A 72,089-nucleotide genomic window follows, 5' to 3' on the forward strand; every position below is an offset into this window, starting at 1 on the left:
AGCTCTCCGATCTTGTAGACCAGGGAGGTATGACCCTAGCCCTGAGTAGCATTCTGCCATCACCCAGAATGATACCACAGTACAAGGACAAAATGATTGACTTCAACAATTGGCCAAGTTTCTGGTGTCATTCTGAGGGGATCCAGTATCTGTCTGCCTGGGACGACATGGTCCACAGACCATGATGCTTTGCCAGAGATGGCCTGCACCTGTTGCCCATGGGATTCCGGATACTGGCTAAGGCTCTTGCCACCCCTATAGTGCCTTTTTTTAGACAAGTTTCAAATGTAACAGGAACAGGCAAGCAAAAACTGAGGGTAATGCTACTCAATGCTAGACGTCTAAATCTCAAAATGCACTTACTCAAGGCACTCCTTAAAATGGAGACCATTGATACCTGTGCAGTAACTGAGACCTGATTCAAGGCTCCAAAGAGCACCCCTGCACTACCAGGCTATAACTCATACCACACTTTTTGGCCACGTAACGAGGACCGGAACACCAAAGGCGGAGGTGTGCCCATATTCATTAAGGATATCCACACCTCCAGGCTAGTTGCTCAGCATAATGCATCCAAGGTTATCCAAGTGCAACTAACTCTGGGCAAAACTGCAATTCAAACTGTAGCTTGCTACAGATCCCCCATCATGCCCCAGGATTCCCACTCCTCTTTTCTTGATATACTGGAAAATAGTAGGGTTCAAAAACCCTAATAATGGATGATTTCAACTACCCCACCATTAACTGGGAAAACTACTCATGTACCAACTCCTTCGCTCAACATTTTCTGGAATTCATAAATTCCAGTGCCCTGGATCAACTTATCCACACCCTCACAAAGGGCAACAATATCCTAGACCTAGTCATTACCAACATGAATGACCAGTGTTCCACACCCGAAGTCAACTCCTTGTTGGTCAGATCTGACGATAAGCTAATCACCCTAGATATCCACATCCCCCGCCCACCTCACATTAAGGAAACCACAGTAAAAAATTTCTCCATTGCCAACTACATGCTTCTTAAGACAGAGGTGGCGAACTTCACGACACCCATGCAGACGGCCACTACAGTTATGACTGCTGAATCCTACACAAATGCACTCTATAAGCACTTACATGAGTTCATTCTATCCATTTGTGCTATCCCAAACAAAACCAAGGAGCTATCCTCCAAAAAAAGGAAGCCAATCTGGTGGTCCCCTGCCATAAACAAACTGTACAACAGAAGGAAGAAACGGTTGCAAAAGAGAGTAAAATCCCATGAGTGGTGGAGCTCCCTGGTCAGCCTCAGTAAGATGCTGAGATCCCTTATAAGAGCATCCAAAGCTAGCTATGAAAATAAAATCATCACTGATTCTAAGGACAACCACAAAGCATTCTATTTACCTATGTCAAGTATCTCAATGGCAACACCCAGATCTGCTCTGAGTTACAACACAACTGCATGAAAATTACAGAACCAACTGATATTGCCAACATTCTGACAGATAGGTTCAGTGCTAACTTTACCACCCTCTCACACCATAAAGGGCCCATATCTATACAGGAAGAATGCAGAGTCACTGTAATCACAACTACACAGGTAAAAGCTGCACTCTCTAAAGCCAAAACCACAGCATCCATGGGATTGGACAACATCCCAGGCTGCATTTTACATGAACTTCAGAATGAACTGGCTCCCCACCTAAGCACCATGTTCAATCATAGCCACACATCAGGCTTTGTGCCCACAAAGCAAGACTTTGTGCCCACAAGGCAAGACTGCTCTGCAATTTGTAGCATGTTACAGGCCACCCTCTCAAACTCAGGAACCTCACATGGCCTTCCTGAAAACAATGGAGGGGATAAATGTATCTCCAAACACCATCATACTAGGTGACTTCAACTACCCTAATATAGACTGGGAACACTACTCAAGCCCAAGCACTCTAGCCCAAAGGTTCCTGGAGTTCATAAACTCAAATGCCATGGAACAACTAGTCACCATCCCCACAAGAGGAGAAAACATACTTGATCTCATCATCACGAACATGGGATCACAATGTTCAACACCGGAAGTATACCCCTCACTGGTGAGATCAGATCATAAACTAATCTCGCTGGAGGTCCTCATCCCGCCCCCACCTGAAATAAAAAGACCACAGTGAAAACTTCTCAAAAGCCGACTTCACACTTCTAAAAACTAGTGTGGTCTCCTTTAAGGCCCCTGAGCCAGTGGTAAACATTACTCAAACCGCTGAATCACTTACAAATGCCTTCTACCAGCACCTACAGGACTGCATGGATCAGGCAATCCCAAACAAAACTAAGACTCTTTGTACCAAAGGCAAGCATCCAGTCTGGTGGACCCCAGCCATAAACAAGCTCTACAACAAAAGGAGGAAGCTACTACAAGATAGAGCAAAATCCTTGAAAGGTAAGACACCTTTGATCATTATAAGTAAAAAACTAAGAGCTCTCATAAAATCATCCAAGGCAAATTTTGAGAGAAAAATCGCCAAGGACTCAAAAGACAATCATAAGGCCTTCTTTAGCTATGTTAGAAACCTAGGAGGAAACTCCCAGATATGCTCAGAATTAGTTCAAAATGATGTGAAGATTACTGAACCTACACACATTGCCAACATACTGGCTGACAGGTTCAGTGCAAACTTCTCTCCCCCCACGCCCCCAAAAGGAGAGATATCTATACCAGAGGATTGTAGCCCCCCAAACATCTCCAACGCCCAGGTGAGAACTGCTCTCTCCAAAGCAAAAAACACAGCATCCATGGGACCGGATGGTGTCCCCGGCTGTGTGCTCCATGAACTCAAAGAGGAATTAAACCCGCAGTTAGGACAGCTGTTTAATCTTAGCCTCACCTCAGGATACGTACCCAAGGAGTGGCGCACGGCGACTGTGGTCCCACTTCACAAGGGCGGTGCCTCCACCGACCCTGGAAATCACTGTCCCATTAGCTTGACAAGCCTTATCTGCAAAGCCATGGAGAGGATCATAATGGAACTCATAAATAAAGACATAGGGAACTTGCAGACTTTGGATCCAACCCAGTTTGGCTTTGTCAAAGGCAGATCATGCCTTTTAAACTTGGTTGACTTTTTCGAGACAGTCACCAAGGCCATTGATGAGGGAAAGGCAGTCCATACAGCCTACCTTGACCTGGCAAAGGCCTTCGACACAATACCCCACTCAGGTATCATCAAAAAACTCATCAGCTTGAATGTAAACCCATACATCACAAGATGGGTTGCAAACTGGCTAAGTGACAGAACCCACAGGGTCAGAGTTGCTGGAGCCATGTCAGACTCAAAGCCTGTCACAAGTGGTGTCCCACAGGGCTCAGTCCTGGGTCCACTCTTGTTCGGCATCTACTTTTCTGAAGTACAAGCAAACACAAGAGGGTTATGGCTGACAAAGTTTGCAGATGACTGCAAACTGGGTGCCATAGTCGAAAACACATCTGACACAGATATCCTTCAGAAGGGCCTCACAGAAACGGATAACTGGTGCCAGAGCCATGGCCTAAAGTTAAATGCCAAGAAATGCATAGTCATACCCTTCGGGAAAAACAAGGTTACCCCTAGCTACCATATAGGTGGCAATCCACTGAGCACAGAAGAAGTCATCAGGGATCTGGGGACCCAGGTTGACAGTAGCCTTTCGTTTGACACTCATGTTGCTAAAGTAGTTAGGAAAACCTTCTACATTGTCCACCTGATCATGAAGGGATTCACATCTAGATCAAGGGAGGTCATCGTCCCCCTGTACTCATCACTCATTAGACCTATGATTGAGTAAAATGCCCCATTCGGAATGGATCTGACCCGACACCTGCAGCAGCTGGAAAGGCCCCAAAAGTTCCTCACCAAAAGGATAAAGGGTCTCAAAAATATGTCTTATGCTGCCCGACTGAAAGAACTCCAGCTCTATTCAGTCTCATACCGCTTGCTCAGAGGTGACCTGTGCCTGACATATAAGGCCATGTCAAACCCTGATTTGATGAATATGCTTCACCTCAAAAAATCTAGATCCCTCAGAACCACAAGGGCGGGAGACTTAAACCTTGACACGGTTATTAATAGAACGTGCTGGAGGGACAGATTCATCACCCAGAGACTCCCTATGCTGTGGAGCAAAATCCCGGTACATGTGAGGCAGAGCACCTCGCTGGCCTTGTTCAAGAGGAATCTTGACCAATGGATGGGGGATCGCAGATATACCCCAGGGATTACTTCAGTGTCACTGCTTGACAGAGGCACAGCAAAATAATAGGCATAGTTTTATTCAAACTAAAGGGGTGGCGAAAGCCAAATAACTATGGGCTAGGCTTATAAATGCCCTTGGGCAGATAGCCTAGTATGAACCTATGAACCTATGAACCTATGAATGGCACACAACAACAGTTATCCCACTCCACAAAGGGAGAGCCACCACTGATCCCGGGAACTATCGTCCTATTAGCCTGATGAGCTTGGTCTGCAAGGCCATGGAATGTATAGGTTCATAGGTAGGTACTAGGCTATCAGCCTTGGGGCCTATACAAGCCCAGCCAAAAAGGTACCCTGGCTTTTACCACCCAAGAAAATTATTTTCCTGGGCCACTGTCGAGCAGAGCCACAGAGGTGATCCCCGGGGTGAATTTTCTATTCCCCATCCAATCAACAAGATTTTTCTTGAAGAGTGCTAATGAAGAGCTTTGTTTGATATAGATAGGTAGTTTATTCCAGAGTATGGGAAGTCTCTGGGGCAGGAATCTATCCCTCTGGCATGTTCTGTTTATTGTAGAAAAAATATGTGTGCAACCACAACTGTTCTTAGTAACAGCAAAAATATGCACAGGCACTAGCTGGATAAATTATAAATCCACTTTAATCGATAAAATCCAATGGTTTAGCGCTTTCATCTACACACTGATAGACTTCTTCAGAACAAATTCACATATGCTTGCAATAGTTTAAATAAATCCAAGCATCCAATCCGTTTCCATGGGTGAAAAAGGCAGTAGACAAACAGTACGAGAGAAAATGTAAAAAGATGAACAGGGACAGACAGCAATATGACAATAATGAGGCATATAAATGGGTTAACAATAAAGACAACGCTCAGCGTGGAAAAGGGAATAATTATACCCATAGGGATTCTAATTATAGAAAGAAAGACAAACTCCAGATGAATATATGGAATAGTAAAGAAGATGATGCTGATTTTTTAGAAGAAAAGACAATATGGAAAAATGGAGACATGAGGCAGAGCAAGACATATTACAATTGGAGAGGGAACCAGTGGAAAAACCAACAGAGAAACAAAAGGGGAACAGAATGGAGAAAAGATTGAATATTATAAAACACAATGATGTACACTACAGTTTAGGTGAATACAACATTTTTAATTATACACACCTAGACATTAAAGAGAAACATTTTCAGTTATTCATCAAAGGGATGAAATTTGTACCTAATAAGCCCATCAACATAGTAGAATATATTGTAGTAAATCTAAAATATACAGAAAGAACACTTTCAGTAATTCATATTTGCAATACACCAGCTGCCATCCCTATTCACAAAAAAGAAGTATTATAAAAGGGCAATATATAAGAGCAGCTAGGATGACATCTGATTATGCGGATCTGATAACTGAATTAGATTTCATTGGCAACATGTTTAGAACCAGGGGATACCCCGTGAGTATGATCAATGAATTAAAGGATTACGTAGTTAACAATAGAGGAACTAGATACAAACCGATCATACGGTCTGCCATCCAAGATGACTCTAAGACAGTAGAGAACAATAGTAGGACAATGGGTACTAATTACACTGGGGCATGTGTTTTACAGTACGCACCTTACATACAAGATATAAAGAAAATAGTGGAAAGAAATTGGAATATTTTGAGAATTGATAGTATATATAACATTGTTGGAACACGACCTTCATTTGTATTTAGGAATGGATTTAATTTGAAAAATGAATTTGAAAATAAGACTAAGAATGTGAATAGTAAGGATGCACAGATGGGTACAAACAAATGTGGGACATGTAATCAGTGCAACTACATTATAAATGTTAAAAAGACAGTGTTGGAAGACATTAACAGAACTGAAATAGTCTTTCAAAAAGGCAATTGCAGAACTTCCCATATAGTATACTTGGCTAAGTGCACGAAATGTTCCTGCTTTTATGTAGGGAAAACGGATAGGTGCCTTAGGAATAGGATTTACGATCACTATTATTGCATAAAAAGAGGAGATGAAAAGAATGCCTTATGGAAACATTTAAAAGGAAATGATAGTTGCGACAAATTTCTTTTTGGTATACTGGAGACTATACATTCTAATCCGAGAGGAGGCAGTATAAAGAAAAAATTAGGAGAAAGAGAAGTTAAGTGGCAGATAAAATTGAATGCCTCCATTTATCCCGGTTTAAATGAAAATATTTCTATCAAACCTATCTTGGATAATCATATACATTAAAATCAGACCAAAAGATATATTTTTTAATACACTATGAATTTTTACATTATTATGATATATGTATATGTATTATACATTATTTTACGAACCATTAGTTTACTGAATTTTTAATGCATTATTTTAAATATTATGATTGAGTATGGTTTGTACACGAATTATATTTTAGTAAGCACACATATTTTACATAGCATTTTTTATATATTTTATTTATTTTGAATGACATGAAATTGCATTGACTCGTCAGTATAAAGCACGGTGCACTTTAAATGAGTACTTCTTTAATTGAATGTTAATTCATGATGGAAACGGATTGGATGCTTGGATTTATTTAAACTATTGCAAGCATATGTGAATTTGTTCTGAAGAAGTCTATCAGTGTGTAGATGAAAGCGCTAAACCATTGGATTTTATCGATTAAAGTGGATTTATAATTTATCCAGCTAGTGCCTGTGCATATTTTTGCTGTTACTAAGAACAGTTGTGGTTGCACACATATTTTTTCTACAGTAGTCGGCTGTTCTGGGTATTGATTTATGTTCTGTTTATTGTGGTGAGAAGGTTTAGGTCCCTAGAGTGTGTAGCTCGGAGTGACTGGGATTTCTTTAAGTGGAGCATGTCCAAAAGCTCTGGATTTGACATAGCTTTGTATGTTAGGCAGAGATCACCTCTGAGTAGGCGATATGCAACAGAGTAAAGCTGGAGTTTTTTGAGACGGTCTGCATAGGGCATCTGTTTGAGGCTGGTAATCCTCTTTGTGAGGTATTTCTGTGGCCTTTCCAGTTGTTGTAGATGTCTAATGAGTGATGAGTAGAGGGGAACAATGACCTCTTTTTTTATGGATGAGAAACCTTTTGTGATGAGGTGTGCCACGTAGAAGGATTTCCTGACTACTGTGGTGATGTCATTATCAAAGGAGAGAATACTGTCCTACCTGTGTCCCAAGGTCTCTTATCACACCTTTGGTGTTAAGTATACTACCGCCTATGTTGTAGTTCATGGGTACAGAGTTTTTACCAAAGGGGATGACAGTGCACTTTTTGGCATTGAGCTTGAGGCCATGGCTTATCAGGCATCTGTCTCAGTGAGGCCCTTTTGTAGGATGTCCACATCATTAGGAGTTTCGATTATGGCTCCTAGTTTGCAGTCATCTGCGAACTTTGTTAGCCAAAGACCTTCTGTGTTACCCTGTACTTCAGAGAAGTAGATACCAAACAGGAGAGGACCCAGGACTGAACCCTGTGGTACTCCACTTGTCACTGGTCTGAAGTCAGATTTGGAGCCTACTACTTTCACAGTGTGGGTTCTGTCAGTGAGCCATTTGCCAATCCATCTTGTGACATAGGGATTTATACCTAGTTTAGTGAGTTTATCTATAATTCCAGAGTGGGGGATGGTGTTGAAAGCCTTGGCAAGATCTAGATAGGCTGTGTGAACCACCTTACCCTTGTCTATGGCTTTGGTGACTGCTTCAAAGAAGTCTATCAGGTTTAGGAGACATGATCTGCCTTTTACAAACCCGAACTGGGTGGAGACTACTAATGTCTTTGTTTATAAGTTCCATGATGATACGTTCCATGGCCTTGCAGACCAGGCTCATCAGGCTAATGAAGCAGTAGTTTTCGGGGTCCATGGTGGCTCCCTCCTTGTGGAGTGGGATAACCATCACTGTGCACCATTCATCAGGCACAAAGCCTGAGGTGAGGCTATGATTGAAAAAAAATAAACAGCCTCTGCAAGGCTCGAACCCAGGACCCTGCACACCATAGCCACAGTGATTTACCACTAAGCCCTGTCAGATATCATCATGGAACTCATAAACAAAGACATTGGTAACCTCCAAACTCTGGACCCCACTCGGTTTGGGTTTGTGAAAGGCAGATCATGCATCCTGAACTTAAATGGCTTCTCTGAGGCAGTCGATGAGATTAAGGTGGTTCACACAACCTATCTTGACCTCGCCAAGGCTTTTAACACCATCCCCCATTCTGGAATTATAGCTAAACTCACTAAACTAGGTATAAAACCCTAGGTCACAAGATGGGTTGCCAACTGACTCACTGACAGAACCCACACTGTAAAAGTTGCAGACTCCAAATCTGACATCAAACCAATGACAAGTGCAGTACCACAGGGTTCAGTCCTGGGACCTCTCCTGTTTGGTATCTACTTCTCTGAAGTACAGGCTAACACAGAAGGCCTCTGGCTAATGAAGTTCGCAGATGACTGCAAACTAGGGGCTATAGTCGAGTCCCCAAATGATGTGGACATCCTACAGAAGGGCCTTACTGAGACAGATGCCTGGTGTTAGAGCCATGGCCTCAAGCTCAATGCCAAAAAGTGCATTGTCATCCCCTTTGGTAAAAGCTCTGTACCCATGAGCTACCACATAGGTGGTAGTCTACTTAACACAGAATGTGTAATGAGACCTTGGGACCCAGGTGGACAGTAGTCTCTCCTTTGATAATCACATCACCACAGTAGTCAGGAAGTCCATCTACATGGCACACCTCATCACAAAAGGGTTCTCATCCAGGAAAAAAAGAGGTCATTGTTCCCCTTTATTTGACACTCATTAGACCCATTATAGAGTACAACACCCCTTTTGGAATGTACCTCAAGACATTTGCAGCAGCTGGAAAGGCCACAGAAGTACCTCACAAAGAGGATTACTGGCCTCAAACAGATGCCCTACACTGACCATCTAAAAAAACTCCAGCTTTACTCTGCAGCATATTGCCTACTCCGAGGTGATTTCTGCCTAACATATAAAGCTATGTCAAATCCAGGGCTGTTGGACATGCTACACCTAAAGAAATCCCAGTCCCTCTGAGCTACACGCTCTAGGGACCTAAACCTTGTCACCACAATAAACAGGACATGCTGGAGAGATAGATTCCTGTCCCAGAGACTTCCCATACTCTGGAACAAGCTACCCATCTATGTTAAGCAAAGTTCCTCATTAGCACTTTTCAAGAAAAATCTTTGAGTGGATGGGAGATAGGAAAATATACCCCGGGAATCATTTCTGTGGCTCTGCTCGACATTGGCACAGGAAAATAACTTTCTTGGGTGGCATAAGCTAGTAAAACTTGTTGGCTAGGCTTACTTAGGCCCTTAGGCCGATAGCCTAGTACCTACCAATGAACCTATTATTAAACTAAATACAATATGTAGCATTGAAATGTGCTGACATAAGGGTGACAGTTCATTATTTACCCATAAAGCAAATGTCGGAGTGGAAAAGTTCAAATAGTGGATAAAGAGGAGGAGGGGAAGAGAAGAAAGAGTGAGAAAAAGTATTTGTTAGAAGTAATAATTAGGGTAGATATGGGAGGCAGGAGAAAAAATGAGTAAAAGCAACATTACAAGTAAGAGAAACGAAACCAAGGAAAAGAAGAAATAACATGGATAACAAGATTTACTCTGTGTGTGTGTGTGTGTGTGTGTGTGTGGTGTAAAAGAACTATAAAGGAAATCTGCACTGATACCTGCTTGCTGCCCTGCTGAGGGGGACACTTGTGCAAGTGCAGTGGACTGGCTCCAGTAGGAAGGGATAGCAGCATAACTCTTAACATTATAGAACAAGAAATCTGGACAAGGCCATAAATAATAGGGGACAAAGGCCCAAAAATGGGACAATTTATAAATATTGCACTTACAAACTCAGAAAGTTGATAAACAGGTTTTGCATTAGAGTGAATATTCTTAAGGATATGAAGTATGAAAATCAAATGCCTGTCAACTTTCTGACTTCAGTGTTCAATGATTTGCCAGTGATTTGACTAAAATCTGCAATTTTATGAAAAACAGGCAAAAAATCTGGACTTTCTGCAAAAATCTGTACTGTTGAGAGATATAGATGGGAGTCTTGAACCAACACCCATCAATCATTTTCATTTGTTTGCCAAAGCCGTTACAGCAGTGTTTTGCAGAGAGGTGGGAAAAGCCTTAAATTTGACTGGCATGTTGTGTGGGTGTGGGTAGCTGTGTTTGTGGAAGGTGGAGCTGTGTCTTTTTAAGTGTGGTGCGAATGTTATGGATTATGAAATGGAGAGATTAAGAGTAAAATTGTGCTCAGTGACGTCCCTAGCAATTTCATCACTGCTTGATTCAGACATATACATTCCCCTGTGTTTGTCAAGTACTATGTTTGAGTGCATTGTTTTGGAGTGTAGTTTCACTGCTACAGCTGCTGCTACTCTTTCAATACAAGTATCTGTTTTGGAAGTTTTCTCCAGGAGTCTGTTACTGAGAGGATGAGAGACATGCTACAGGTATACAACTAAGACAAACTAGATAAAGCAATAGTAAGAAAAAGTGCTAGGTCACATCAGAGGCTTGGGAGGTCATTGTTAAGAAACTGAGAACTGTTGTAAAATTTATCATTAAATACCATAAGTTCAGGTTATACTATAAGAGAATAACTATGTAAAGATAACCATGTCAGCAGCCAAAATGCATTATAAGTTGAATATTTTACTGTGCACATTTTAAATGGATAGACTGGCCTAAACTCTGGACTGATGTGTTTGCTTTTTTTTTTTTTATTCCTGGGAAATGCTATTCAGAAGTGAAGAGGCATACAGACATACAAGGGAACAGATTTAGTGGCACACCAGGCTGTGATTTTTTTTTATGTCTATTGTTATGCAAAGCTGACTAAATAGTTGAATCTAGTAAACCTGGAAATGTGAGACTGTAGTCCACTGAAGCAGGGAAGATGGGAGGAGTAACCTGGCCAGGAATTGAAACCTGCAAAACTGCTCCTTGTGAAAAGTCTTTTTTATCTCAGTAATTTGTTGACACTCTTGCAAGTTTCTTTCAGAGAATGTGTAGGAACAACATTTGTAAAACTCAACGCATACCAGTCAATGACACATGAGCTGCAGACTCTCAAACTTGGCAGTTTTTTCAGGTGTTCCATTCTAAGTGAGTGGAAGTCAAGTCTGACAATAAATGGTAGGTTCATAGGTTCATAGGTAGATACTAGGCTATCTGCCCTAGGGCATTTATAAGCCTAGCCAGAGTGTTATTTGGCTTCCGCCTCCCTATTAGATTAGCCTACTGTGCCTCTGTAAAGTAGGTCACAGAAGGTACCCTTTTAAGATTACTTTACTGTGCCTCTGTCTAGCAGGGACACAGAAGAAATCCCAGGGGTGAATTTGCGATTTCCCATCCACGTGTCCAAATTTCGCTTGAAGAGGGTCAGCGAGGGGCTATGTCTAACATTAATTGGGATTCTATTCCAGAGTGAGGGGAGCCTCTGGGAAATGAATCTGTCCCTCCAGCATGTCCTATTTATTTTTGTGCTGAGGTTTAGTCTACCCATTTAAAAAACAACAGCTGTGATGGCTTGTTGCTTTGTTTCCCATCTGCCTTGATAATTGCATTTGTCTCCACTAGATGGGATTGCCTATGGTCCAGTTTAAGTACAGGTAGTGTTATTTGTTTTTCTATAATTGTTGCTTTCCCTTTCAAATTAACTTTTGGACCTCTCAATTTCTCATGTAACCCACTTTTTTCACTTATGGTGCTGAAGCTTGGTAGTGGAGATGGGGGCTGGTGGTGGTTCAGGTTATTCCAGATAAATGACGCCCCCTTCCCTTGGGTGTCAGCATCAATATTGAAAGCACTGGTATACATCTACATTCATGTCCTTCTGTAGCCTTATGTCACTCCTTATGCATTGTCAGTATGCTATGGCTTTTCTAGTTTCATGTGCTGAGTGTGTTCACAGATTCATAGGTTCATAAGTCTAGGACCTGGCTGACATATTCTAACTCCTTTCCCCTACCTACTATCCAACCTCCTCTTTAAAACTCCCACAGATGCACTATATATTATCACACGTTACTTGTAACTGCCTAGCACCTGGGTGACATATTCTAACTCCTTTCCCCTACCCACTATCCAACCTCCTCTTTAAAACTCCCACAGATGCACTATATATTATCACACGTTACTTGTAACCAGGAGCGGCCTTAGGTCAACTGGTGCCCTAGGCAAAGGGGCTCCACGGCACCCCCCACCACACCACCCGGTGCCCCCATCCTAATCTACATACACCAAATAAACACTGAGAAAGCGCCCCTGCTAGAGTGGCGCCCTAGGCGGCCACCTAGTTGGCCTATGCCTAAGGCCGGCTATGCTTGTAACTGCCTAGCACCTGGCTGACACATTCTAACTCCTTTCCCCTACCCACTATCCAACCTCCTCTTTAATACTCCCACAGATGCACAATATATTATCACACATTACTTACCAACTCACTGCCACCTACTCCCCACTGTCCCATCTATACCCACTAACTCTACCCTAGACTAAGCTGAAAAGCTTTCCCTTAAAATGTCACTGCACCTCATATGAACTTGTCTATATTCTCCTCCTTTTTTAGTTTCCTTTCTTGTCTTATCTTCAGTGCATCTTCAAGATTATCTCTACTAAACATACTGTATAAACAACCATCATATGTTACTACCTGCTATACGTTTAATTGTATGTCTAAATCTCTATGCTTATGTAAATATCTTATGCAATCATATGTTACCTACTATATTTTTTATAAGTGAATGTGTAAACCACAATGCTCATGTAAATGTCTTATGTATAGTATGTTAGCAATTGTTCTGGAGCTTTTCTCCCTGGGCCTCCACTGAAAACGGACAGCTCTGTCCAGTCGGACCTCCCCAGTAAACAAATGTAAAATAAATGAATAAATAAATAAGTTATGTTTGAATACAGTTAGGGATGAGCTTTGCTTCACATGAATGGGAAGTCTGTTCCAGAGTAGGGGTAATGTTTGAGACACATACCTATCCCTCCAACATGTCCTATTTATGTCCGAGATGAGGTTTATGTCCTTCAAATGGGTATTTCTGATGCTATTAATTTTGTGGATGTGCAACCACTCCATCACTGTAGGATCAGAGATGCCTTATCGTCTAGGTATAGATCTCCACTCAGCAGTGTGTTGGAGACCATGTACACAGACAGAGCTTTGAGATAGCCCACATAGGACTCTTTGTTTACTTTCTGCATTCTTTTTGTGAGGAATATCTGTGGTCGTTCAAGCGGCTGATTCTATTTATTTATTTGCAGTTGGTTTACCAGGATAGTCCATTGGGCCAAAGTGAACCCGTTTTCAATGGAGTCCTGGGGAGAAAAGCTCCATAAACAAATCAAGGTTACAATATGATGTAGATTATAAGATTACATGTGTTATAAAATAGAGCAGACCAAAGACTATTAACATTACTATATGTCATAGATTGAAAATATACAACAGGAATTAGACCTAGGGAGAAAAGCTCCATAAACAAATCAAGGTTACAATATGATGTAGATTATAAGCTTACATGTGTTATAAAATAGAGCGGACCAAAAACTATTAACATTACTATATGTCATAGATTGAAAGTATACTACAAAAATTTAGACAAGGACTAATAGTACAAACAGTGTAGGTTAGTGATAAATGAACAGGTAATACGGAATATTAAGGGAATAATTAGTAGACATATACAGGATCGATAATACATGTTGGTAAACCTGCAGAGAGAGGTGTGGGTAAGAATTACATACATTTAGAAATTAATTTACAAGAATATATGAAAAGGAAGAATGCTACTGAAGGGAAGAGAAGACGAAAGTTTGCAGAGTAAGTTATGTAGGGTGGCAGCAGGAGCATTCCCATTGGGTTACTAGATGTGAGTGGAGAGTTTTTTTGAAGATAGAGTAGCTAGGAGTAGTACAAATGGATGGTGGTAGGGAGTTCCAGAGTCGTGCTAGACTAAAGGATAGGAGGCGTTTGCTTGGGGGACGAGCTGGTTTGTATACTTCTAGAAGATTTTGGTTGTTAGACCTTAGCACTCTGTCAGGTAGGTGCATTTTAAATGCAGAGGAAAGGGAGGGACAGAGTGAGGGGTTGAGAATGAGCTTGTGTGCTAGAGTGAGCTGGGTATAGATAAGCTGATTGCGTAGCTCTAGCCATTTTAGTTTGTGGAGAGAGGAACAGTGGTGAGTGGAAAACTTATGGCTAGTGGCGAACTTGGCGATTTTGTTGTAGCAACAAGATAGTTGAGTTTTCAGAGAGGATTGTAGATTAGTTAGGAGTGGAGCACCATAGAGGAGGGAGGGGATGAGAAAAGATGTAGAGAGGGTGAGTTTAGTGGTGGGTGTAAGATAATGATTTTGTCGATAAAGCATGCCTAGTTTTTGATGGGTTTTTTTGATATTTAGTTGTATGTGGGAGTTAAATTTAAGCTGATTGTCAATTTGGATGCCAAGTAGCTTGGTCTCTGATACCAGTTCCAGGGTTGTGTTGTTATGACTAGTAATACAAAATGTGTTTTTGTTGAAAGGGGTGACTTTAGAGGGAGTAAATACCATTAATTTGGTTTTAGAAGCATTGAGTGCTAAGTGATTTTTTTCCATCCGTTGTTCAGTGGAAGAAAAAGCATCTTGAGTTAGCTTTAGAAGTGTGGGGATAGAAGTGGCTGAGCAAATAATGGTAGAGTCGTCTGCATATTGGATGTTATTAGAGAAAGGGATAGAGTTGCGGAAGTCATTAATAAATATATTAAAGAGGAGGGGACCCAATATGGAATCTTGAGGAACTCCAATTGGGGTATTAAGGAATGAGGAGGTTGCCTTTTTCCATTTTACTGCTTGATATCTGTTGGATAAGTAGCTAGAGAACCAGTTCAGAGAGGAAGGAGATAGGTTAAGCTTAGAGAGTTTAGATAGAAAAAGGTTGTGGGAGATAGTGTCAAAGGCCTTAGAGCGATCCAGAAAAAGGGAAGAAACAGTATGACCTGAGTCTCGGGCTTTGTTTACAGTTTCCAGGAAGGAGAGGAGGGCTGTCATAGTACTGTGGCCTGGTCTGAAACCATGTTGTGTGGGAGTTAACAGGTGGTTATTAATGAGATATGGTAGGAGTTGTAATTGGATACACTTTTCAAGGAGTTTAGAGATGGCAGACAGGATAGCGATGGGCCAGAAATTAGTCACATTGTTATTGTTGCCTCCTTTATGCAGGGGTATAATGAAGGCCTTTTTCCAAATTAGGGGTACTGTGCTTTCTTGGATGGAGCGGTTTATTAAAATACTAATAGGGTAGGCAATTGCTTTGGCAGCTATGCTCAGGAATTGTGGAGGAATATTATCAGGAGCATTTGAACCAGGCTTCAGTTTTAGAAGGAGTTTTTTTATGGTAGATGTGGGTATGGGTTTTGAAGAGAAAGGTGGGGAGTGGGAGGAGGGGGTATCTAGGGGTAGGGGTGATGAGGAGGGAGGGAGAGTGGAGTAAGAGGAGGAGGGTGTAGAGTTAGAGGATGGGAGAAGGGGTGCACTAGTGGTTGATGGTGGAGGGTAAGTAGACGAGGGTGGGGGTAAATGGGAAAGAGTAGTAGTGTTAGAGAAGGAAGAGGTTAATTTGGATATAGAGTCAATAAAAAAACAGTTAAATTGAGTAGCCAAGTCTGTATCGGAAGCATTCAGGTCTGGGGTGGGGGTGTCTGGTTTACTGGGATGTAGGAGAGTGGAGATGCCTTTCCAGAATTTCTGAGGGTTTGTTTTATTGTTGTTTTGGAGTGAGGAGAAGTAATTTTGTCGATCAGTGATGATAAGCTTTTTTACTTTATTTCTAAGTGTTTTATATTCATTATGGATGGGGGGGGGGGTCCTATTTTTTTTGGTATTGAGTCCAGAGTTTGTCTCTGTGTCGCATTGTAGCAAGTGTATTTTTGGTAAGCCAAGGGGCAGTTTTGGTCTTTATTCTTTTTGTTCTTAGGGGAGCGTGGTGGTCTAGCAGGTGTAAGAAGGTTGTGCTGAAATGAACAACTGCATTATCTAGAGGAAGTGTTTTTAGGCTGTTCCAATTTATTGCTTTTAGAGAGTTAGAAAAAGCTGTTGGGTCAAAGTTTTTTTGGTTACTTGTGGTAATAAAGTTATGAGTACGATGAAGGGGTAAGGGTAGTCGGTGTGTAAAGGTGGGTAAGTGGTCACTAAGAGGATCGGGGAGAGTACTGCTGTCAGAGTAGTAATGAGGGTGAGAGACTAAGATCCAGTCTAGGGTAGTGCCACTGGAGAGTTTTTTTGAGGGGCGGGTTACAGAGTTGATAAGCTGAGAGAAGTTGTAGAGGTTAATATTAACTGGGTTAGAGGGAGACTGAATGGAGGCCCAATTGATATTCATGTCTCCTAGGATTATTGTTTCATTACTGATGTTGGTGGAGAGCCAGGAGAGAATGTCTTCAAGTGTAGAAATATTGTCACCTGGGGGAATGTAGAGGGAGGCTATACATATATGCTTGTGTTTGTTGATTTGGAGTAATGTTAGTAGTAATTCAGCATTTTTAAAGTGGGGAGTGGGTTTATTATAGGGAGTAACTGATAGCGAGGATAAGTATAGGAGAGCTACACCACCCCCTTTTTTATGAGATCTGTCTTTTCATAGGTTCATAGGTTCATAGGTTGGTACTAGGCTATCAGCCCTAGGGCCTATACCAGCCTAGCCATAACAATTCCCTGGCTATTTCTTCCCACATTATTTATTTCCTGGACCCCTGTCTAGCAGGGCGACTGACGTGATCCCTGGGGTGAATTTCCTTTCTCCCATCCAATTGTCAAGGTTCCTCTTGAAGAGGTCCAAAGAGGCACTCTGCTTGACATGTATGGGCAATCTATTCCAGAGTCTGGGGAGTCTCTGGGTCAGGAACCTATCCCTCCAGCATGTTTTGTTTATTGTGATGACAAGGTTTAGATCCCTGGAGCGTGTAGTTCTGAGGGATTGGGATTTCTTTAAATCTAGAATAGTTGGGTGGGATAATTTCAGAGTCTTTTATGTGAGGTTTTAACCATGTTTCTGAGATGGATAGGATGTCAGGTTTATTGTGTGTGAGCCAGGCATGCAGGTTTGGGATTTTGTTGACTATGCTTTGGGAGTTTAAAGAGGTAAGTAGTATGGACTTATTCATAGTTGTTGAGGTGGGTGGACCTGGGTTAGGATGGATATCTCCAGATAATAGGGTGGTAATTAGATGTAGGATAGAGTTAGAGAGGTTATTGGAAAGTTTAGAGTATACATTGGGCTCCCTTATGATTTTGGAAGATTTGCTAGTTACTATGGGAGTATAATGTCTATGTGAGGTTAGAAGTTTGTATGGAAAAAGTAGATTTTTTTATGGGATATAGGTGTGGAGAAATTGGGGTGTGTGAGTATTGGAGAGATGAGGTAAGATGGTTAGTTATGTGGAAGGATTGTGAGTGGTAGATATTAGTAGGTTGGGTGAGGTAGAGACTAAAGGAAAACTGTAGGAGTAGTAGTAGTAGAAGGGAGATGAGTAAAGGTTTAAAAAGCATTATGAGATGAGGTGAAGAGTTGTTAAGTAGATTACTAAAACAATTTGCGAATTATAGAGTGATTGTATGTGTTGTGAAGCTGGTAGGTCTTTTATATTAGAGAAAGGAGTGGGAAGTAGAGTTGTGTTTAAAATGGTAGCAGTTAAAGGTTGTTTGTTAATAGAGTAATTGAAGGTATTTGGATAGGTGGGGTAAACTAGGTAGGGTAATTTAAGATTAAAGTGGGCGGGATAAGAGAATGGGTGTTTTGAGGGAATGGAGAATGATTGGGTAATTGGATAAGTGGGTGTGGTTTGTGAGGAATAAATGTAGAAGTGCCGGGGACGGGTGGGAATTGGGGGCAGGGTAGGGGAGCGGAGTGAGCCCGCAGGGCGAACGGAGTGGGTAGAGCCAAGGAAGGCAAGGGAAGATCGAGAACCTATCAGTGGAGTGAGGTTTGCAGACAGGTGAGTACAGGGAACAAGGATATAGTCGTATAGAGTGGGCTATAGTGTTTTAAGAGAGGAAAGTAAAGTTAGAGTTTACAGTGCTTTAAAGGGAAAAAGTAAAGTTAGTCATTAAACAGAAAATTATAAGAGAGTTAGTGAATTGGAATTTAATTGGTGGGGGGAGGGTGCCATCTAGTGGACAGATGCTGAAAATGCGTCTGTGGCTCCACCAAGGCTATCTCTGGGGTAGATTGAAATGGGAAAGAAGGAGGTCAGTGTAGGTCAGGGAGCTGGGTGAGGGGGCAGTAAGGATATACAGAAAGTAAAGGAAGGGTCGGCTGCTGGCTTTCCTGGCAGGGAAGTGTTCTCAACACCTAGCAGGGCTTAAATAACTATAATATTATAGGTTTAGCAGCAGATGCACATACTTCCTTGGTTCCTTCAAGGAGAGGCTTGGTTCAAGTCAAGTAAAGGGGATGAGGCAGCAGAGTAGTGAAAATTGGTTGAGCTTGTATTATCTGTAGTTTAGGTCTAGGCGTCCACCCAGGCGAATCCACAGAGGATAATTACAGGGCCTGAAAGCTGGAGACAGGAGAGAAAGTTGGGAGAGAAATAGCACTTTAGTAAACAGGAAGACAACATTAGGTCAGCAGCTGTGATATAAATCTGTAGTAGTGAGAGCAGTAGTGGGTAAAAAGTTTAACACTTTGGCTAACAGTTTGTTTCAGTTAGAAATGCAATTAGTGGTTAAACAAAATATGTTTGTGAGCTTCTGTACATATATATAACAGACATAAACAAGGAAGAGATAAAATGTACACAATAGCAATGCAATTAAGTGTGAATAAGAGTACACATGTATAGTTCAGTATGCATATCTAAGAATACATTAGCAAGGAAGGTAATTGCACACGCTTAACTTAATTATGCTCTACAGCATAGGCCTGGTAATATTACAATAAAATGTGTTTAGAAACAACATAACCCAGGAATATTGCGAAGACAATGTGTCTTGGAACGCTTTAGTACTTTACTATATGATATGCGTGTGTGAGTTGGAGATTGCAGAAAGCACTTAACTAGAATGTGTGTGTAGGTTGGCATTTACAGGGATACAGTTAGCAAGTACTCTCCACAGCGTTCTCACAGTAAAGTAAACAGCACGCTCTTTAATTGCTAGATACTAGGCTTAAAACAACAGTGAATAGAGAGCACTTATTAAACAGTAAATATGTGAGGTCGCTCGAATCTTTAAAAAATAAGCACTACAACATAAACTAGGTAGTGTAGCCTTTCTATGTGGTTCAAAGCGGCATCTAATTAGGTATAAGAGAGAAAAGTGATTTGGTTGGAATGCACGTGTGTTGGTTGGCGTTTACAGAGATACAGTTAGCCAGTACTCTCCACAGCATTCTCACAGTATATTAAACAGCACACTCTTTGATCGCTAGATACTAGGCTTGAAACAACATACTTTAGCTTTAAACTATTGAGTCTTAACAAAGTATATTAGCAAAAGGGCTTTTCTGATTTCGCCCTTGTGTGAAAAGATTACAACAATTAGCCAGTACACTCCACGGAGTTAACACTATGTTGTGCAGTACACTCCTCAAACACTAGATACTAGGCTTTTAGGAACAATAATATCCTTGTTTGGATTGCTTAAGAATAATACAGGTAAAGATATTAAGTTTTAAACCAATATGCAGTGTCTTAGTGCTCGTAGACTCTAGCAGTTTATATAAGCAAAAGGACATGCCTGAAAATTCTCACTTGTATGGAAACAGTCCCAACAGCATAAAGCAGTACAGATTCAATATAACCGACACATTACTAGTGTGTCGGACAGCACATAGTAAAAAAAGGCTTTGTTGTTATTGCACTTTCCCTAAATTCTCACTTGTATGGAAACAGTCCCGACAGCATAAAGCAGTACATATTCAATATAACCGACACATTACTAGTGTGTTGGACAGCACATAGTAAAAAAAAAGCTTTGTTGTTATTGCACTTTCCCTATAAAGAGCGTGATGTAATTACACAGTAAAAACAGTGAATTAAACAAGGCTTTTACTTACTGTACAGACGCTAAAGCCAGAATGCACAGCAGCCGAGAGCGGACAAAGTGTACCAGTTGAAAGGTTTAAAGATGGCGCCCAAAGTATTGGGAGGGTTTTATAAATTCTTGGAGGATATTGTAGAAAAGAAGGGAGGGGCAAGGATATAAGTTAGCAGGTACAGGCCAGAAGAGCTATGATTCTGCGACAAGGGAGGGGGGGTTGACATGCAAGCAAAATCTAACTAGGGGATGGATCAGGAAGTGAGGAGAGAAATCGGAGAGTAAGGCTAGGAAGAGGAAGGTAGTGAATTCACGGAACAGATAGGTATGGGGGGAAGAGAGAGAGAGGGAGAGAGAGAGAGAAGAGCAAAGTAGCAAGGTAGAAGGGTAGGAAAGTATAGAGCCAAGGAAGGCAAGGGAAGATCGACAACCTATCAGTGGAGTCTTATTAGTATTAGTATTCTATACATACTAAAGGGTGCACTGTACTCAGTGACTGGTCTGATGTGAGTTGAGTATAGTGGAACAATGATATCCTTGAACCTGGATCCTTTGTCCTTACTTAGTTGTGCAATACAGAATGATTTTCTCACCACAGTAGACACATAGTGGTCAGAGGTCAGCTACTGTCAAAATGCATTCCCAGATCTATGACCACTGGGTTTACTTTAGGGGTGTATTATCAGTGTTGAAATTTACAGGGGTGACTGCCTTTCCATATGGTACTATTATGTATTCTTTTCAGACTGAGTTTTAGTTCATGGCTCTGGCACCAGTTGTTTGTCTGTGTCAGGCACTCTTGAAGGATATCTGTGTCTATAGGGGATTCAGTGACCATGCCTAGTTTGTAGTTGTCTACAGACTTGGTCAGGCAGAGACCCCTGACATTTGCCATTACTTCAGACAGGTAGATGCCAAAAAGGAAAGGCCCCAGCACCAGTCCCTGTGGGATACCATTAGTGTGGCCTACTTGTGGAGGTGGATTCCATTATCCTAACTTATTGTCACCTATCAGTGAGCCAGCTGGCTATCCATTGGGTGACATACATGTTTATGCCTAATTTCTTAATTTTATCTACAATGCCCGAGTGAGATATTTTGTCAAGGTAGATAGTATGCACTGTTTTGTCTCCATCCATAGCTTTAGAGATCTTCTTGAAGAAGTCTACCAGGTCAAATATGCATGACCTGCCTTTGACCAAACTAAACTGGGTAGGGTCCAATTTTTCTAGTTTTCCCATGTCATTATTTATCAGATCCATGGTCGTGCATAGGAGAGTAGCCAGACTTATGGATCTGTTTTTACAGGGTCCATGGAAGACCCCCTTTTATACAGATGATAAGCACTGCAGTCCTCCATTCCTTTGGCATGATGTCTCACTGAATCCAATGGTTAAATAAAGATTCTAGCTGGCCTGATAGGTCATGTTTCATGCTATTCAGGAGGCATCCTGCAGCACCAAGAAAACATCAGGTTTGGGACAAGAATGTGTTATAAAAGAACTTGAGCAGGACGGAGTGTATAAATATTTGGGAATTTGGGAACTAATGAATGGTCAACAATAAAGCATGAACATATGTGAATACAATTTAGAAAGGAATATTATAGAAGACTTAAATGAATCCTGTAAACAGCATTGACATCTAGGAACAAAATTCAAGCTATAAACCAATTTGCTGTTCCTGTCCTAACTTACAGTTCTGGAGTGACTGACTGGCCCCAAAGCATGTTGATAGATTAGACAGGAAAACAAGAAGGGTGCTTCATGCTCATCAAATGATTTATAAAAATCAGTGCATACCAAGACTATATATTCTCCATTCTGATGGAGGTATGGACCTCCTTGAAACTGATTACATGTATACATCTGCAATTGTGGGGCTACACACATATCTGCTGACCTCATAAGACCCAAAAATAGTGAAAGTTTTGAAACATGAGGCGAATAAATCTAAGATGACTTCCCTGCTTAGTCTAGCAGAAGCATATCGGTGTCAAGCAGTAATGGAAATCAAACCAGAAGTAGATGAAAGTCAGGCAGCAACTGAATATGCTAAAAAACAAAAGAAAGAATATAAGGTGAAGGATCAAATGAGAAGGCAAAAAATAAGGAAAATGCATAAATATAGTTGCAAGCAGGGCTTTTTTGGGGGCTGGTATGGCATACTGACACCTCTGCTGCCCTGTTGCTTTAAAAAAAAAAAAAACTTTCTTTTTAAAGGGTGTTCTTCTTTAAGAATGCCCTTTGCATCTGGTCACACAGACACAGAAGACCTTTTGCATCTGTGGAATGTGTGACCGATCATTACATCTTCCTAGTCCACGCTTGTAAAATTTGAATTCCTGAAGACATTTGGACTGTGGACCATGACCGGGCAAGTGAGTGGTAAGCATCTGAGTGTGTGCAAGAAATAGGTGGGCGGGTGTGTATGTGTATGTATAAGACGCAGGTAGCTCTGTGTGTGTTTTTGTGTATAGGAAGTAGCTATGTGATATACAACTTCTAATGCTTGCCCATGCCTGTGTGATATGTAACTTTTTTTTTCTTTTCAAATAATTGTTTATTTTCCAAATAATATAATGTTTAACAATACAATCATCAATAAGCAAGTATTATAAACCTTTATATACACTATGTACAATTGACCTGAACAGAGGAGGGGAAAAAAATTACTAAAATATATGAAATTAGTAACAAATGATATGTAACTTCTGATGCTTGCCCATGCCTGTGTGATATTAACTTCTAATGCTTGCCAATGCAGATGTGATATGTAACTTCTGATGGTTGCCTGTGCCAATGTAAGTCAGCTCCCAGCTCCTCCTACAATGCTTCTATATCTGCCCATGGACTGATTCCCATAGAATCCCATACTTTAATTTTAACATTCAGTCCTTCACCCTGAATTCAGTGGGCAAGTTGTTGTTTGCTACAGATGACCCCCAGGAGCGGCCTTAGATCAACTGGTGCCCTAGGCAAAACAGCTCCAGGGTGCCCCCATCCTGGTCTACCTACACCAAATAAATACTGGAAAAATGCCTCTGCTAGAGCAGCGCCCTAGGCAACTGCCTAGTTGGCCTATGCTTAGGCTGGCTATGACCCCCCCCCCAGTTAATTCAAGCAAGCAAAGTAAAATGTCTGGGATCTCATTGCTCTTGTTGACGTCTTGCACTAGTTAGTTGAATCCCTCCTGATCCAGGTCACCTGCCATTATGTTTTACCCTTCCATCTGGATGCTGGCTAACCTACTCTGCTTATTTAAATTGAGGCCCTCCTCAATACTATCCTTTTTACTCCATGCTCTCATATTTTCTTTTAAAAACATGTCATTCTTACCAATTAAACAGATTGGCAACTTATTTTCTCAGAACAAAACTAGGAGTTTATTGAATTACTACATTATCCAGTATCTGTATTTGTTTATAATACACAGGGAAATTAAACTTAAGGGTTTAAACTGTGATATTAAGAATGTTAGTATCAGATCTTCCTACACCATCTTCACATGCACTGACATTTTTCTAACCGGATACCTCCTACATCACACACACATAGAAAATGCTGTTGTAATTTAGAAACATGCTTTGTCTTCATTTTCACACACACACACACACACACACACACACACACACACACACACACTCAGAGACATATATAAAATGCTGTTGTAATTTAGAAACATGCTTTGTCTTCATTTTCACACACACACACACACACACACACACACACACACACACACACACACACACACACACACACACACACACACACTCAGAGACATATATAAAATGCTGTTGTAATTTAGAAACATGCTTTGTCTTCATTTTACTTTGCGTGATGTACTGCATCAAAAGTAATAAATTAATTTGGTTTGCTGTCATTGTTTTCATTAATTACTGCCACCAAAATCTTTCTGGGCAATACTTTTGTTATACTGTTTAAATACTTGGTCTTCTTATGTAATTAAAGTTTGTATTTTGGCATGGAAAAACAAAAGACTGCCTTATGAGAACATTTATATAAACCAAAGACTGTGGATAGTAGTTCTGAAATCCATTGAGTTATATATGTCCTAGCTATAAAACTGGGCACTTGTTTTACAGCCAACTATTGATTTATGCTGCTTTGATACCGCCAGATGGTGCTAAACCTGGATGCAGGCCTAGGCGCCTGGTATGCTGTTTCTTCTCAGGAGTACTATACATTACATATTACATGTTACTTATATGAATTCCATTATTATGTGCTCTGCGTTTCATATTTTTACAGAAATGCAGTTTTCAGACTAGTGGGCAGCCAACAATTAGTGTGTCATAATATTGTTGAGCGGGTGAGCGAGGGTGGGGAAGGTGTGGGTTAATGCTATTAATATGAAGTCCAGACATAGCACTTTACAGTAAATTATTAATTATGCACACAGTACATGATGAACTTCTACAAAAGAACACTTTTTTTATTTTTTAAAAAGGATTTTTATTTCTCTTTTCATTTTAATTTGCATTACATCATCCATTTTTGACTTTGGAGAAACACTTTTTTTCTAAAATACAAAAGTAATACTTTTTAATGAATAGCAAAATCAACAAAATAAAATTTTTTGGTAATTAAAGAATCAAAGAGAGAGACACACACATAAAGGAGTAGCTGGACTTTTAAGAAATTGAGGGGAATAGACAGGCAGTAAAGTAAAAGTGTAAATCCATGTAATTAATACATTTGTTTAGAATTTCTGAAGGAAGATGAGGAAGGTAACATATCTTAACCAGTCGATGCTTCCATTATAGGGAAGATGATCCCAGCAGTTTTACAAAAGAAAGAATTTTCAAAAGGCTTTTAGAAGTTGATGGTGATAAAGATACATGAACCTAATAAGCTTCACTGTACAGTTCCTAAAAATATAACAGAAGCACTAAAGACTTCACTAATTAAACGTTTTAACAAACTATGGGAGGATATTAAGCTACATCAAAACTGGATATGGGTGGGTTTGATTTCTTCTCAGATCAATGGAGGCAAGAAAGAATTACTAACTTTGGTTTCACCTGAGTAAATGGGGACACTCCTGGTATGACTCACAGGCCAGTACTATAGACACCTATAAGGTAACTGGCACAGGACCCAAGGCAGTGGGATGCTGATGTCACATGAATCTTACAGAACTGTTTAATTGATGTAATCAGGATAATGGGTCATGGAGGAGGCTGTGGGCATAGTCTGCTTGTCTTTAACAAGCCATTGCACGCAATCCACAAACAATGTCTCTAGATTAGGTTGGGGTAGGTTCTACCATGGGTAAAATAGGGCATAGGTGGTAATAGCAACTGGAGTTTGTTTGAAAGAATAATTGCATCTGGGGTGCATTACTGTTCACTACTGAGTTCTCTTGAATCATTATAGGTGACAGAATAGAAAGAAACATGTTTTTTTTTCCAAGTGGCATAAAGGCATGCAATAGAACTGATCCAAAAGTAAGGTCAGAAATAAAAAAACAATTGCTTGGTAGTGCTGGTTGAATAAAGCACAACAAATTAGATTCAGTGCAAAGTAAGCAAAAGAAATCTGCAAAAAGACAGAACATAATTAAGTAATCATATCACCTCTACTGAATGCCCTAAATTTGAGAATACTGTAGGAAAGGTTGGCTGTATTTAGACACAGTGTGTTTCCCTTCTGCTGACAACAGTTCTGGAGACTGTAAGTATGCAGTCACTGAAATGGGCAGAGGCAGTTCAGAGGAGAGAAAGTGCAGTTTTTCATTAAGAACATGAAAGGAAAAGTAGCTTAGTTTGTCTATTCTCAAATGTAAGGACAAATAAAAAAGAGCAGGGAACACAGAGAGGGGGAGAGATAGAGCGAGAGAGAAGCAGCTCTCTTTAGGATACTTTATTTAAAGACAAAAATTTATGAGAACACGAAGATGCATCCTGAAGGTGTGAGGCTGATAGCTTGATCAGGAAGTTATATATTTTTTCTTGGAAAATGATGAACAGTTGTCAGTGCAGCAAGCTTTGAAGGAAAAATTAACATCAGACATAGGTTCATATGTAGGTACAAGGCTATTGGCCCTAGGGTCTATACAAGCCTAGCCAAAAAGGTACCCTGGTTTTCGCCACTCAAGAAAATTATTTTCCTGTGTGAAATTAAAAAAAATAATAATTCAAATTGTGTGTGGCTATCTGGGTGAAGCAGGTACCTAGACAGACTGAGTTGCTTAATTATTGGAATCAGGTGGAGTTTATGCCAAGGAAACAGGTCATAGATAATGTAAGCCGTGTACTGGGACTTTTAAATAAGAAAAAACACTTGATAGCCTTACGTGTACATGTTGAAAAACCCTTCAGTTTGGCTGGTTTGGTCATGTTGGTAAGGAGACTTGCAGGTTTATCTTTTCTAAAATGCTTATTGGATGCTTGGTGTGTTTAGCTCACTAATATACGAATTGTAGGAACTCTTTCTAAAGTTTTCAACAATTTTAATCTTTCAGTGAGTGAATATTTCCTGGGGTAAGAAAATTAAATCTGATGGAACTGAGAGAGAGATGCCCACCAGTTTGAAGATGTTATTGGATGACTGACAGAGAAGGTGGATGTTAATGCACCAAAGGTCGTTAAAGTTAGTTATCTTAACCAAGATTTTGTATTAGACGGTGACCGCCATCATCCATACCATGCAGAAAACAATGCAAATGTGAGGACAATGTCTCTTGCATTTTTTATGATCATCCCATTTTGGTGAGTAGGCCATTCAGTTTGGTGAATAGGCTGTTCAGGTGAATCAAAGCAATTTTACATGGACCTAAAAATGTGTGCAAGGGGTCTATGGCTTGAAAACAGCCCAAAGGTAAACTTAATCTGCCACTGGCCAGATGCATTTTTCTTGAATGTGGATTTCAATGCTGTTTCAATGAATGTGAGTTTCAAAGTCAAAGAAGTTTTAATGCTAAGTCTGTTTCATTGTGAGACTGTATTGCTTTGTTTAGCAAACCTCTATCAGTGTTTGTGCTGGAAAATTTGAATTAAAATTTTTAAATTAAATCCAAATATATGTAATCATTGTAGAAGTAAAGCAGAAAGCAGTATGCACAGTGTTTATGGCAACTGGGGAGAAATAGCCAAATAATGGGACACAGGAATGAAGCGTGGGGGGGGGGAGTTGACCCAAATGCAACATATGTGTACCACCACCTGTTTGTTTACAAAAAATGCACTGATTGCAAGTATAGAAAACTTCTAGAAGAACCTCATGCTGATCAGGATTGAGTGCAGGAATAGTTAAGGAGAGGTGAATTCAAACTAAAAGATGGAAGGTTAATATTGGCAGCCCAAGATAGTGGGCTACGTGCACATCGGTTTACAAAGTACATTGAACATGTGGGAGAACAGACAAATGTAGGTTTTGTAAAACAGAATTGGAAACAGTCGTACACCTTGTTGCTGGTTGTGACATGCTAATGGCAGGATTGTATATTGAAAGGCATAATAATGTGGCAAGATGGTTACACTGGGGATTGTGCAAACATTATAGTATTTAAGTGGTTGAAAAACAGTGGAAACATGAGCCACAAAGCATCATAGAAAATTATGAAGTCTACATCACATGGGATCACCCATTACCAACTACACCCAGTGACTACAGTGTCTTGTGTACAGAGACACAAAGTCATAAAATATCAAGATTTGCAGACAGAAATGAGAGCAATGTGGAAGAAAGATACCCAGATAATTCCAATAGTTGTAGGAGCAATGGGTTTTATATAAAATAATCTACAATCGTATTTAGATATGTTACCAATACAAGTAACTTCATACAAATTGCAGGAGTCATTACTGGGCACATTGCGGGTGCTGCGAAGACCACTTTTGGCTGACATCAAAGATTGAAACAATACTAATTTCATGAACTTTAATCATAATTTTATTTAGGATATAGAATCTATTCCAATCATGATATTAGAAACCCAATAAATTAAAAAAGAGGCATCCTGTGATATTGTCAAATACCATTAAAACAGTGTTTTTGGACATAGACTGTGTAGTGGGGACCTGGTCCCTAGTGATATTTGGTGGAGAAATGGAGGGTGGGAGTATTTTGTGCAGGTTGACTAGGGTGATGGGGATACAGCTGGAGTGAAATGCATAGGTCAGCAGATTTGCTATATTCTCTGGCTTAGTACAGTTGGTTTGATTCACCATTAGTTCAGCACATTGTTTGGTGTTGTCTTCAAGGTTGTGTGTGTGTGTGTGTGTGTGTGTGTGTGTGTCAATCAGTGGAAAAACCAGAAACCCTTCAATATAAAATGAGAAATGGCTCTGGATGCTCAAAGCTCTCCCCACAACCAGTGCCAAATCAGCTTGCTCATGCATTGTTCATTAACCAGTCTAAGTAATCAGCACCACAAATGGAAGCTCTCACCCTACACAATCATTTTGGTATGCTGGGTGGTAACAGGTGTGCCATGTCCAAGGCATTATGCTGTTGTGCTGTTATTCCTGGCAGAGTTGGTTAGAACCACTGCAAAGGATATCCCCAATAGTTCATGTGTTTAGCTACAAGATGAGGCCATAATGTGATGCTACAGAAATTGACTCTTTCTCTATTAAGTTTTGTCCTTATTCATAAACTCCATATTTTGCATGAGAAAATATTATTCATGTGCTTATTGCAAAAGTGCATAAAGAATATCTGAAGGTTTCAGTCTTAGAGGCACAGTGAGCAGACTAACATCCATAAAATAGGTGACATTTGAGGGCTTTTCTAGACTGATTCTCAAAGCAGCATTAGAGCAGCTATGACGGCTAGTTCCTGTCCTTAAGAAGTTGTATGTGCAGAAATGCAAATGTGACCCATAAGCTTCTGCATCCATGAGATGTCTGCCAAAGCATTCTCCAAGTTATTTTCTCCTGGTGAACTTTTGACCTTAGCCTCTTCCAGGTTACATTTTAATGTTAAGAACTGATCGTTTTGTCTGGTATGCTCATTTATTCCCTCCATGGGCATTTAACTGATTCCAAATTCATTATCCTTTCCTTCATTATTTCTAGCCCATGCTGACATCTACTACAGCGTCCAATGGATGTCTTACCTCAGAACAACATAGTTATTTAACCATGTTGGCACCACGGATCCCTAAAATCTTTGGGATCCCAAAATTGCATAAAAATGTAATGAATCCCCCTTTTAGAGCATTGGTTGACGCACGCCAATCAATTACGTATCCCTGTGCTAAGTTTGTGGACAAGATTTTGAAGAACTATGTGGCCTTAGAAAAACAAATTTTAAAGGACTCGTGGTCATTTTTACAGAGTATGCAAGCCATGACTTTTGATAACACAGTAAACTTTTTAACTGTGGATGTCAGTGACCTATATTCTTGTATTCCACATGATTTGGGGGTAGAATGGGTAGTGGAACACATCAGGGCTAAAGGGGCTAACAATAATGAATGTAACTTGGTAGAACAACTCCTTGACATCATTTTAAAGAACAATTTTGTGGCATTTGAAAACAAGTTATTTGTCCAAAAAGTAGGTGTGGCGATGGGGTCACCAGTGGGATCAAGTTTTGCTAACTTGGTTTTAGCGTATTGGGAAAACAACTATGTTTTCAATAGCCACTTGGTCAACCAGATTATTAGTTACAAAAGATTTTTGGATGATATTTTCATTCTTTTTAAAGGAGACCAAAAAGAAGCGGACCTACTTGTTAGCTTCTTTAATTCCACAACTACCTTTTTAAAGTTCACCTGGAATTTTCAAGAAAATACTATTAATTTCTTGGATGTGGAATTGAGTAAAAATAGGGGTCACTTTTCAGCCAAAATACATAGAAAAGCCACATATTCCAACAGCTTTCTCCACTTCACCAGTATGCACCCTCTTCACCAAAAGAAAGCTGTTGTGAAGGGTCAACTGGTGAGAGTGGCAAGAATGGTGACCATGAAAGATGATTTTGAAGAAGAATGTGATCTGCTATACCTTATGTTTATAAAGAGAGGTTACCCTGCTTCCTTCCTAAATATAATTTTTCAGGAAGTAAAGGATAAAAGGGATAAAGGGATATATAAACCTATTTTGGGAAGTGACCTAGGGACTATAACATTAGACCTGGTCATTGACACAGGTCTTAACAGTAACAACACAGTGATCGATGGTATAAGAAACATGGATCAAACTAGTCCTAACAGTACCGAGACAGATAGGAATTTTGCGACAGCTTTTATATTTACATATTGTCCATAGGCACTTGAAATAGGTAAAGTAGTCAGAAAATATTGGAGTTTTTTAACATTAGACAGGAATGTTGCCAATATTTTGAACTTTAATCCCATAATAATATTCAAAAGAGGTATTAACATGAAAAGAGTACTAGAAATGAAGGTACCAAAAAAAACAAAATAGAAATGGGATGAGAAAATGTGGTGCTTGCAAATATTGTAAGTATTTAATGACCTCGGATCAATTTACTATTATAACAACGAGCTACTCTGTTAGGGGATCATATACATGTGATTCTAAGGCTATTGTATATCTGGCACAGTGTGGGCAGTGCCCATCATTTTATATAGGAAAGACGGAGAGACATTTGCGTGATAGAATGTATGAACATTTATACGCAATTAGCAAGGGTAAAAATGATAATGCTCTGGCAAGACACTGTGCCAGGTACCCAGACCATGTATTTTCGTTCATGGCCATAGACCAAATTGTGAAAGACTTAGTGGATTCTAGCTTTGTGAATGACCAATTTTTAAAATTGGAATTAGAAAAGAAAGAATTAGCGTGGCAGCTTCGTTTAGCTGCAAATAGAGACCCAGGGTTAAATGAGTGTTGTTCAATTTCTTGTATTTTAAAGATAAAAAGTTTACTGAGATAGTTCATTTTTTATTATTCTTACTGCTGTTGGTGTTTGTCATTGAAGGCCCTTGAAGGTGTAATTAGAACCAAAACACAGCTTTGTAAGTAAGCAGTATTTAGCAATACTTACTAGTATCAGCATAGTTTAAAGTTTTAGTATATATGCCTTTTTAGTAGTACTTATGTGTAGTTTTAGAGTATAGATGTAAGTAGAAGAATTTAGACATGATATGATAACATTATAACCATGATTTTTTTTCATTTTTTAACGTAAAAAAAAAAAAAAAAAAAATATTTAAGTGACAATTTTGGTCAGGCTTTTAAAAAAACTTCTGGTTCAGTATTACATAAAAGAAGTTATTTGAGTGTATCACTTTAAATTCAAGGGATACAGCAATTAATGTAATTACTGACATCTGCCTTAACTTAGTGCTTTGTTTTAAAATGCTTTGAACTAGGGTTGTTGGTTGTCTGAAGAAGTTCTGATATTTATCAGAACGAAAAATGCTGGTGCAGCATTTTACTTTTACCTTTGTTTTGGTGAATAAAGCAGTGTTTTTACAACTTCTGGTACTAAGTACATTGGATCGGATTATTACCGACAGTTACCTGAATTTTTGTACCTGCATGTGCCTAGCCTTTGGAGCTGACTTACCAACATTCTTTTCTTAATCTACTACAGCGTCACTGGGTCACCCGAATCAGTCCATTGAACTCACAGCCTTTTGTTACTCCTCTTCAGGCAAGAAGCAGAAACTTCTCTACAGTATAAATTGCATGTCACTTAGCCTGAAATTCCTCACAGCTTGCAAAAAGTCTATGCATAATGGAGATGCAATTTTCCTTTTATTTGCTAGAAAGTACAAGAGTGACCAACTGGCAATGATGTCTGTTCAAATAAGTAATGACTTGTATCTTTTTGCTACCATTGCAAATTTAAATAAATTGTTTACATTTTCTTGTCACTGTAAGTTATTGTAACTGCATGATTTTGTCACAGACAAGGTGGTATGAGAGTACATGTATTAACTACAAACACAGACTGTTTCTAGATTTTTTTTGTTTGTCTATTTCTATTTATATAGCTCTGTCCTGTGGATGGTTGTTTATGATGCTTATGCAACTGTACACAAAATCTCCTCTCAGGATGTTGGAAGAAAACATGCGAGAGAAGTGAACACTGGCAACCACTTTCAATAAAACATCAATTTAAGTCTTAAACATTATGCTTGATTACTGCATTTGATGTTGCATACAAAACCAGCATCGAGGAATTTAACAGAGGAGCACAGAGTCATGTTTCTGTCTTGTATTTTCCACATGGAGAGTAAGTCCTCAGTGAACACATATAAAATTTGCATGGACTGATAAGTGGTGGCTTATGGTAGTGCAGTGCCTTGTGACCAGAAGGTCAGTGCTATAAGCAATCATTCACACGTAGCTTGGTCATATCTGTTGTCAAAAGCAACGATGAGAGCAGTGCATTGTATGCAGCTTTATGCATGAACACACTGAATTGTTGGTACACAGAGGCTATCATGACTCTCTAGTCTGGCTGTATGGGCAGCCTATAGTATTTTATATGGTGCATATGCACCTGTGACATTTAGTATACCTGCTATTTAAACTTTTTGGTCACATTGACCCACTGACTCTTTCAAGTACCAGAAGTCTTTGCCATTTTCTCTCTTAGCAGCATGTGACACCCAGTCTCTGTCGCAGTGCTTTCTGTAAAATAGTGCCTCATGTATACCCTTCTGTATCAATCGCATTTCCATTTTGGAAATGATCCTTCAGTATCCTGTTTTTGTGCTTATTTCAAAGATTCTTTTTCCATGCAAATCTTAGTATGTGTGTGACTAAATAGACTCAACAATGTTTTTTTCTAAGTGATTGTTAAAATTTTAGTTATGCACTTGAAGATTTTTGTCATGCCTTTAATATCATCCTGTCATTTTTAGAATGTAAACTTAGAACCATCATCTTAACCTCATGTAATCTGAGTCTGGAAACATGCTGTGTCTAACTACACTTGGTACTCCCCTCTTGAAGGCTAAAGATCTTCTTAGCAGTCACAGCTACTATCTGGGCTACTGTTGCGCATTGTTTCACTCCCTCACTAGCCTACTTCATGTAATCTGTATCAGGAACTAAAGAATATTCCCTGGAACCAATTTTTCCCCATTATGTTAGCTCTTGTGCTCCAGTCTCCATCAGGTAAATTAAAGCCCATCCCTTCTGTAGGTGTCCATTAACATGTGCCACTCCTCACTGCTTCTATTGCTGCAGGTCACGAAGTGCTATCTACCTTTGTTTTCATGTGTTTAGAATTAATGATTGTTCCCAATAAAACCTTCTGATTTCCTCCAGTTATTCATAAAACTTCAGTTAGTACTCTCTATATTAAAAAAACACCCATTCCCTTTATTTTATTTTTTCACTGTTGTGCAAGTCATACTAGGAGATGGTACCATTTTAGTGGAGTTGTTAGGAAAGTATTGCTCAGTAAGGCTTGCAATGTCTGCATTTCCCACGGGAATCACTGTATAGAATTCCATTATTTTATCATCCTGATTACTTCTTTTAGAGAGTACTGTTCACCAGCCTACTTTCCGGACTACCCTGCTTCAGCACTATTTTATTTATTTACTCATTTGTTAACTGGTTAAGGGAAATGAGGCACTGTGAACCATTTCTAGCCATGAAACAGGCCACAAAAGCAATGGTTAATGCAATATATATGCAAACAATTTAAAGTAGCCATTCAATCAGATGAAAAGAAATCAGAGTATCAAAGAAAAAAAATCCAAAACGTTTTTGAGAAAAATACACACTCCACACTAACACTTAATATGTAAAACACCAAGAATCCACAAACAACGAACTATTGAACTGAAACGGAACACAATAAAAGTCGGCCAAAAAGAGTTAGTGCTATTTATATTCACACAAAGGAGAACCAGGGAATTCATATGTATTTTTATGAATTTGATCATTCCCTGTATTATAGGTTAATGAGTTATAACTTGTTATATAAAAGTAGGCTGCAATAATATGTTGTTATGGTTACTAACAACATTGCTTAATTGATGACATCATTAACTTGATTAGATAAAAGGCATTGGTTTACCATATTTTAACTGTTTGTCTGAAGAAGGCTAGGCACTGTCCTAGCTGAAAGTGTAATTTATAATAAATGGCACTAACTCTTTTTGATCAATAACACTTAATATGTGTCACACAAAACTGGGAAGCAGCAACACTAACTACTGCGCATTTTTACCCCTGTTTTTGCTTTTAAGTTTCATTTTTATATCATGTAGCTCCTTTTCAAGCAGCCCATTTGATTCTCAGTTAGAGCGTCTTCTGTGTGGCGACATGCGTGAATGGGCGTTCCTTCGTTGAAGGTTGTGCGTTAGGCCCGGCATGCCAGTACGTAAAAATCTACTGCCAATCATTAGCGGACTGGAGTTCCGCTGTGGCGACCCCTAACCGGGAAAAGCCGAGACACAAACAATCAAACAAACTTTCAACAGTACATATCTGGGAGGGTGCTTAGCCTGCTGAACTCTTCCTTGGTGAAAATGTTACTGTCTCTACCATTAACTTCTCTCATTCTTAATTTACATTAATTATGGTTCATACGTACTCCCCCAGGTTCCATTTAAAACCTTCTGTTATATAATGACATAACGTGTTTTAGCAGTTGGCATGGCAACTGATATGTGTAGTAATGCATGATTAAACTGCACTTGGCTTTAGTAGACAAAAGTATCTTAACCTGTACTGTAGCTGTGGTCAGCACAAGGCATTATCTAAGTCCGTGGATGATTGTGGTCAAGCAGGCAGAGAAAAACTATACAGACATCACCAAATATCACCTATACTATAATAATATCAGCAGAAGGAAAATAATGACCTGATCATGCCTGAAAAAGCAATGCCAGAACAAATTACTGTTCTAGTGTTTCTAAAACATTACTGCATATATTTTTATACTAAACATTTTATATTGCGAAAATGGTTATTGGAATTTGTTTACAGTGTAGTTGCCATAATGAATATAATACTGTCCCAAAATCCAGATTAATCAGTCTATATAGTAGTGGCAAGATGATATTAATTTGCATATATATAGGTGCAAGGTCTGCTATACGTTCAGCTGAAGAATGTCATTTTTTTCTGTCACATTTAAAAATGTGCATGAATTGGTCAGATAACATGCACACACATGCAACCCTCCATATTCGGACTGTGCTATCTTCTTTCTTTACAATATTAGCTGCAGCCTATAGCAGCCATTACTATTGTCCAAAATGTATACATGTTCAGTGCTTCTCACTTCAGTAGCCACTCACATGAAAAAGCTTACTTTGTGGTCGAAGACATCCCAGGAATACCTTTGTGTAAGCATATTTTTGTGTGAAATTGTGACTGACTCCAAGCTTCTTTCCTCATGTATGATTACTGAAGCTTTTCTTATAAAATATTTGCACCTTTACATTTTTACATTTGCTGTGATATACATGGAAGTTGTACTAAACAATACAATACATTGGAAGATGCACCTTTTTGTACAGAATGTTATACCTGAAGACCAAAGGTGCCTGGAAATATAGATATGCAGGTAGGTCTTGGTAAATCCCTTTCTTCAGTTCAGCCATGCTGCAGTGTGCACTTTAGGGTACTGTACAGGACATCACTAATCTAATGCTTTCCTTACTGTGGATGGTTGGCACCAGGCCTCCTCCCATATGCAAGCCATCCCCAGTTATGAAGGTACAGTGTCTCTGATGAACAAAACTCATTGACTTTGGCTAGTCATTTCCTTTTTGGTGGCCCTCCACCAGTGATGGATCTGTCTGCTGTAATATGCTATGTCTTTTCCTTTGCATGGAGTATCATATTGATAATTCTCCATTACATCAACTGGGGGAACTTAGTATAGCCCCATGACACTTCAGGTGAACTTCATTAGGCATTGCCATCCTTGGGTAGCCATGTTGGTGCCTTCATACCTAAGGATCAAAAATATCATTCAGTAGCTATATAAGCAGTGTTATGGCATGCATATGATAATGAATGTATAATTCAGTAGATATATAAGCTATGTTATGACATGCATATGATTATGAATGTATAATTCAGTAGCTGTATAAGCTATGTTATGGCATGCATATGATTATGAATTTATTATTCAGTAGATATATAAGCTGTTATGGCATGCATATGATTATGAATGTATTATTCAGTAGATATATAAGCTATGTTATGGCATGTATATGATTATGAATGTATCATTCAGTAACTGTATAAGCTATGTTATGGCATGCATATGATTATGAATGTATCATTCAGTAGATATATAAGCTATGTTATGGCATGCATATGATTATGAATGTAGATATATAAGCTATGTTATGGCATGCATATGATTATGAATGTATTATTCGGTAGATATATAAGCTATGTTATGGCATGCATATGATTATGAATATATTATTCAGTAGATGTATAAGCTATGTTATGACATGCATATGATTATGACTGCAGCCTCTCGCCCCTCACAGTAAACCTAGTTAACAACTCCAGTTATTGTTATGTGCACCTTGATCCACCAGATGGTATTGTACCCATATTTGTACTTAGAGCCTTGGAACTCCACATACCCCACATGGCATGTGATCACTGCAATATCCTATGTTTAGGGTTCGCTCTTCCCTCTTACAGGCAGAAACTAATGTAAGATACAGGTGTGATGAGGCCCCAGTTACACATACAACAACACATGTGCCTCACTTTCCCTGATGACCACCACAGGACTTGTAGTTGTAGATAAGTTACTTTGTCAAGCAAGACTCCTTACTTATCTCTGTAATCCTTCTCATCCATAGAGCTGTTATACAAATGTCTCCATATGTGAGACATATGGTTGTAAGCAGTGCTGCACAAATGGGGACAGCAATTTACATGATGCTAATAGCAGACAGTTAATATGACAGCTACACCAATGAAGCAAGATAACAGTGTCTGTGAATCACATCCAGTGCACTATGTATTATCCATACATACTGCCATCTGACCTCTATGCTTGCGCACAGGGCATGCACATTTGTGTAGTGCAATGGTGCAGTGCTACGCTGTGATATGTATGATTCACAAATGCTCATCAGCACACATGGGGCTGCCATTTTCTTCTTTGAGTGAACCTACTGAATGACCATATCTGCTTCTGTGAGTGTTTTAAACAGGTCTCTTGCACGGTGTGTATGACCTAGCAGAATTTTCATTTTCTTTCCATAGGTATTTTAAAGAATGCCTGCTGCACCACTATGAAGGCAATTTGAAGAAGATCGACGCATGCTATGTACTGGAACAGGTATTGAGTGATGTCAATGACATCACCTATTATGGGAAACAGGGTCATAATTTATTTATTTATTTATCCTTTGTTGAATGGATTAGTCCCCTAAGCTAGTAGCCTCTTTTCAAGGGATAACTGAAGTGGTATTTATACTACTAGGGGAAATTTGGCCAAGGTATCAGGGAACATCCCATACTTTTTCAGATAGGTGCCATGGCATCTTTTACATTCATCTGAGCTACCACCAACTCCATCAGAAAGGGCCTTGATTCAATGTGTCCTCATTGCTATGATGACTTGAAATGGTAGCACATAAACTTGTTACAGAGGTTCAGAAGAGAGGCCATAGGATTTTTTTCTTAACTGTTGTTTGGTAGTACGTACACTGCAATACCAGTATATTTAACAGCAGGTGATTTGTTTTTGTAGCTGCTGTGCAAAAAATCACCTTAAGGTACTTTTGTGCCACAGAAGACAGGACAGTTTCCCCAGAGAGCACAGTATGCATGTGTTCTATGGCACCCCATTATATAACTGCAATGGTGCTTTTATCACATATGTGTGACAACTGTTTTCCTGTTGTGTCATCCTGCAGGTCTAGTTATAGAGGAGATGGAGATGTAGCCACATTCACCTTGGTCTTTGGCAACTTCTGCAGCTGGGGCTGGGTCACCACTGCCCGTTAGGTCTGCCTTTTAGAAGAGAGTGGAGGCAATGGTCTCTTTGCTAGACTTGACCTGGGGGGGGTCACTTGTGCCCTTTGTGTCTGCCTTTCAGGAGAAGGGGGGTGAATACTTGTCTCCTGAAGGTGGACTGGGAGAGGCTTCCAGTGTTATCTTGGTGTGAACTGCAGAAGCTGGTTGCTGACGAGGCATGCCAGTAGTTGGACACTCACAATGGTACCATGGAAAATCTTCTGACATGATTGGCAGAGTCATCTGACCAGCAGACCCCACCCATCAGGCCAGCGGTGGAACAAGTGGCCTACATCAACTGCACAAGTTAGAGATGGTTGAGTTTTTGCCTCTTAGCCATTGTGACAGCTAACCATACCAGGAGCTAATCCTTTCCTCTTCCTCATACCTCTCAACCTGCAGACATTGAAATTAGATACAAAGGCCCTTGAAAAGTAGGTGTATTCAGTCAAAATCTTGACATCTGATTAGCATAACATTTGAATATCAAACTGCACACAACTCTTCCTGCTTCCATTGAGAATGTGAGATTCTACTCCGAGGCATATGTCTGAAAAACAGTTAGTGACAAAATTATGGAAATGTAAGCACATTATCTATCAAAAAGACAGAGTAAAATCAGTAGTCTTTAATGAACTGTAGTGCAAAATTCTACCAGACAAAATCATTTATTTTTGCTTTTGGAAAAAAGGGAGATGTAAGATATGTCTTATTTCTTCAAACTATTGATGTCACTACTATGTTGGTCATGTAGTGCAGTTTTCTGTGTACTAGCATTGTGTGAAGTACATAAAGTATAAAAATAGGGACATACCTCCACAACTAGGTACATTGTGCATGGGTAAATCAGGCCTGAAAATAGGTACATTCCTCCAATGTAGGGACAGTTGAGATGTTTGTCCTTCCTGGTGTGTTTCCTCCCTTATGTGTATTCATTTTCCTTCCTAGTTATCCAACACTCCCCATCACCAGTTGTCTTCCCCCCATATTAATGTGTCCATTCAATATCCTCCCCACTTTTTGTGTGTATACTACTCCCATCTGCCTGTGTCTCTGTTCCATGTTTGCCTGTCTGACCCTAATACCTGCCTTTCTACTCACAACTATTCCTTGGTATATTCCTCTTCAACCTTTCTCTTTTAAAGATGAAACAAAAGGAGCTCTATCACATAAGAACACCATCTCCCCCTCATTCATGCCTTATGCTTGCCTAATTGTGTTTCTCCCTGCTTACTGTTCTCCCCCTTCTAACATTACTATCATTTACATTTCCTCCCTATTTATATGATTTACAATGCAACTACTTTGTTGTACACACCCTGTTTGGATATGTGTTACTTGTTTTGTTGAGCTGTGCTGCCCTTCTTGTGTTTGTGTGATGCTAGAATCAACTGTGTTTCACTGCATACTATTTGGTAGCATACACTGCCTCAGACAGACTAAGGTTAGTCACATGACATCAGTCACATTGCCCATGGGAGTTGTAGTGCTAATCCAGACATTTGTTACCGTAATATTGCTCTTCATTTTACTCTGCTTTATTGCATGGTTCTTTTTTCAGCAAGCACATGCTGTCCTCTGCCTGTTACATCTAAAATTCTCTCTCTGGTGTTTCATGCAGTGAGTCCTTCAAAACTTTGCACTGCATTTGTTTAAGAAACCCAGTCAATAAATGAGCCAGAAATATTAGTCGGTATGGTTTACCCACCCTTCTGTCCTCTTCAAGCACCCATAGATATCAGTGCAGGAAGAAGCATGCCTTTACATACCTCACCTGTTGTGGGAACTCAGCTCCTTTCTGCTTGTCTGCTCTTTCTTATCTAGACTAATTTCTAGGCCTATCACAACAATAACCCCCTTTTTAAGTGCTTCTCCCTCAGCCTTGCCACCTATCAAGCCACCCCTTATCAGACTCAAGCCCATTTATTTCCTACAGGTGGAGAATCTTTCCTTCAGCTCTTCTACGCTGAGAGTCATCCAGAGGGGGTCATTATCCAGGCAAACATTAGGGTGTTTTATGCTCTTCCCAAAATCCTACCAATGAGGGCATTTTTGTATGAATACCCATAAACCCTCACCTTAGATGGTGACTTGGGCACATACATCACAGTATGGACTGCCTATACCCATCTAACAGTTTGCTTTGTGCTCTCTGTATAAGGCCACCATCATGTCAGGGAGCAGCGGTAGTACAGACCAGCTGGCACCCATCTCTCCTCTCCCCACATGGACATGCCTATCCTCTCAATCTGCTAGTCAAACTCAAGTCCTCTGTGTCATAATTAGAGTTTTATTCTTCTATGAAACTACCAAGGAAAAAGACCCATTTCTCACCCTAGATTCTTCAGCTTAAGGAATGAAAAATCACACACTCTATTGGAGAGTAACCATTTTTTTTTGTAATTTGTAATTATACAAATTAGAAAACTGCTTCTCACTTCAGTAGCCACTCACATGAAAAAGCTTACTTTGTGGTCGAAGTCATCCCAGGAATACCTTTGTGTAATATTTTTTGTTGAAATTGTGACGACTCCAAGCTTCTTTCCTCATGTATGACAAATCACTAATTTGTATAATAATAATAATAATAATAATAATAATAATAACCCACAAAAGGTGTGCTCACCAAACAACTCAAAGACTAGACTAATAACCAAAAAACCCAAGTCGATGTGGTCCACAGAAACAGACGGAAACAAGTAAATTAAAAAAAAAAAATGTTACTTGGTTTATTAAAGAGTTTTTATTTACTTGTTTCCGCCTGCTTCTGTGGACCATGACAACTTGGGTTTTTTGGTTATTAATTTGTATAATACTCTTTTTGATGATTTCCAAAACTGCTGATCACTTTTGCGAGTCTACTTAGATAGATATGTATGCATTTTGAAGTTACATGTAAAAGCTATACAGTCTCCTCTTCCCTTCAACATCCATAACTGATCCAATGCATTTCTTCTTATTTTACCACATTACTTCTATTATTTAACACAGTTTAACTGGAAGTAATATTAAAATATGGCAGCTGTATAGTGCAACCTTGCTCACCCCTGACATCTCCTCTGTCACACTTCCTTTTAATCCAGCCACTATCTCACTTGCTAAGGTTAGTTGCAAATTCCTGTCAGTGTCCAGCTAAACGTTATCTATGAGTAGTAATGAGTAATACTACAGACTGTAAGTCAGACCAGGTGAAGGAAATTGTAAGGGATGTTAGCAGTATTACAAACAGATTTATGTATTTGATAATTATGGATGGAGCTAGTTTCAACAGACAATTAAATGCAGCACTGTGATATGTTACAGGTAAGAAGAGGTTATGTATACAAAATTATGAGATCTTACTGTTACAGAGTCAGTGTTCCCTAATGACCATAATGGCCTGAACAATTTACTCATGAACTTATGAAGGGTGGGGGTGGGGGGTTAGTGAATTAGATATAGGAGGTAAAACAGGAAGGAGGTGTGTGTACAGGGAAAGGAAAATGTATTCACAGAGACAAAGGAAGGAGAAGGTATTTGAATGTTAATGAGTGATTAGGGGAATTAGAAATGTGAAATTAACTTAGTAGTAGGAAAGTAAAGGAAGTACTAGGAGCATATGGGGCAAAGAGAATCAACCGCAAAAGTACTAAGATACAGAGAGAGGGGATCGGATAGCAGGTAACAACGCACATCAATAAAAGGCTGTTAAGGCGTATTGTTCATGAATGGAAAGAGAGAAGGGAGAGAGAGACGTTGTGAAGGAAAAACGAGGGGAGGTAGGAATGGCAGGCAAAAGATGCATTTCTTAATCTGCTATAACAAACCAATATTTCTGGTAAATAGGTAGAATGTTAAGTATCAAAACAATTAGCTTTATACATCATTATTTGTGGAGAAAAAAATGAGGTGACCCCACAATAACAATGAAGTATCAAAACATGAGGATGGAGCTACTACAGCACACGTGGTCAGGGAAAATATACCAACGTTTGGCTACATGAAGTGAGTATGTTACATCAACAAAATTATGACTACTCAGAACCCTGGTGAGAGGGTGAGGTAAACAGATCTGGACTTATTCTTACGAGAGACAGTGAAGTACAACGAGGGATAGTGCTTGTTATAATGATGTAATATATTGTAGTGAGTTAGTATAGTTGGATTTAGTTTACAGTGTTATCAATGTACATATTAACAGGGTCTATATTATAACAGTGAAGTGTCAAAACTTTGAATGTTATAACATCAAAACGGAAACCTCAAAGACTGACAATATCGAAGCCGCGGAACATCGAATTCTTTCCCAGGGAAAGAATTTGGTGGGCCATTTCCGCAGCTTTGCTATTTCCTCCATTGTAGTTCGATCTCGGAGTTGGTATATTTAAGTAGGGGGGGTGTGGGGGCGAAGCCCCCCACATTAGAAATAGTTTGTAGTGTTTGTGTGTTTCGTGTTTTATACTGGAACAGCAATTTTTTTCCCAGGGAAAAAAAAAATCGCTGTTCTCAGTCTTCTGGGTTTTCAGCTTTCATGGTTTTGGGCTCAATGTTATAACATTCGAAGTTTTGACACTTCAGTGTTATAAAGAGCTAAGCAGTGATGAAATAAAGGAGGCATAGTAGAAAAGTACAGTTTTGTACCTACCATAAATGTAGATGTTCGAAGATCCACATTGCTGCAGTCCTAACACTTGGGTAGTCCGCTGTCCACGGTCGGCCCGAATATCAAAGTATAAGGCTGACGTCGGTCAGGGCGCATTTAACTGACGTCAGGACGTCAGGGTACAAATGCGCATGACCGACGTCATATCCTCAGTCTTTTCTTGCCCCAGATGTCAGAAGACCTTAAAAATAAAGGTCAAAACCAAAAGACAGCAAACAAATAACCAACCACCCTTGCACTAACCATATGTACAATATATACAATATACACAATATGTACAACCCAACCCACACAACCACCACCAACTACAGAGGGGAAGGAGGGAGGGCAAATTGGACTGCAGCAATGTGGATCTTCGAACATCTACATTTATGGTAGGTACAAAACTGTACTATGTTCTTCATCTCACATTGCTGCAGTCCTAACACTTGGGTAGAATCCCAAAGCAGAGGTAAGGGAGGATGGCTAACTATAAGGAAGCAGGAGCTGCCAAAATGCCCTGCAAAACCGCAGTGGCAAAACCAGCCCTGGACTTAGAGTAAAGTGGCAGGTGATAATGCCTAGAGAAAGTATGCACAGAACTCCAAGTAGCTGCCTCCAAAATATCCTTGGTTGCCACTCCCCTCAAAAAAGCTGTAGAAGTGGCAGTAGCCCTAGTGGAATGAGGCCTAATCCCAGCTGGAACCTCCTTGCCATGATGGGAATAACAGAAAGCAATGCAAAACCCAATCCACTTAGAAATAGTTTGTTTTGACACAGGCTTGCCCTGAGAACTCAAAGCAAAAGAAACAAACAACTGCTGAGACTGCCTGAACCCTTTAGTTCTGTCCAAATAATAACGCAACTGCCTGTGTACATCCAAAGTGTGCAAAATCTGTTCCCCCTTATTTTGGGGATTTGCATAAAAAGTAGGCAAATGAATAGTCTGGTTTAAAGCCACACTAGAAACCACCTTAGGCATAAAGGAAGGATTAGTACGTAATGATACCCTGTCCTTATGGAAAATCAAGAAAGGCTCAACTGCCATAAGGGCCTGTAATTCAGAAACCCTTCTTGCAGAGGTAATGGCCAACAAAAAAGCAGTCTTCCATGATAAATATTTCAACTCAGCAGTAGCTGCAGGCTCAAAAGGTTGTAGAGTGAGTTTCTCCAACACAAAATTGAGATCCCAAGCAGGAGTAGGAGCCCTTCGTGGGGGTCTTATATTCTTTGCCCCTCTAAGAAATTGCTTGAACAAAGGATGAGAAAACAATGGCGGGTCGCAATCATAGTGAGCTGAAATTGCTGCAGCATGAACTTTAATAGAAGAGAAAGACAAATCTTTGTCTAGTAACTCAGTAAGATATTGAAGAGCCACACACAAATTAGGCTCAGAAACATCAAAATCTTTTGCTGCACTCCAAAATAAAAATCTCTTCCATTTATCAGCGTACACTTTCCTTGTACTAGGCCTTCTAGCTTCCAAAATAACATTCAAAACTTGCTGAGGAAGTGGAGGCCCATTATGGTTCAAAACAGAATATGCCAGGCTGTTAGGTGCAGAGAGTGAAGCTTGACATTGAGCAAATGGCCGTCCTCCTGTGACAACAGGTGTGGAATCGAAGGCAAAGGCCATGGAGGCTTCCGTACTAGACTTCTTAGTAATGGGTACCAGTGCTGTCGAGGCCAATCTGGAGCTATTAAAATCATCCTTGGCTTGTCCTGTCTGACCTTCAGAAGTACCTTTGGGAGGAGAGGCAGAGGTGGAAAGGCATACACATGAAGATTGCTCCAATGGAAAGAAAGAGCATCCACTCTCCAAGCTGTGGGATGAAACCTTTTCGTGCAAAACTTTGGCAGCTGATGGTTTAGTGGAGAAGCGAACAGATCTATGTCTGGAGTTCCCCATGACACTGTCAATTTCTGAAATACATGAGGATCCAATTTCCACTCGTGGGGATCCATAATGCGTCTGCTCAACACATCTGCTAAGGAGTTCTGTGCTCCTGGCAGAAACCTTGCCTGAAGATTGAGCTGTAAACTGAGAGCAGTCTCCCACAAAATCATTGCTTGCCTGCATAGAGGATAAGAATGCGTTCCCCCTTGCTTGTTGATGTACCACATGACAGTTGTGTTGTCTGTTAGAATCAACACCTGTCCTGGAAGAAGGAATTCCTTGAAAGCTATTAAGGCAAACTGGACTGCTAACATCTCCTTCATGTTGATATGTAAATGTTGTAGTCTGACAGGCCACTTGTTTTGTATCCACTTTCCATTTAGATGAGCTCCTCAAGCTTTGTCTGAGGCATCTGTCGTTAAAATCTGACTTGCCTCTGGCCGGGTCACAGAGAGTCCCTTGTTTAGGTGACATTCCTGAGCCTACCACAAAAATTCCTTCTGAATGCAAGGTATTATTTGAATGACAGTGTCCAGATCCTGGCAGTGCTGTGTCCATACATTTATGAGATACCATTGTAGCTTCCTCATATGCAGTTTGGCATTGGGAAGCACCAGAATACAAGATGCCATGAACCCTAAGGCTTGAAGGACTGTCCTTGCAGTCAGCCCGGACTGATGAGATAGTCGATGGAAGTAAAGGGATAGACTCTTTTGTTTGTCCGGGGTTAAAAAGGCCATCTGGGCTGCTGTATTCAGTCTCACACCCAGAAAGCACATGTCTTGAGAGGGTACTAGACTGGACTTTATTTCGTTCACAGAATACCCTAGGCATCTTAGCACTGCTATCACATATTCCAAATGATGAAGAAGCTCTTCCCTTCCTTGAGCCAGAATTAGGCAGTCGTCCAAATAAGGATAGATCTGTATTCCTTTTAGTCTGAAGAAAGCTATCACTGGAGCCAGAACTTTCGTGAACACTCTGGGCGCAGTAGATAAGCCAAAGGGCAATGCAGAGAACTGATAGTGAGAAGTCCCAGCTCGAAAACGCAGATACCTTCTGCAACTGAGTCTGATAGGAACATGAAGGTAAGCCTCCTTGAGATCCAAAGTTACCATCCAATGATCTTTGCCCAGCAGAGGTAAAAGCTGCTGCAACGTCAACATTTTGAACTTGGGAATGTCCAGATAAGTGTTGAGGATAGATAAATCCAAAATTGGTCTCCACGTGTTCCCCTTCTTTGGTACTAGGAACAGGCGAGAATAAAATCCTAGGCCCACTTCTGGCAGAGGGACCAGCTGTATGGTCCCTAGTTGGAGCAACAGAGAAACTTGTGTGTGAGCCTCTATTCTTTGTCGAGGAGGAACGTCTGGCATGCCTTTGAAAGGAGGCAAGGTATGGAAATAAAACCTGTAGCCGTGGTGTATGATATCCAATACCCATCTGTCCTGGGTAATTAAACTCCAATTTTCTTTGAAAAGTGCCAACCTTCCTCCCAAAGGTGCTGCCAGACGAGCAGGCTCTGGCAGCTGAAAAGGGAGGTCATTGGGTCTGCTTACGAAAGGACTGACCCCTGCCCTCACCCGAAGCCTGTGCAGGAGAACTCCCTGTTCTAGGCCTGAAAGAGCCCTGAGCTCTGCCCTTACCACGTCTAGATCTACCCCTAGACTGGGAATCATAAGAAGGATACGTCCACCCCTTAGTAGGCCAATTTCTACTAAACTTTGGAGGCTGGACCTGCAAAAAATCTTTAACAGTCTGCATAGACTTAGCCTTGTCTTCCATTTTCTTTAAGACTGTCTCAACAGGAGGACCAAACAACACATCAGATTGTAAAGGAGCATCTAAAATCCTTGTTTTAACATGTTCAGACAAATTCTGATCCCTCAGCCAGGCGTGCCTGCGAAGAACAGTCCCAGTGGCAGCCACCCTAGACGAGGCCTGTACAGCATCAAAACCACATTGCAAAGAATGCTTACCCACCTGTTCAGAAACATGTACTAAATCTTGCAACTCCTTACAATCAATACCTACTGCCAGAGCATCAACCTTAGACTTCAATTGTGAAAGGAGATAGTTTTGGTATTTCAACATGTGAAACTGGCAATTCAGAGCCCTCATAGCAAGAGTGGAAGAAGTATAAACTTTCTTTCCCCATCTATCCAAGGCCCTAGCCTCCTTGTCTGTAGGGACCGGATTCTTAACAACAGAAGCCTTAACACCCTTAGGCCCCTGGCTAACAGTTTCTGGGTCTGCCCTAGGACTCTTAAAAAGATACTTATGAACTTCAGGCACCCTGTAATACCTATCCAGCTTAACAGGAGCAGGAGGCAAAGAATCAGGATTAAGAGAAGCCTCTGTAAAAACATCTTCCACTACATCCAAAACAGGAGATATAGCCAAAGGCCTATGCTGGGGTAAAAACAGAAATTCCCTAAGCCGTTTCCTGGAATCAGAGAAGTCCTGACCCTCCCACTTAAAATGCTCCCTCATGGAATGAAGAGTTTCTGAAAAAGAAAAATCCTCAGGAGGGGTAGCAGAAGGAGTAGAATCATCCACATCAGAATCAGAATAAGGAAAGTACTCCTGCAAGTCTTCAGCCGAAGACTCTGAAACATCTGAAGCTTGCTCAAAACCCCCCAGCTCAGGCTCCACCCTAGGCCTCTTAGCAGGAGGGGGCATAGAACCCCTAATCAAAGTAATCAAATCTTCTGCCATTTTAAGCATATGCTTCTTGGGCATAGTACCTGAAGAGCTAGGGGCAACACCAACTGAAGTCAAACCTGGCTTGCCCCTGGGAGAAGCCTTAGAAACAGAAGGAGAGGGCCTAGCCACCTTAGGAGGGGAGGGGAGTATAGTAACCTGAGAAGCCCCCTCAGCCTGACTTGCCTCCCGAGAGGCCACATCTTGCAATAAGAAGGTCTCACTTTGGGAACACAAAGAAATCTCTGGTGGAGCCACCAGCTCTACCGACACCTCTAAAGAACCGGCGTCCGGTACAGACGGTTCTTCTAGCCTAAGCTTAACTGCCTTGTCCTTGCGCTTCTTCGAGGAAGCGGGCGTCGGAGCATCCGACGGCATTCTATAATTACACCGCTTCCCAAAGACTAACCTTGCACAATCCAACCTTCTCTTTATAGTGCATTTATTAAATCTAGCACAAGAGCGACAGCCAACAACGTCGTGCTCAGGCCCTAAGCAAGGAATACACAAAGTATGATAATCTCTATGCGGTATCTGTTTCCCACAAGAAATGCAATTATTAACTTTTTCTGACATCCGGTAAATGACTGAGGCAAGAAAAAACAAAAATATTCCCCAACGGGGTACTTAGCCAACTTTGAACTCGGTCTGAAACTTCTAAATCGAAAAATCTCAGAACGCCAACCGGCACTTGCAATGCTGCTTCTGCATCGGACCATGCGGCAAAAAAGACTGAGGATATGACGTCGGTCATGCGCATTTGTACCCTGACGTCCTGACATCAGTTAAATGCGCCCTGACCGACGTCAGCCTTATACTTTGATATTCGGGCCGACCGTGGACAGCGGACTACCCAAGTGTTAGGACTGCAGCAATGTGAGATGAAGAACATCTCAGCTTTTACGGTAAGAAGTAAGAAGTCTGGAAAGAGTAGGAGTTTGGTGGCTAGGATCTAGTTGCAAAATACTTTTGGGAGTAGGGTTGCCATTACTAGAAGTGGTCTTGCTTTTTCAGTGATATGGTATATGGTTCTGCATTGTAGTCATAAGACTTTGCTGGTTTTACTGACAGGAATTTTCACTGTGCAAAATACATTTCAGAATTTCATCTATAATCACTCCGTGGTATTTTATACAATAAGCAACTTCTAAAATTATGCCATATAAAGATGTGACTTTTAAGTGGGATGATCTAACTGCTATTTTGCTTGTAGGGGTGAGGAGTGGAGCGCATACATTTAGATTGTGTGGCAGTTAATAACAGACCTGAGTCTTTAATAAGTAATGAATAGTTTTAAATGATAGCTGAAGTTTGGTTTTGATAGGCAGAATAGAGTAAGAAGAGCACAGAAAGGTGAGTCAAGAGCATATTGCATTACTGCATATATTTTTAAGAAAAAAAACAGAAGGGATCCTAAAGTAGAACCCCAAAAGACTCCAGACTGGATTCATAAAGGTTATCACAAAGTGTACACTTTCTGAATTCAATAGCAGCCCTACCATAATGCTTGTGCTGTCTATTCACTCAGAAAGATTACACTAAGTCTACCCATAGTGTACACTTTGTGGTAACCCTTATGAATTTGGCTTTCCATGTGCAACACTTTGTGGTGATGAAACTGCAGTTACCTGTTTAACACTATGCTTCCTGTTGGAAAGGTAAATGAAAAACTGTTCAATGGTTTAGAAGATAATGCTTATGCTATGAAGACATTTAATAAAGACAAAGTGCCTGACACTATCAGATGACTCAATAAGGTTTAAAACTAACGTAGCAGCAACTGTATCTTTATTCAGCCCGAAGCAGGTAGAGTCACTGGCTGTCAGCAAGACTGTCTTTAGTCCATGGTTTTGTCTAAGCCAGAGGTGGGCAATTAATTTTCCCAAGGGGCTACATGAGAAACTGGGAATGTTTTGGAGGGTCGGATCAATGATGCACCCCTCGCATGTCCCATAACCCCGCCCACCCTCTTTTTCTGTTCCTGTCAGCAGTGCCCTCCCCAACCATTCCAGTGTTCCACTACTTGGCTATTTCTCTACAGGTACCATAAACACTGTTCAAACTTATCAGTGTGCATACTGCTTTCTTATTTACTTCTACAATGATTACAGATATTGAAATAAAATAGCACAAACACTAATGGCCATTTGCTAAACAAACAATACATTCTTACAATGAAAACAAATAGCATGAGCAGTAAACTTCCCTGCCCTTGAAACTCACATTCATTGAAACAGCATTAAAACCCTCATTCAAAGAAAATGCATCTCACCAGTGGAGGATTAAGTTTACCTTTGGGCCATTTTCAAAGCATAGGCTCCTTGCACACATTTTTAAGGCAATGCATACATGTATGTGTTCTTTGATTCACCTTCTTGATTGTATTAGATTATATTCCAGCACCACTTGTTAGAATGTGTTTTAAACTTGTAGTTTTGAACATTCTTCCAGTAAGCAATGAAAAAAATGTATGGACCGATTATGCCAAAACTACCCATTTCAGAACATTTTAGACATAAAAAGGCCACTCAGATATCTGTCATTACAATCCACCAATATCAGTCAATATGCACAATCTCTGCAGAAGTAAAAGTTATCTGAATAATTCCACATTAAAGAGATCTGTAGCTAATAAAGAGGTTACTACTAGCAAACTACTTTACATTTCAGTGTTTCATCTATAAATTCAGTGCCTGCTCCCCTTGAAGAACTAATTGCCTATCTTACATTAAAAAATGGTATGCTGGCAATATTGCAATAGGGAATTACTAACAGACAAGTTCATAGTTACTTGGCATCTCTTACAAAGGAGGACACACTCAGGAGTGCAGAACCCTATCCCCCTTAAAAAGCACCAAATAATCAGAAATTGAAAGGGCATTTCAATACCAGAACTTCATCTATTCTACATGGAGTGGGAGTAGAATCCACAGCCTTCTGCATCAAAGGCAATTATGCTACTAACACTGCTTTCAAATTTTACAGTACAAACAATTATTGCCCTTTGCTAAACAAAACAGTTGCACAATGAAAACAGACTTAGCATGAGCAACAGTAAACTTCTCTTCCCTTGAAACTCACAATTCTATGAAAATGCACTGAAACTCATACACTAAACTCCCAGTTAACCAGAACTTAAGCAACCAGAAAAAAAATCAAAGAATTATAGTACAGTATGAACAACTCAGTTTTTCATGTGTTGCACTTTCTGTTTTCCCCCTGAAGAAACATACCTTACATTTTTAGCACTTTAGAATTTTAAAAAGGAAGATACAAATAAATTCTCTCTCCCCAACCTCAGAACAAGTCAAATCACTAAAATGACAACACTCGCTTCATACTCACTCAGTCAGTTTGCATCAGATTGCACATTGTCTCTCTGATCTCTCTCTCACACACACACACACACACACACACACACACACACACACACACACACACACACACAGTCTCTTCAGCTTTCATACATCACTCCGATCTCTCACACAATTTCACTTCTGCTTTCATACATGCATTCACTCACTCTTTCTCTCTCTGATCTCTCACACACACTCTTCGGCTTGCACACATCTCTGCAATCTCTCACAAACAGTTGCTTCTCCTTTCATACATGCATTCACTCTCTCTCTCTCTCTCTCTCTCTCTCTCGCTGTATTCAATGAATTCAATTCCAGTCCACTCAGCATGGGATTCACTTCATAATTTCGAAAGACTGAAATCTCGAATTTCAGTTTTTCGAGACCATGAAATCGAATCCACATAACACCAAAACCCAAAACCGCGAAGCCTAAAACCGCAAAATTTAAAACACCGAACACACAGCACACACCAGACCACACATATACCACAACACCCACACCACAAAATAAATAAACAAAACAACATACATCCACAAACATACATCACAAATAAAAATGGGGGCAAGCCCCCCTGCACCCCCCATGTGGGGGGCTGTGCCCCCACACCCCCCTACATATATATATACACTAACTCCAAGATCGCACAAACAGCAAACAAAAGCAAACTCACACACACACATTCTACAGTCCCTCACACGCGCACACACACACACACACACACACACACACACACACACACACATCAGCACACTCACATACACTCAAACTCCCACCCAAAACCCTTACAAAACACTCACTTACTTGACATTACACCTAAATCCACACACAGCATCACACACCATTCACGTACAACCCATGGACATTATGTAGCGTAAAGCCATAACTGCGAATTTGAGATATTTGAATTTGCGATTATGCAGTTTTGCTATTTCAAAACTTCAACTTTATAGTCTCGAGATACTGAAATTTGATATTTCAGTATTTCGAGATTATAAAGTGTTTCCCTCAGTGTGTCACTGAAAACCATTCCATGTGCCACGCTTTCTAGTGGAAATATAAGTTTAAAATATTATTATTCCAGCCAAGCTTTTAATTACTGTATTTCAGTATTAAAATCAAATCAAAACAGTGTTTATGGTATGGTATAGTATAGGGTACAGTATTTATTAGGTCTGTTTTTAACAGTAACTCTCAAGCAACCAGAAACTACACTTATCTGGCATCTACCAGTCCCCATGGGTGCCGGTTAACTGAGAATTTACTGTAATTTCCGGAAAATGTACTGAAATTCAAACTCACAATTCCATCAGCATTGTGGTAGTGGGTGTAGACTACAGGATTCAGGCTTTTGTGTCCATTGAAACTCAAAATTCCTTCAGCAGTTTGGTAGCTGGTGTAGAGGATTCAGGCTCATGTCTCCTATAAGCAAATTGCCTGATCAAATTAATTGAGTAACCTGCCCCCCCCCAAGCTAGGGCATGACATACCATACCACTCAACCTATTAGCAACAAGAAATCCAGAGAAAGCCTAAAATAATGGGGGGACAAAGGCCCAAAAATAGGGATAGATTTTAAATATTGCCCTTATAGACTTAGAAAGTTGCTAGAAAAACAGGATTTGTCTTAGCATGCATTTTCTGAAGGAAATGAAGTATGAAACTCAAATGTATGACATTTAATTATTTCAATCTTCAGTGATTGCCAGAAAACCACACATCTTATGAGGACTAGACCAAAAATATGAGGCAAAAATCTGGACAGTTGGGAGGAATGCATACCTCTCAAGCTCTTAGTGCAAGAAATCTGGACAACGCCTAAAATAATGGAGATATACTTGCCCAAAAATGGAGGCAGATTTTAAATATTGTTCCTTTTAACTTAGAAATTTGCTAGAATAACAGGATGTGTGTTAACATGCATTTTCCTGAAGGATATGAAGTCTAAAACTCATATGTAATTGTTTAGTGACTTCAATTCTCTACACATTGCCATAAAACCAGAAATTTTATGAGAAACAGACCAAAACTAGGAGGCTAAATCTGGACAGTTGAGAGGTATTTTAAAAACACACACTCACACCCACCCATCTACCTTGTCTCTACTCTCACACAGCAACACACACTTTCTCTATCATACAGGAAAGAATGGGTAGTTTAAATTTTACACACACACACACACACACACACACACACACACACACACACACACACACACACACACACACACACACACACACACACACACACACACACACACACACACACACACACCACTTTATTCCTGATACAAACAGAATGGCTAGTTTAAATTATGCACACACACACACACACACACACACACACACACACACACACACACACACACACACACACACACACACACTCACTTTCTCTCTAGTTTAAATTGCTTACACACACTTTCTCTTTCATACAGAATGGAACTGCTAATTTAAATTATACAAACACACACACACACACACACACACACACACGCACTCTCTCTCATATAAACAGAATGTCTAGTTTAAATTCCATACATACATTCACACACACACACACACACACACACACACACACACACACACACACACACACACACACACACACACACTTTCTCTGTAGTTTAAAGTGCGTGCACCCAATTTATGTCTCATACAGAATGGAACTACTAGTTTAAATTACACACACAAACACACACACACACACACACACACACACACACACACACACACACACACACACACACTCTCTCTCTCTCTCTCATATGAACAGAATGGCTAGTTTAAATTCCATACATACATACACACATATGTTCACACACACACACACACACACACACACACACACACACACACACACACACACACACACACACACACACACACACACACACACACACACAGTCTCTTCAGCTTTCATACATGTATTCAGACACTCTTTCTCTCTGATCTCTCACACACACTCTCTTCAGCTTTCATACATCACTCCGATCTCTCACACAATTTCACTTCTGCTTTCATACATGCATTCGCTCACTCTTTCTCTCTCTGATCTCTCACACACACTCTTCGGCTTGCACACATCTCTGCAATCTCTCACAAACAGTTGCTTCTCCTTTCATACATGCATTCACTCTCTCTCTCTCTCTCTCTGTATTCAATTAATTCAATTCCAGTCCACTCAGCATGGGATTCACTTCATAATCTCGAAAGACTGAAATATCGAATTTCAGTTTTTTGAGACCATGAAATCGAATCCACACAACACCAAAACCCAAAACCGCGAAGCCTAAAACCGCAAAATTTAAAACACCGAACACACAGCACACACCAGACCACACATATACCACAACACCCACACCACAAAATAAATAAACAAAACAACATACATCCACAAACATACATCACAAATAAAAACGGGGGCAAGCCCCCCTGCACCCCCCATGTGGGGGGCTGTGCCCCCACACCCCCCTACTTATATATACTAACTCCAAGATCGCACAAACAGCAAACAAAAGCAAACTCACACACACATTCTACAGTCCCTCACACGCATACACACACACACACACACACACACACACACACACACACACACACACACACATATATATCAGCACACTCACATACACTCAAACTCCCACCCAAAACCCTTACAAAACACTCACTTACTTGACATTACACCTAAATCCACACACGGCATCACACACCATCCACGTACAACCCACGGACATTACGTAGCGTAAAGCCATAACTGCGAATTTGAGATATTTGAATTTGCGATTATGCAGTTTTGCTATTTCAAAACTTCGACTTTATAGTCTCGAGATACTGAAATTTGATATTTCAGTATTTCGAGATTATAAAGTGTTTCCCTCAGTGTGTCACTGAAAACCATTCCATGTGCCACGCTTTCTAGTGGAAATATAAGTTTAAAATATTATTATTCCAGCCAAGCTTTTAATTACTGTATTTCAGTATTAAAATCAAATCAAAACAGTGTTTATGGTATGGTATAGTATAGGGTACAGTATTTATTAGGTCTGTTTTTAACAGTAACTCTCAAGCAACCAGAAACTACACTTATCTGGCGTCTACCAGTCCCCATGGGTGCCGGTTAACTGAGAGTTTACTGTAATTTCCTGAAAATGTACTGAAATTCAAACTCACAATTCCATCAGCATTGTGGTAGTGGGTGTAGACTACAGGATTCAGGCTTTTGTGTCCATTGAAACTCAAAATTCCTTCAGCAGTTTGGTAGCTGGTGTACAGGATTCAGGCTCGTGTCTCCTATAAGCAAATTGCCTGATCAAATTAATTGAGTAACCTGCCCCACCCCAAGCTAGAGCATTACATACCATACCACTCAACCTATTAGCAGCAAGAAATCCAGAGAAAGCCTAAAATAATGGGGGGACAAAGGCCCAAAAATAGGGATAGATTTTAAATATTGCTCTTATAGACTTAGAAAGTTGCTAGAAAAACAGGATTTGTCTTAGCATGCATTTTCTGAAGGAAATGAAGTCTGAAACTCAAATGTATGACATTTAATTATTTCAATCTTCAGTGATTGCCAGAAAACCACACATCTTATAAGGACTAGACCAAACGTATGAGGCAAAAATCTGGACAGTTGGGAGGAATGCATACCTCTCAAGCTCTTAGTGCAAGAAATCTGGACAACGCCTAAAATAATGGAGATATACTTGCCCAAAAATGGAGGCAGATTTTAAATATTGTTCCTTTTAACTTAGAAATTTGCTAGAATAACAGGATGTGTGTTAACATGCATTTTCCTGAAGGATATGAAGTCTAAAACTCATATGTAATTGTTTAGTGACTTCAATTCTCTACAAATTGCCATAAAAACCACAAATTTTATGAGAAACAGACCAAAACTAGGAGGCTAAATCTGGACAGTTGAGAGGTCTTTTAAAAACACACACTCACACCCACCCATCTACCTTGTCTCTACTCTCACACAGCAACACACACTTTCTCTGTCATACAGGAAAGAATGGGTAGTTTAAATTTTACACACACACACACACACACACACACACACACACACACACACACACACACACACACCACACTTTATTCCTGATACAAACAGAATGGCTAGTTTAAATTACACACACACACACGCACACACACACACACACACACACATACACACACACACACACACTCTCTCTCATATGAACAGAATGTCTAGTTTAAATTCCATACATACATTCACACACACACACACACACACACACACACACACACACACACACACACACACACACACACACACTCTCTCTCTCATATGAACAGAATGGCTAGTTTAAATTCCATACATACATACACACATATGTTCACACACACACACACACACACACACACACACACACACACGCACAAACACACACACACACTTTATCTGTCATACAGAAATGGAATGGCTAGTTCAAATTACATACACATACAGTTTCTCTCTAGTTTAAAATACTTACACACACACACACACACACACACACACACACACACACACACACACACACACACACACACACACACACACACACACACACACACACACACATACACACACTTTTACCTATTCTCTTATGGAACAGCTTAGTTTAAATTCCGTGCACAAGTGTAGAATGTGTTTACTTCCATGGTGGCGTGCGTGCGATGCACACATGGTTCTCCTTAAAGGAGAAGAAGACACCACAGCGGTATAAGAAGGTATTCTTTTTAAATATATTATTAAAATAAATGCTTAAGCCTCCTGTGGATCCAGCTAAGTGGGCCGGTCAGGGACAGCCAAAGGGCCGGATGTGGCCCGGGGGCTGTACAATGCCCAGGTCAGGTCTAAATCCATACTGAGTAGAAGTGAGTAGACTGTCATTAAGTAGATTGATTATTAGTTGTTTCTTAAAAGCATCTTCCAAAAGTTGAGACAGAAGGGACATGAGAACAATGTTTATAAAACTAGACATGGTATTAGATAAGCAACATGAGAACAATGTGTATAAAACTAGACATGGTATTAGATAAGCAACATGAGAACAATGTGTATAAAACTAGACATGGTATTAGATAAGCAACATGAGAACAATGTGTATAATACTAGACATGGTATTAGATAAGCAACGCTTGTTGAAATGGATGATTGCTTTCTAGCAGTGGGAGAATAATAATTTCCATTGAATCTATAACTAAAGAGTGTAGTTAATAGTTATTGAATAGTCAAAGGAAGATGCAGGTACATGGACAAAATGCAGGGGACATTCCATAAGGTTTTAAGTATGTTTTTGTAATTAGGCTATGTAAGTCACTGAAAATGGCTTTATTCCAAGAATATACACAGCTAAAGGCTAGTGATTCTGACCAATTCATATCTTTAAAATAGGCAGAAAAATGATACATCATGATTTCATAAGAGGTGCTTGAAAGATTATTAGCTGTGGGATTTTTAACAGGCAATAGGAGTTTGTGATTCCTGTTTAAAATTGTGGTGAACTGTCATATAATGTTTGCTGGGAATTATTGAAGTATTGCTGCTTGATGCTATAAAGAAGGGAACTGGAGTAATTTCTAGATTTTGTTTGTGGAGTCAAAAGTCACTCTGAGTCTTGGATACAAGATATGCTTCCCAGAGGATGTCCTCTTCTACCACAGATTTCATAACTTCAGCAGTCAATCAAAGGAGTGAAAGGGAGTGCATTCTAAGTGTCCACTAAGGTGCTAGGGAGTCAGTAATGCCCAGTGCATGGAATCACTAAAGTACGTTACACTAACATCAAGAGAGAAAATCTGGGATTTTGCACTTCAATCTGTGCTGGTCATGACATAATTATAATTTTGAATGCTAAAAGTTATGAGGTGTGGCTTTCATAATTATCAAGGCATTTTATGGAAGTTTAATGTTTTCCAGGTCACACAAGTTGCTGGGCATTCACTAATGATGTCTAACACTTCACCACCTGCAGTTATAGTTCTGAGAGTTGATGTCATTATCTAGTCTACAGCTGATTGCTTTTTTTTTTGTTTGTGAAACGTAGTGGTAAGGGAGAGCAGATGAACTACATAAAACAAATGAGTTGACTGGATTCCGATTGCAGGTACATTGTATACTGAAATGATTAAGTAGTTTAATTTCTGAATTTATGTCAGAGGGAAGCCATTTGGGGAGAGAACTTTATACAAGAACACGCACTTCTGAGTGATGTATAAAGAAATAATATTTTAAGTTGCTTTGATGGAAGAATGCTTGAGGTAATGATTCTGTACCTAGCTCAGATGGTATTTAAAGGGAATTTAGAAAGAACTGTACATCACCTGGACGCATACTTTTCCCTATAACTGGATATGTGGTGCAGTAATTTTTGCATCAGTCTTGTGAAGCTGTAGCCATGTTTTGGCAAGAGCAAGACTATGAGGAGACTCCATTTGTCCCTAAGTATGAATTTCACTAGTTTTATTGCAGATGTTATACTAATTTAATTTATATGTAGAAATATTACATTTGCGTGATCAGTCCAGGAGGAAACTGATAAAACAGGGCCAGGATTACAATGTCTAGCTTTACAAAATAACATCATCAAATTGAAAATGATATAAAAATGGATTTGGTGTTGCACATTTTATTAATTTGAGATAAGCAGCTCAATGGTGGTATAACTTTGGTATAAAACAATGTAAGGTTTGATAAATGAGTGAAAAATAAGGAATATTCATTGGTAATATTTCTGAGATAGAACCAAAAAATAGGCCATCTTTTATGAGTTTCTACAAATAACAAGCACAGTATAGAAATAAAAGTAGTTGTGGGTATTAGTCAACAGTGACTGGGAGACTTATGTGGCAGATTTGTAATGTATATTTAAGTGTGGCAGCATAATGTAGAATTAGGATGAGTAATAGATACATAAGAGAAGGAGGGGTACAGTACAGGCAGAGGTATACACAGTCATTCCTCACTCAGAAATTTTGATTATGGATATAGCCAAATGATGAAATAGCTCAGAGGTCTGGCATGGGAAGGATGGTCCCAGTTTTTCATTTAGTCATTTTCATCATCTGGGTAAAATAACTTGACATAAGACTCTTTGTAGTGGCAACTTGGGAGCACTAGGCACATAGAATATGAAGGAATCAAACCCTGGACTACAAGATGAAGCTCATTAATAGGTTGCAGCCTTAATCCTCTATACTGGTACAGTTCACAAAGGCAATCTACACTGCAAGTCTGTTGCAGGACAATGCTGGCAGGCAGAGTTGTGTAGATTTCATCAGGCAGCCAATAAGACGATTAGAGGCTCAGTTAGCACACAGAGTGTAAATGTAATGAGAAGGATTGAGGATGGACCTTGCCAAAAAAAGGATTGCTGTACAATTATCTTTACAAATGCTCCTTTACTCAGTAGCACAATATGATGCCAACAAATGGATCAGGCACTCTAAAGTAGTTTTAACTATATAACACTTTAGACATAACAGCTTATAGCTATAGCTACTACTATCATGCATTTTAAAGCAGCATTGTTGGTATTTTTTTTATATAATGGCATATCACGATTCACACATGTATTGCAAGCATGCCAGCTACTATCACATTTTGGTGACACAAAGAGGAACAGATAGACATAATGCACTATCAGTCACTAAATCACATGAAGCAGAATGGCAAAGTTGGAGAAAAGAGAATCCAAATGAACTCTCCAGCTGCCTGGGAGTGACTAAATAATCTGCTGTGCTGGTCAGTGGCCAAAGTATAGTGCTCGCTGCCAATGTGCTTTATACTATACCTTTACAATGGGGAAACAAAGGCACTTTTACCACTATGCAGAATAGAGAAACACGCTTACTACATGAGAAGAGAAGTATTTAAGACACAACGTTTACTGAGCAATCTCAGCCACAATGAACCCCATTGCATAGGTATATGGAGCATGGCATCATGGGAAGTATACTTGCATTATTGACAGACGACACTACATGTGAAAAAAGGAGTAAAGTTTCCTTACACTTTCTATCTGATTAATTTCCCATCTCACAAAATGAAAATGTATTTGTGCAAAATGCTCCAAAGTGTGTTACATTTAGGGTAGGGACAGTAATGAAAGTTTAGTAGTAAGGCCAGCAGTAATAATAAGCAAACGTGCAGATAAGCATGTAAAAACACTAGTAGAAGCAGGCATGATGGAGGAATGAATACGAAAGAAAAGCAAAGAGCAAATATTAGATTAGGACAAGGTGATAAAAGATATTTGGCAAACTAAGTGAGGACAAAAAGTAATAAGTTCAAGGTTTATCACACACGACAAATCGAATATAGAATAAAGTAAGGTGCTGAGAATACAGCTGTACACATACAAACACAACTACTATCCACTGTATTAGAAGGACTTGTACACACAGAGACAATTGTGTTGCAAAAGTACTGAGGAAGCTTTCCTGCAGCTTAAAAACAGCATAGTAAAGAACATGATTAATGCTAAAAACACCATGCAAATACTGAGGTCAGCATAGGGAAAATGTACAATAGCACTTTGTCAAATTTCCAGCAGGGGGTGAGCTAAACACATGGCTAAGAGAACCCAAGTTTTTCCTCTACTTGCTGGAATGTAATGATGTAATGTGAATCAAAAAATCTATAACCATCTGACAGCTGAATGCTTTGTAGAAACATACTGTTTATTAATCAGTAACAATAATACTAGAAATGCAGATATTTTATATATATATATATATATATATATATATATATATATTTTTTTTTTAGAGCAAATCTAAAAGTATTGAAAACAGGAGACATTAAAACTAATTTTTTGCAGCTAGCACACCCCCCTGCAACCCCCACTCCTCCTGCCAATAATATATATCAACTCCAAGATTGCACAATGCAATCTCATTCAAAATTCTGTCAGCAAAACCAACCACTAAAGAGAATGTTGGCTCATATGAGCATTCATTTTTTTTTTACATCAGTAAAAGGCATTCCATCATACGGGTGTTCACTCTTCTCAGCTTCTCAAGTGCAACCGTGTTGTGCAGTAATAATGTATAATAGCTGTAGAATTGCAGCAGAGACGAATGGTCTGTACATCAGTTCCTGCCAAGGTTCAGACAAAACAGGATAGTGGCAGATATGTGTAGGGCCTGGTTTGTAGGTATAGTATACTGCCTACTTTGCATGACTGCTGAACAGTAATATCGATATGTATAGACTTAAAGAACTCAGCAGACAGAAGAAAGAGGATGAAAGTGTAAAAGGATACGGTATATGGTGCGAGGTTATCCAAATGACAAGTACTGTGAAAGGATATGGTATATGGTGTGAGGTTATCCAAATGACAGGTACTGTAAAAGGATACGGTATATGGAGTGAGGTTATCCAAATGACAGGTATTGTAAAAGGATACAGTATATGATGTGAGGTTATCCAAATGACAGGTACTGTAAAAGGATACAGTAGATGGTGTGAAGTTATCCAAATGAGAGTACTTTAACAGTCTACAAATGCCACCTCATGTACTGCAAGCATATACCTGAATAAGTGCTAGTATGCGGTAAATCAGGTTGTGATTATGCACTAATGCCAACAACTAAAATCAATGAGAAATGTGATGGCAGTGTTTGGAAAAACAGTTCTGATGGTTCATGTGATCCAGTTTCATGTTAGTAGCTGAATAAAATAGGCTGTTTCCCTATTCAGTGGCCAAAGCATATTAATAAAACAAAAATTTAAATGATTTGTATTTGGTATAGTACACATGCGAATCAAGAAGCAGAGAGTAGGTTTACACTGGGAAGAATACAAAAGTACATTTTCAACATGGGAATACAAGTACTGAGAAATTATGGTCACTGTAGACTAAGTCCCATAAAATGTGGAGTATGACATCATGGAAAGGATACTGACATGGACAGCAGAAACAGATGTAGAGAAAAAAAGACAGTAAGCCTCCCCAGTGATTACTATATATTAATTATATGCAGAATTCAATTGACCAATGCAATCATTTTACATTCTTTTTGGTGTGTGTGTGTGTGTGTGTGTGTGTGTTTAACATTACTTTGCCATTTAGTTACATTGGTTCATCAAACTGACACTCATTTATAGAGTGTGTAACAGGGTGGGGCAGTAATGAATATTCAGCCGTAATCATTGCAGTGATAAATGGATGTACACGTTTCACTGATTAATGGGGGGTAAAGTTCTGACTATAATCCAGGTGATCTGAGTTTGATTAGAAGCTCAGGTACTTGATGGAGTTGGCTAGTATGGGAGAAGACTGATAAGGGCTACAACTGTTCATTTATTTCTGAGGGGGGTTGGTGCACATATCCAGGGCACACAGAATATTATGATTTCCTTGATGGAGACTCCAGAAATGTCTATGATATACTCTTTTCAAGAATCAGGGTCATTTGCAGACTTACGTTACTATGCCTAATGCACATCAGTCTGAGAGAACATTTAACAGACGTGGACAGTTAGGAACATAAAACAGAAAAGCCCTAATGTCTGCCCAATGATGGCCTGTGTGACTGGCTCACCATTCACAGGGTATGAATATGAACATCACACAAACTGTATAAAATGAATGGGCTAAATGATAGTTACCAGCCAACAAGAATTGACAGACTCTTCTCATCCCAGGTGTGATGACAGGAGGTACTGCCAGCCATGCCAGGAGAAACAGGGCAGTGGATTTGTAACATATGCTAGTACAGCTAGCTGGAAATTTGTAAATAATTATATGTCATTTGTATAGCAAACTGATTTGTACAGATGCTTGTGCTGAAAATGTATTTGTGAGGTTTGCTTGTGTTAAAATGTATCCACAGTGTGCCCTGCTGGAAGGAAAAGAGATGTACATGTATTACTTTAACTGTTTAAATATATACACTGTAACAGCATGCACCGGAAATGAAGATGTTAATCTTAGTTCACCTGACTTTGCAAATTATTCTTGAAATTAAATTCATGGGATAAGCCATAAAGATTTTATCCCACAGTTTTGGAGGGAGCCAGAGATGCAATGTCTGTGCCACAGAATAGGCTGCAACTCCTGTAGGAAGAGTGAAATGGTTTTATGACTTCCAGCAGCTGCACCACATCTGAGCAAAGCTCTATCTGTGGTTGTTGTAGCACAAAACCCTGGCAGCTTCTAGTGATGGAGGAAACAGCGTCAGATGACAAGATGTTTGTGATGTCATTTTGTACAGAAATAATGTTTTAATATTAGAGAAGACTGAAGTCTCAGCTGCATTCTGTATTCTGTCTTGGCTCTGACAACAAAGACCACTCACCCATCTTGCCTTGTTCTATTCAGTAAGTAAGAACAGTAATTCTTTCAGTCACTCAGAAATAGATAGTGAGACTAGCTAAATACTGTTTTCTATAACTGTGGGAAACTTTCCATGTGTTATTTTTAACATGCCCTGTGGCTGAAACTCTGGTGTTTATTGTAAATAGATATTTAGTATTTTCATGTTCTTTTATTATTTATTATTAAATATATTTAAATGTTTCACTGTGGCTAGTCCTTTTAGAAAAAAATATTTAAGTTTTGAGACTATTTGCATATACTTATTTGGTGATAACTCTGGCCACTCCTGAAAGCCTTGCTGTTTGGCCAACATTACCATTTGTATTAATATTAATTTCACTCGGTATAATTGGGTACCCTTGTAAGAAACTTTAGTAGCTGGCTTTGTAGTGCCTGGTAGCAGTGATAACTGCCTTATACTCTGGGCAGAAAGGGGTATAGCTAGTAAACCTGTGCCAGCCTTTCCCACGTGTGTGTGCAAATTAAATCTCAACGTGTGTGTGTGTGTGTGTGTGTGTGTGTGTGTGTGTGTGTGTGTGTGTGTGTGTCAGCTACTTGAGCAGAGACACAAAGCACTGGTTTCACAGAGAGAGTGGTGAAGGACTTGGCACGGGCACTCGGCTGAGGACTTAACTCTGAAGCTGTGCCAGTAGGGAGCCTTATTGTGGAATTGCTGACCTGGAGAGAAACAGACAGAGATACCCAGATGCTGGGCTGAGTTTGTGCCCTGTGTGCTCTTGAGGGAAATTGTGCTTGATGCAGAGAGGTCTGCATCTGGAAATACTGAGTGTATCCATTTGTATTCCAAGTGAACATCCCGCTCCAGTGTCAGTGGTGAGGATTCAAGCTCCTTGATTACTGGTCTAGTGTGGGGATGTCAGACCAGTTATGGGGAATGAATGGGCAGTGATGGTGGCTTGACGGTCATCAGGCATGGGACGAGAAAAAGGATACAGCAAAATAAGCAAACAAAATATATCTGCATGCGTATATATATATATATATATATATATATATATATATATATATATATATATATATATATAGAGAGAGAGAGAGGGACACCCACACATAGAAGGGTACAAAGAAACATGGAAAAGGCCACTAGAAATAGGCATGGCAGAAGAATGAACATGAAACAAAATGCACTGTATAAATATAAAGCTAGCAGTGGGCAAACAAGAAAGTCTAATGTTTTGCATTGCAGAGAAGAGGAATACAGGTACCAGAAAGTAGAGAGAGAATATGGTTATAAATCTAACTCATAACAGTAGCTATAACTACTATATTAGAAAACTCATACACATAATAGTTAGCTACCATGTAGCAAATCTACATACACTAAATGCAGCTCAAGAGTAACATTCTGAAAACCATGATCAATTCTATGCACGTGCGATTCTACAGAACTGCATAGGTCAGCGTAGAACAGGAATCCTAGAGTAAACGATTTATCAAATATCCAGTAGATGGCGACCTAAGCATGCAGATAAGGATATCTTCCCAGTTCTCTTGTCATACAGTAGTGTGCATTGAAACAATTTATAAACATCTGACAGTTTGCGTTCTGCAAACATCAGAGACTTGCTTGTAATCTCTAATAATACAATACATACTGACTATTTAGATAAGTCAAAGCTGTTTGTAAAGACATATTGTACGGCCGGCCTTAGGCATAGGTAAACTAGGCGACCGCCTAGGGCACTGTACAGAACGGCCTCATAAAGGGCGCAATTTGTGTTTATTTATTTATTTTAATTAATTTACTGTTCTTATTATGCAAACGCATAATAAGAAAGTAAATTAATTAAAATAAATAAACTATAGGGTGCCGAAATCATAGGGAGAGGAGGGGGAAGCGAGCGCCCCTCCTACTTTTATACCTGCAGGTTTGGCCAGGACTTTAAGAATTAACAAAAAAAAAAAACTTCACTCCATGGTAGTGGAATCGGTAGTGGAGTCTTCTCCTTTAAGGAGGAACATGCATGCATCACATCCACGTACGCCAACGTGGATGTAAACACATTCTACAGTTGCATGCAGAAATTAAACAAGCAGTTTTAGAGAAGGGTTAATGCCATGTGTACACATGTGGCTTCAGTTCAGATTAAAAAGAAGGTAAGTGTATGTGTGTGTCTGTGTAGTTTAAAATGGGCTTCTGTGTGTGTGTGTGTGTGTGTGTGTGTGTGTGTGTGTGTGTCTTAAGTGAAGGTTCACTCATCGGAGCTAACCTGGTTAAAAATAAATAAATGAATTCCTGCACTTCTCCTGAATTATTAATGTTTTACTAATATGTGTTGCTACTGCTAAGTAACTTATTTCTGCATTGATGCCCAGATTACTAAATGTATAACAATTTGAAACATCTTATCAAAGAGAGAGAACTAATCTCTGTACTGATGCCTGCCTTACTTAACCTATAACAATTGGCAAATCGTATGATTTCTAGTCAATTATTTACTGCACTGGTTCTCATTTTAACAATATGTAACAATCTGTGGCACTTTTTCTGTGCTAGTTAGATAATTACTGTACTATTGTGTATATTACCAATGTATAAATGTTACTTAGCTAAATGCTTCATCACTGCATGTATCACTGATGTTTAACAATCTGTGGTACATTATTACTGATAGGTAATGAATTACTGCACTGGTGCTTGTATTACTGATATATAAAAATGTCAGTGCCTTCCTTCTGTTCATAATATCATTCTGTTTCACTTCTCTTTTTCCTGATGTTTCATGCCTGTCTTTGTTCCTTGGCTTCCACAAAGGCAAAACCTCTGGTCTTGTGGGCTTGACCTAGTTAAGGAAATACATAAACAGAATGTGCGATGATGGGCAGCCATTTAAAGTGCACAACATGCTACTCAGCAGCAGACATACGTGGTGTAAATTACTGTTGTGGCATTCACAAAACATTAAGCTCTTTTAGAAAATGGGACTTCAGCAGGTCTTAAAATGGAGACCACGGTTTATTCCAAAAATACTGGAAACAAACTAAATTAAAAGTAACACACACAGCCTTCACAGCTGTAAGAAGGTGTGCATTGTTAGAAAAAAGTAATAACTACATAAGATGAGGTCACTGTTTTCCATTATCTGTATATAACAAAGTGTCATTGGAGATGTTATTACCTGTGATGTCTCGCTTCCCAGGACATGCATTCTGATATGATGCTCTCCCTTCTGAATGGAAGTGGTAACTGTTGTGATGTTGAGATGTGAGACATGTAATGGGCATACATACCATGCTCCAAATATGCCCATCTATGCAGCTATGACAGAGGAAGCACACTAAGGATTAAATGTTTATTCATGGTAAGAAAATATAGCTCATTGTGTCCAAAGTCACACAACTTCTGCTTCAGAAAAAATAATCCTTCAGGAACACAGTAACTCTTAAAGCTATTTATTTCAGCATTCCTTTTCTGAGCAGTCTATGTTTTCAATATCCCTAATTTTAAATTAATTAAATGTTTGCAATTACTCTGATAAATCTTGCTCTGTATGAATTATTAGTCAATCTTTCCGGTGTCATCTGCAGAAAAGAAAGCACACAAAGTTCTAAAATATGACAGAGTATTATGCTGATAATTACAGCTCTTCAAATAATAAATAATTTCCATGGCCTTTGAACATTCAGATAGGTATGATCTGATGTATTTTTTTTCATGGATAGGTGCATAGATTTTATGGATAAGCTCAAGGTCCATTGTCAGTTGATGAGTTTGTTTCCCCCGATCTCCTGTTAACCTTAAAGGTTATTGACACAGTCATCCAATTCCTTCTGGAAGGTATAGATTGATGGACCAAGTTTAATTGGAAGGGGGAGTTGATTCTATAGGCAAGGGCTTCTTTGAGCTATGAAGTTGTCACATTTTGCATTATGGTTACTATTCATTTTAATTTAAGCTGAATGTCCTTTTGCACTCAAGTCACCAGCGGGGATTCTAAGTAAAAGGTGTCAAATAGTAAGGAGTCCTTTAATCAATGCACTGTATGTAAGGCATAAGTCTCCTGTAAGAAGGTGACAAGATAAAGACAGAACGTTACCTCACAGTAATTTTAGTATTGATTTCAGGTGTACACATCCTCCTTATGGTGATGGCAGACTTTGGAAAAGCATTTTTTTAGTCTGTTATAGGAATAAGTATACCCGATTTGGTTGAGCTCCCTGCTTATTGTTATCCTGTGTTCCAATGAAATGGGAATTATTAAACTAATTTTATTGATTCCTATTTTTTTGACAAAATATGACTGTTTAGCAGAGTTAGATCTCAGATCTGAAGGGGTTAAGGAATTTAGTCCTTAATCTCAAGATTCCATAATCAATATGTAGAGCTGGTGGAGTGTGGGTGTCCAGCATTGCAAGCCTTCCTGCAAAAATGCTGGCTATGTGTTTTTTTTTTGTTTGTTTTAGTAATGATATGTGATATTGAATGGATATTGTTGACAGAAATAATGCTAAGGAAAGTGTAAAGATTAGTGTTATAGGTCTGCTATGAGCCTATATATACTCTGACTAAGTATTATAGCATTGCTACTTTAAGATGGGTACATAGCATTGCCGTTTTAAGAAGCACTGTATCCCACAGAAACTCTAGAACAATTATTTGAGCTTGTCCATCTCTTTGTCTTAATGGGCCTCCCATATCTAGATGTTTTCACAATGTTTCTTATTATCAGTCTAGTTTCTCTTTTGCATTCACTCTGGAATGTCTCTGTTGTTATCATACTAATTTGCAGTTCTGTGGTAAATCACAGAACTAAAGTCACCTAAATAATGATATATATATATATATATATATATATAAAACTTTCAGACTTCATATCCTTTGGAAATGCACGTTAACACAAATGCTGTTGTGCTAGCAACTTTAAGTTAAAGTGTACTATTTAAAATCTATCCCTATTTTTTACGGCCATTGCACCCACATCATGTCCATATTTCTTGCACTAAGAGGTTGAGAGGTATGCATACCTCTCAACTGTCCAGACTTTTGCCTCATATTTTTGGCCCATTCCTCATAAAATGTGTGGTTTTCTGACAAATCACTGAGGATTTAAATAACTAAATGTCATACATTTGAGTTTCAGCCTTCATTTCCTTCAGAAAATGCATGCTAAGGTAAATGCTGTTATTCTAGCAACTTTCTAGGTCTATAAGAGCAATATTTATAATCTGCTTTTGTTTGGAGGCCTTTGCCCCCACATCATTATTTTAGGCTTTGTTCAGATTTCTTGTGCTAAGAGGTTGAGAGGTATGGAGGCATGGTATGTAATGCCCTAGTTACTGATTTGTTGCATTTTAAGGGGAGTTAGGGTTCTACACTCCTTAGTGTGCCTTCCTTTGTTTAAGTTGCCTTGAAACTATGAACTTGTTGTTGGTTTCTCAGTCATTCTCTATTGCAATATCACTAGCGTAACATTTTTTTTTCTTTAATGTAACGTAGGCAATTCATTCTTCAATGGCAGTAAGCACTGACTTTGTAGATGACACACTGAAATGTAAAGTTGTTTGCCAGTAACAGCCTCTTCATTAGTTTCAAATCTCAGAGAGAATTATTAGGATGAATTTTACTTCTGCAGAGATTGTGCTTATTGACTGATACTGGTGGGTTGTAACGATAGAAGTCTGAGGGGCCTTTTATGTTTAAAATGTTCTGAAATGGGCAGTTTTGTCATTATTGGGTCATACATTTTATTCCATTGCTTACTGGAAAAAATATTCAAAACTACAACTTTAAAACTTACTGTAACAAGTGTAAATGTTGTCAATGTCCAACTAGCTGTTTTTGGTTTATCAAATGGCACACTGTTGTAGAATCTGAAAGCAGTGTTAGTAGCATAACTGCCTTTGGTGCAGAAGACTGTGGATTCTACTCCCACATCATGTAGATGGAGTGTTGATATTGCAGTGCCCATATGATTGTTGATTATTTGGTGAATTATAAGGGGGGTAGAGGTTCTATGCTCTTGAGTATGTCCTTTGTATGAGATGCCTAGTCACTATGAACTTGTTAGTCATTTCCTATTGCAATATTGCCAACTTAACATTTTTAATGTAATATAGGCAATTCATTCTTCAAGGTCAGCAGGCACTGATTTTGCAGATAAAACATTGATATGTGAAGTTGTTTTGATGGTAGCAACCTCTTCATTAGTTACAGATTTCTTTAATGTGGAATTCAGATGATTTTACTTCTGCAGAGATTGTGCTTACTGAGTAATATTGATGGATTGTAATGACGGTAGTCTTGAATGCCTTTTTATGATTGAAATTTTCTGAAATGGGTAGGTATTGGTTCATAAATTTTGTTTCATTGCTTATTAAAAGAATATTTAAAACTATAAATTTAAACTGGTACTGTATTACACAAGCAATATAGTTCAATAAAATCAGGAAGGTGAATCAAAGAGCAAATACATGTATGCAAGGCCCTAAAACATGTGTGCAAGGAGTCTGTTTTGAAAGCAGCTGAAAGGTAAACAATTTCTCCACTGCCAGATGCCTTTTCTAAATGTGGGTTTTCATGCGGTTTCAGTTAACGACTGTTGCCATTTTAATAAATGTTGAGTTTCAAGGGCATAGAAGTTTACTGCTCATTCTAAGTCCATTTTCATTGTGAGACTGTATTGTTTGTCTATCTGTGTTTGTGCTGTTTTATTTCAATATCTGTAATCACTGTAGAAGCAAATAAGAGAACAGTATGTATGGTAACTGATGAGAAATAACCAAGTAATGGAACACTGGAATGACTGAGGGGGGGGCTGCTGCTGAGGGGGGTAGGAGCTTGCTGCAGGAGGGGCTGCTTGGGGGGGTCTATTACTCTGCCTAGGGCCCTATTTGATCATGATTCGGCTCTGGTATTTAAAGTAGAAAATACATACGCAAATGTAGTTGCAGTTTAACTACATTGCAGGTTATCTTTTTCTTCCTATGCATTTAAATAATTTAAGGAAATGACTAGAGTGGCTTTCTTGGGGAGTGATCCTGTGGGTGTGGCTCAAATAGGGGTGTTTCATGAGTATGGTGTGGGTGGGGCTTAAGGGGCGCCGAACCACTACTTCGCCTAGGGTGCCATTTCAGCTAAGGCCAGCCCTAATTTGTATAGCTGCTGCACATTCCAACCCCAAGCGGAACACAAGGAGGTAATATGTGTGCTACAGTGAGGAACAGTCTTTATATGTCATCTCCGCAGGAGAATTACAAGCACAGTGAGATACTGGGTTATAACTGATGGGTCCTGATTAGCGATGCAAGTCATGGTTTACTCTGTAGGATTGCTACAGTACTGTTAGTGTTAGCTGGAACAGCCATGTCGGTTTCGGTAGGCAGCTGATAAGAGTGACAGGTTGTAAGGTTAATAAATGTTAAATACATAAGCAGAATTAAAACAAGAGCTTGCCAGTCAAAGAAATACTATGGCATGGGCATTCTTCTTAGGAGGTCTGGGCAGTGTGGAATATTAACGTAGGGCAGGTGGTACTATAATGGGGAATTAGTTTGACTGATCCTGAACTTAAGAGGCTCTAACCTTTACATCAGTTATGCAAAGTTTTGCAATGTCATAGTGCAATCCCTGATGCTATTGCTTCCTGAAAGTTTTTGATGGTATCTATAAACATGCTGAATCTCTTTTGGCACATCAAAATATTTAACTCGCAGTCACAAGGTACAGGGTTTGATTCTCACCTTTTGGGAAATTGCAAGGCTTTAAATTACCCCAAAAGGCAGCTAGCCTAGTACTTACCTATTACCTAAAGGGAACTAAGCATGCTTAGGTATTGCTCTTCAATACTATGAAAGCAAGTGCTGTCCATTACAAAAATGTTTGCACTCACTGGCACTGTATGGGTCATATACACAGTCTAGCTGATATTATCAGTTGACAACATATACTAAAGGGTAGCTTAAATTGTACAGCAGATTTTTATATAATAGCATGCAGTAACTGCCAAATGCACTGCAAATCATCATACCCACAGTGAAATGCTGGCAGTTAGTGCAGGAGGCAGAAACAATACACTAATAAAGGGATGTAGTCAGAATTTCTATAACTTTATATCAGCTTTTTCACTGATTTCCTAGCTGCCAGTCCTGAGCAGTACTTGTTTCTGGAAGAAAACAAAAAGCAAAACTAAAACTCCTGAATTTAATGCATTTTACCAAAAAAAAAATAAATAAATAGCCATAGGATCAAAGAAGCCTCCTCAAAAAAAAAAAAAAATAGACCACATTATATATAAATGTACTGAGGCTTTTAATTTAACTTTTACCACATACACAATTTTTTAAGTGTGTGGTGTGACATATATGATAGTCACCTGGCTACATGCCATACGCACAACATATACAGTATGATACTCGTGTCTGGGATGAAGGAATTAATAATCTTCAAATTCAGTTTCTTTGTAATGAATAAATGAAATAAACTTCAACATTATACTTTTTAGCCAAGTCACTTTGTAGAATTCAGAAAGCTCTTTTACAGGTATCTAGGATGTTTAATTCAGTGAACAGATAGCCAACAGGGATGCTCTTCCAAATGGATCAAGCCAAGCGGCATTACAGAAAGGCTATTTGTCTTACTGACTGGATAGAACTAGGAAAAACAAAAATTAGTAAGGGTCCTTTAGACTTTCTTTGCACTCATATGCACAGTTTAACTCTCCTGTGCATTGCTTGCCCTAATGATTTATTTATTCAGTTAGTTATTCAGTTTGAAGTCTAGCGTAATGTTCCTTTACTATTCAAGCAGCCTAGCTCTTCTGACTGACACTCGCTTAGTCCCAGAGCATCACTCATTTAGATACAAGCAGTAATGAAAGTTCAGCAGGGAATAATGTTTGTTCTACAGCCTGTTACATTTATGATAGGGCAGAAATAAACATTATTTTTGTAAGTTATTCATGACAACTTTGGTCAGC

This window comes from Protopterus annectens, chromosome 1.part1 (assembly GCF_019279795.1).
Source record: "Protopterus annectens isolate FY-2018-M chromosome 1.part1, PAN1.0, whole genome shotgun sequence".
Taxonomy (NCBI): Eukaryota; Metazoa; Chordata; order Ceratodontiformes; family Protopteridae; genus Protopterus; species Protopterus annectens.